At 37.7% G+C, this 72,089-nt stretch overlaps 1 protein-coding gene and 1 pseudogene across 1 annotated transcript; one reads left to right on the top strand and one right to left on the bottom strand.

Annotated features, from left to right (window-relative positions):
• Positions 1 to 11,662: 11,662 nt before the first annotated feature.
• On the top strand, positions 11,663 to 12,198 carry LOC124084883 (large ribosomal subunit protein uL23). Its single transcript, XM_046432320.2, has one exon. It carries the CDS (start codon positions 11,672 to 11,674, stop codon positions 12,140 to 12,142), a length of 471 nt encoding a protein of 156 aa, XP_046288276.1. The 5' UTR covers positions 11,663 to 11,671; the 3' UTR covers positions 12,143 to 12,198.
• A 12,092-nt stretch (positions 12,199 to 24,290) lies between these two features.
• On the bottom strand, positions 24,291 to 25,526 carry LOC124083195 (succinate--CoA ligase [ADP/GDP-forming] subunit alpha, mitochondrial-like; annotated as a pseudogene).
• Positions 25,527 to 72,089: the final 46,563 nt, after the last annotated feature.

Genomic DNA, 72,089 nt, shown 5'->3' on the forward strand with positions numbered 1-72,089 from the left:
TTAAAAACAAAATAAACAAAAAGCACCAAAACAAACAAACAAATAAATAAAAAGCCACCACCCCTAAAAAAAAAAACAGCTAGAAATTGGAGCCATAGAATGAAAAACTATATATATGTATATGTAAATTATATACTAAATACTCAGTTGCTGGTCTCTACATGCAGTGGAGAATGTTTTGTAAATATGGTTGCAATAGTTGGAAGGGGCTATTGCTGTCATCTTTCTATGAATAATTAAGAGATCAGAAATATGATAAATTTTGGAAAATAATCAAAGACCCCAGACCAAAACACAATTCATATTTTCCTGACTGGATAAAGGAGAACAGAAATAACATAACATTTTTTAAATTGTGACCTTGGAAGCATGTAGATTTTACTGCCTATTAATGGATAATGTTCATATGTTTATTCTAAAAAATTTTTTGAATATTTAACTCATAGTTATTGTCTTTACTGAAGAAGCTTGTTGATACAAATCAAGCTCCCCTTAAAAATTCTTAGTATAAATGTCAGATAAATATTACTACTAAAACTGACATAAAATGAAAACTTTCTATTGGTAAAAAGAAAATGTGTATATTTTATTTGTTATGATAGTACTTACCTGAGAGCTTAAAAATGAAACAGTATATATGTAAGTAAAATTATAATAGTTTGTAAATGTCAAGAGACATTGTTCTGCATTTTTACAAACAATTTCAATATGTTTCTTAGTAAACTGTGAAATGATATGCTTCCCAACAGCCTCTTGTGAGAAGGTACAAATGCATCAAGGATTTTCACTTGTATTGACAGTGAGTGAGTATGCTGTAGAAACTTCCTTGTTGACAGCTCAGTAATGACTTGGAGCTAATTTTATTGTTTCTGTTCAGAAAGAAATGAAATGAAAAAGATCTTTGTGAAACCCTTCATCTTTGAGATTCAAAGAGGGAATTATAATAAGTAGGAGCAGGTTTTATCTACAATCATCATAGTAATTATACCAATGGAACAAAATGCAGAGTGTGAGATATCATCCCCTTCATCCTGCCAGGTTTCACAGCTGCTGGCCCATCAGATCCACCCAGTGTGAAAATAACTCAGAAAAAAAGAAATAACGATGGAACTAAAAGCCAAGTGCTTACTAAATCACTATTCAGAAGTATGCATCCATCACCTAGTAAAGTCATTCCTTTAGAGAGCCAACATTAACCACATGGGTCGTGAGAAAATGGTACCACAATGGCAGTGATGCAAACATTTGATTATTTCATTCAGCAACTCTTTGACCAATGTTACTTTTTCAGGCATTTTTCTTGGTGTTGGATTATATAATGGTGAACCAAATGGCTCAGGTCCTGTCATTCATAGAGCATAGAGTCTTTTTGGGGGAGAAATCTATAGTAAATAGCAATTATTATATTCTAAGAAGAGGAGTGTTAAAGAAGCACCTAGTCTAGATTTGTACATCACAAAGTTGCTCTGAAAGAAGTGCACTGCAGATTAGTATCACATGCAGCCATCACTATCATCAGAAGAGTTTATTTTATATTGGCTGGACAGAGGCAATAGGAGTTCACTCCTCTGGACATGAAGAAAGAAGCATGGAGGTAATTAAAAACCTGCACTAAAAATTATCCTATGAATAAAAATTCTCAAACTCATGAAAAAATACGATGCTATGGAAAATACCTAAAATGAAAATGAACAAAAACCAAAATCAGAACATAAACTTATATTCTGACTAATTAATCGTAGAGCATCTGAGAAAGACTTTGAAATGGTTGTTTAAAAAATGGAAAGTGTGAAACAAAACCAGAGGGGAATAAAATAATATACTGGTCAATGTGAAAATAAATACAATCAAATACCTCAGAAATAAAAATGTAATCAATGAAACAAAAAAATGCAATATATTGGGCAGACTCTAGAATAGACATAGTCAAAAGAAAATAATAAACTTGAAGATAGTACGGAAGTGCTCATCCATCATTCAACATAAAGAAACTATATGGAAAAGAGAGTTAAAAAGCATGAAAGATTGAGATGCTCTAATATTCACTGTATACGAGTGACCAAGAAGGGGGGAGGATGAAAGACATATTAGAGGATAAGCATGTGAAAGATAATTGTTAATAAAATTTCTCAAATTTAAGATTTTTACCCATAGATTAGAAGTCTACTTAGAATATGAAACTACATAAATAAAAATAAATTCTCTTTTGGAAATGTTATAGTGGAACTAAGTCATTAAGAATAAAGAGAACTCTTAAGTTACCAGAGAAAATGCACAACTTAGCTATAAATTGACAATTAGACCAACTGCTGTCTTTTCCTCTGAGATAGTTTATGCCAGAGAGATTGCAGTAGTATCTGACACATCCTGAGGGAAGATATAAGTAAACTTAGAATTGTCTACACAAAAAAATCATGCAAGAATACGGGGAAGGTAAAGAGAATTTGAGACTTCTAGCAAGTATGAGAAATTTGTCATTCATAGTCACTAATTTTTTTTCTTTGATGAGAAAGTGAGTGTAGAGGGAAAATATGTCAAATGGGAAACAATAGGGAACACAGAAATTAATGGACTATATTGGCAAATTTAACTCGATTACAAGAAATGTCTTCTTTGTTTACAAGAGTTACTGGTAAGGTGCTATAAAAATAATAACACATGGAGCTGTTCAAGGATTCAAAGTGTGTTGTACTCATTGTTTTAATCATAAACAGAGTGGAAGTACTAAATAATCCTAGATTTTGTGAGAACATTTTGTGGTTAAGTTTCAGTCTTAATATGCAAAAGTGAATCATCAAAATAAATAGCAATATAATCTACAGTTTAAAAATTAACAGTAGGGAAAAAATCAAAGGCATAAAAATAAGCAATTGAATAGGAATTGGGATAGTGAAGAAAGGACCATGAAACAAAGAAAGAAAGCACAAAATCATACAGTGGAAGTAAGTCCAAACAACCAGTAACACCATCATCACAATAAATATAACATTGATTAAATTCACCTGTTAAAAGATGTATTATCAAGTTAATTACAAAACTCAGTCAGACCAAAGGCTGAATGTTCTCTCTGCTATGCAGATGCTGACTCACAATGGGGGAGGGGAGGGAGGAATGGAGGTTCACCAATGGGGGGTAGAAGGCTGAGGAGATGAGAATTGGAAAGACAGTAGAATGAATAGGGCATAACTTTCCTGTGTTCATATATGAATACACAATCTGTGTAACGCCACATCATGTACAACCATGAGAATGGGAGGTTATATTCCATGTATGTATGATACGTAGAAATACATTCTACTCTCACGTATAACAAAAGCACAACCCCCCAAAACCCCAAAAACAACTCAGTCAGCTTTACTCTGGATCTAAAAAAATTCCAAACCAAAAAGACACTGAAAGTTTGATATCATAGGGATGCCAAAAGATCTATTGTATAAATACCAATTAAAGAACGTTAGGGTCCCTAAATGAAACAAAATTTCAAGTAATAAAAGTATACAGAGATACACTTGTAAAATATTTTACAAAGAAATAATTTACCAAGTTGTCACAATGATCAGCAAATGTGTATGTAACAAAGTGCCCTCCAATATATAAAATAAGAACAAAAAGGAATAACCAACAAATCCTCAATTATAACAAAACTGATAGATTGAGAATATAAAAACAAGTAAGATCAAGAGCTAAGAAGCACTGAGAGAAAAAATTCTGTTTGCTGTCATCTCTGTATGTGAAATCTATTCAGATCTCTATATCATCTTCAATAATAGAGATTGTTTTTCTAATCTTTTGAACATAAGTCAGTAAAAACACAAGTTGAAAAGTTGCCAGGTATTTACAGTTTTTCTAGCTGTAATTTTTTTTTAACTTTTGTTTATCATGGAAGGTTTTTTATTTCATCATCAAATCTAAAGCTTAATTTTGCTGAAAATATCAAAGTGTATTTTCAAGTAACTTGTGGTTTAAATAAGAAACCAGAAGAGCTGTATTAAAATAAAAGTACTGTATATCAGGAGTGGAGCAAGATGGTAGCAGAGTAAGATCCAATAGCGCCAGCTCCCCACAGGCACCAGTTTGAACAGCTATTCATACATCAAACTACCCTCACAAGAGTTAAGGAAGCCTGTTGAGAGACCACGAAGCCAGGTGAGAGACCACTGAGCCGGCTTTAGTGAAGTGAAAGGACAAAACACATTGAAGAAGGCAGGAAGAAGAGTGTTGTCCTATAACCACTTCCCCCAACTTCAAGCAGCACAGAGAAAGACATCTTCTGCTTGTGGGAGGGAGAGGAAGAATTAGGTGTATTTCCTAGATTTGAAGCCTGGACCAGGCCTGCCATGGTAAAACTAGATGCTTGAAAGACTCAAACAATCCCTACTCTAAACCGATACTTGTGGACAGACCCACTGGAACTGCAGGAGCTGGATAGTTGACTACCTCCAGCACTCACTTCCAACCTTGGGGAGCAGAGAGGAGGCAAGGCTTCACTTTCTGGGGTCCAGGACATGGAAGCTATCATAGGACTTTGTTTTGGAGCTCAGTGAGACCGAATACCAGGCAGAAGCCAAAGTCTCCATACCCACATCAGGGCTCATGGATGGAGCCTTAAGGCTGATATCGCCGGTTAATGGGGAAGGGTCCTGCTTCTTCCCATGTTTAAGTATAACATCAGAGAAGCATGCCGAGGCAAGTATAAAGCAGGGTTTATTTAAAAAGGGGTAACACAGACTTCTCCTTGGATGGAGAATGGGGCCATAGCTGGTATCCCAAGAAGTGAGAGTTCTGCCTTTTATTATATGTCCTAGGCTTCCTTTATTCTCCTGCTCCCTTCCCTCTTATCTCTCTCCTTCCTGCTTAAATGACTAGGCCCAGGAGATGCTCCTGTGTCATGGCCAAAAGATGAGAAGCAGAAGGGCTATAGGGGCCAAGGTGGAGTGATCTGGGCAGAAGCGGGGGGCAGGGATCATTAACATCTTTTATAACTCCCTATAGGGAGGGACAATCCCTGGGACAGGTTCCTTTAGCAAAAGGTTAGAGCAGGGGCAGGTTGTCTTTTTTTTAATTTATTTTTTATTTTAATTTGTTATATATGACAGTAGAATACATTGCAATTCACATTACACATATAGAACATAATTTTTCATATCTCTGGTTGTCTAAGTCTAAGTTATTGATTGTATTATTGGATTCTAGAGTTTCTTTGTTCAGTGTTTGTTTGGCAGATCTATCCAGTGGTGAAAGAGGTGTGTTCAAGTCACCCAGAATTATTTTGTTGTGGTCAATTTGAAATAAAAAAGAGTTCATTTGATAAACATAGATACTCTATTGTTTGGGGCATATATATTTATAATACTTATGTCTTGATGGTGTATGGTTCCCTTGAGCAGTATGAAATGTCCTCCTTTTTCTCTTTTGATTAAGGTTAGCTTAAAGTCTACTCTATTTGATATGAGGATGGAAACCCCTGCTTGCTTCCACAGTCCATGTGAGTGGTATGATTTTTCTCAACCTTTTACTTTCAATCTGTGTATGTCTTTTCCTAGAAGATGAGTTTCTTGGAGGCAGCATATTGTTTTTTTTTTTTTTGATCCAATCAGCTAGCCTATGTCTTTTGATTGGTGAGTTTAGGCTATTAACATTTAGAGTATTATTGAGACATGATTTGTATTCCCAGCCATTTTTGTTACTTATCTTGACTTGGTTTTTCCTTTGCTTAGCTTTTCCTTTAGTGTAATACCCACCTCTGCTGATTGTCATTGTTGTTTTTCATTTCCTCTTCATAGAATATTTTGCCAAGGATGTTTTATAGTGCAGGTTTTCTAGCTGTAAATTCTTTTAACTTTTGTTTATCATGGAAGGTTTTTATTTTGTCATCAAATCTAAAGCTTAATATGGATATGATTAATATGGATACGATTCTTGGTTGGCATCCATTTTCTTTTAGAGCTTGATATATGTTGTTCCGGGGTCTTCTACCTGTCAGGGTCTGGGTTGAAAATCTGCACATATTCTAATTGGTTTCCCTGTATATATAATCTGATTCCTTCCTCTCGTGGTTTTTAATATTCTCTCTTTATTCTGTATGTTAGGCATTTTCATTATAATGTGCCTTGGTGTGGATCAGTTGTGATTTTGTAAATTTGGTGCTCTGTAAGTCTCTTGAATTTGGTTTTCCAATTCATTATTCATGTTTGGAAAATTTCACTGTGTGGTCTACATTCTTTTCAAGATTATATATTTTGTCTTCATTGTCTGAGGTCCTGTCTTGAAAGAGGTCTACTCTGTTGGTGATTCTTTACAATTGAGCTTTTAATTTGGTTTGTTTCCTTCAGTTCAAAGATTTCTGTTTGGTTTTTCTTTAGAACCTCTATCTCCCTATTGAAATGATCTTTTGCTTCTTGTATTTGCTTATGAAGCTCTTTGTTAAAATGATCTTTTGCTGCCTGTATTTGCTCTCTTATATCATCCTTTAATTCACAGAACATTTTAATTATGTACAGCCTGAACTCTGTCGTTTCATCTTCTCTGTCATTTCATCTTCTGTGCTGGCCATGGATTCTAATATTGTGGCATCTTGATTTGTTTGGGGCACTTTCTTCCCTTGTCTTTTCATGTTGCTCGTGTGTCTTCCTTTCTAGCTCTGTGGATCCGAGCATTACTGTTTTTACCCTGTAGGCTTATTGTGCACCTGTAGGGTTCCAAAACCTTCCCTTCGAGGGGAAGGACAATGTTAACAGATCCCAATATAAACAAAATACCACCTAAAAACAAATAGTTGTCATTAAGACATTGACAGTTTGGTCGCAAGGTACAGAAATGGTGAATTTAATTATTATGTACAAAATAATCAGTAGGTTTGTAAAAGGGTTTAAAGTTTCTGATGGTGGACAAAGAACCAGGGGTGAGGTGTGGAAAGATATGCTGAGGAAGTATGAGATGAGGCTATAGAGTTATTATATCTTAGGAAGTGTGAAAGAGAAATCTAAAGAAGGTTAGTAGGAGTAGAATAGAGAGGTGGTAATTTTGGGTAGACAAGTAAGAGGGAAGACATAAGTACATAATACAAACACACATATATATTAAGAAAAATTTAAAAATGGTAAAAATTGGAGCGGGAAAAGAAGAAGAAGAAGAAGAAGACGACGACGACGACGACAACGACGACAGGCAGAGGAGGAGGAGGAGGAGAATATACAACACAACTGTAATATTTAGTTGTATCAGTCCTCGTTATCCTAATTCATGCAAAGTACATGGTTTCACATATGTTGGGGATGTGAGGGTGGGAGAATAGAGAGGGAGAAGGAAGAAAAAAAGGAAAAAACAAGGATTGTTTTGGTTGGAGATCAGTATCTTTCCGGCTTCCTTTCTCATCCAGTAGGTGGGGTTGTCTGTTCTTAGTTGGTATCTCTGCCCTCAGGATGGTAGGGGTTACCAGGGTATGAGGGTTGGTCTTGGATGCAGGGCACCTGGAAGTGGGGGTAGGGCACTGACTGGCCCCATTGGGAGACTGCACCTCAAGGATCTCCTTTTCGGGTCTGTTCCTGTGATATGGGCACTGGGTTTTATCTCCTCTTCTTGCCTGTAGACCTCCAAGTTCCTGCTTTCTAAATTAGTCTCTAAAGTGTATCTCCTTCACCCTCTCCTTTTCTACTTCCTAATCAGGAAAATGTCTTTCTGGGGGTCTTGTGTGTTGCACTCTGATGACTGTGCACATGTTTTGGAGGGCTGGTTTGAATTGGGCAGTCACTCTGCTGAGTTAGTGGCTGTGGGGGATTTGGGGGGGGGGAATTAGAAAGCTATGGGCACCTGGCTGCCTGGTGTTCCAAGCTGGTAGTTGCCCCAACTAAAGATGGTGCTGGAGGGGACCCAAGATGGAGGCTGCTGCTTTCAGTGATGGGGTGTCGGGTCGGGTTGGGGGAGCCAGACGATGGAGTTTTGCAATGCCTTTAGAGATGAGTTCTGTGGCATGCTGTGTTGCGGCTGTTGGCTTTCTTCAGAGCTTGTGTTGTCCCAGGTTCAGGCAGGCTACCATTAGTAGGAGACTATGGCAGTAGCTGTCAAGAACCAAGATGGAGGCAACTGGGGGAGCCCTGCTTTAGTATTGGGGGTCCACACAGGAGTGGCAGCCAAAGTTTATGCGCATGGGTAGCAGCTGACTGTCCTTCATGGGAGCAGCATCAGAGAATTCTATGCTAGTGCTGATGCCAGTGGTCCAGATAAGGCACCTGGCAGACCTGTGTGGGTAAGTAGCCTGGAGTCCTTTTCTAATACTGAGGCCTGAGGCCCTGCATGCTGTGATTCCTGCATGAAATCAGCTGTGGAGGCCTCCCTCTGGCCTGCCATCTACCGCACCCCCCCCCCCCCCCCCCCCCCGCCCCCCGCAGGTTCTCTTGATAAGAGTGGAGAAAGGGCCCTGAAGGCATTAGCATTTCAGTCCCTCAGGGGCAATCTCCAACTTCCCAGACCCAAATTGGCCTCCATTCTTTGATCCAACTCAATTTACCTATTCATACTGGCTGCCTGTCTTTAATTCTGGCTTCAAGACTTGTCCTAGAATAACCGAGAGACATGCATGATTGGGGGATAGCCTCAAGTTTTGACCTGCATCAGTATCAGCCTTGGACTAGGTATTAAGCACCAGTTCATCCCAATAATGTAGGTCTCTGTGGCTGTGAGACTCAGGTGTGACCCAGATTATCATCAGCCTTCATGTTCAAGGACTGCCTTAACCAATCATATCCTAATCTTGGGTGGCATAATATGGAGCAAAGTTTCATTTACTGAGGATAATTAGAGCAGGACTTTGCTTTGGAACTCAGTGCTGGGCAGATCCTAACGGCACTTATCGCCAGGCCTGTGCCCACAGATGGAGTTTCTTGAATAACTCTGGAGACAGGCAGAGACACATGACCCCTAGTCTATCAGACTTCTCTTCCATCCAGCATTATTTGTGGCTGGTTGCAGCAGTCTGGGGCCATGAGTATGCCTCAGCAGTTAGCAGCCCATAGAAAGTGTGGAATCTTGGTCCTGCCCTACTGCTGCACTGATCCTGGTGTGCTATAGGCTTAAGGTGGGATATAGATTTGTAGCATTGGTGGTCACAGGAGTGGCATAAGAGCTTGGAACTTGTCCTGCCCCATTGATTCTGCCCAAAGCTAGGCAGAACTTAATCATAGGTCAATGACTGTGGACAAGGCATCTGGAAGAGCCTTTGGAGAGATGGACTTCCCTTTTTAGGTATTCCCCTGGTTCATCCTGAAAAGCAGTTGTGGATTTGGGACACACCTGGGCTTGGGTTACCATCTAGTACTGGAATAGTGAGAACTTACCAACAGGGTACTTTTTATAAACCTGAACTTAGGATGCTATCTAGTGGGGAAATAGCAGAAGTGACTACAGGCTCAGATAAAATAAGCAGCTTGCTTAGAATTTCTGGAAAGACAGGCACAAAGCCAGATTATGAAGACTAGAGTAAAAATATCTAGTATGTCAATGTCCAGATGATGTTGCATCCCCACAAGCATGAAGAACTTCTCAGGAAATCATCACGTCCCTGAATGGTCAAAATAAGATGCCAGAGACAAATCAAATGATAACCAGTACAGGTGAACTGTTGGAGCAAGAATTAAAAATAGTTGTTTTAAGGAAACTTCAATAAAACACAGAGAAGTAATGTGATAGTCTAATAGGGAAAATTAACAGTGAGATAGAAGCAATTCAACAAAATCAAATAGAAAATCTTGAGATGAAAATATATTAAGCAAAATAAAAAATGTGATAGAAGGCATCAGTACAGAATGTATCAGAAGAATCAGTAAGCTTGAAGCAAGGCTATTTGAAAATATATAGTTGGAGGAGAAAAAGAAAAGAATGAAGAAGAATGCAAAAAAATCTATAGGAACTTTTTGTTTCTTTATTTTTCTTTATGACCATGTTAAGTTGCTATCAGTTCAAAATAGCTTGTTATAATCAAATGATAGTTTTTGTCAACCACAAAGTAACATCTACAACAGACAGAAAAAAAGTAATAAGCAAGGAATCAAAATACACTACTAGAGTAAATTACCCACAAATGAAGAGTACAAGACAGAGAGACAGAAAGAAATGAACTATAATAAAATTAGAAAACACATCACAAAATGGTGGTAGTAAGAATTTATCTATTCATAATTACTTTAAATGTCAATGGATTTAATTCTCCAATAAAAACATATAGGGTGGCCAAATGATAATAAAGCAAGACTCAACTATATGTTGTTTACAAGAAACTCACTTCACCTTGAGGGACATATACAAACTGCAAGTGAAGAGATGGTATAAGATATTCCATGTAAATAGACCCTTTCTCCCCATAGAGCAGGAGTAGCCATTCTTTAACCAGATAATACAGACTTCAAACTAAAAGCAATTAAAATAGACAACGACTGAATAGACACTTCGCAGAAGAAGAAATACAATTAGCCAATAAACATATGAGACAATGTTCAACATCTCCAGCAATTAGAGAAATGCAATTTGAAAGTACAATGAGATTTCATCTTAATCCAGTCATAATGGCAATTATCAAGAATACAATTAACAATAAATGTTGGCAAGGATGTGTGGGAAAAGGTAGACTCATACATTGCTGGTGGGACTGCAAATTGGTGCAACCACTCTGGAAAGCAGTATGGAGATTCTTTAAAAAGCTTGGAATGGAACCGTCATTTGACCCATCTATCTCACTCCTTGGTCTATACCCTAAAGACTTAAAAACACCATACTACAGTAATGCAGTCACTTCAATGTTTATAGTAGCACAATTCATAATTGCTAAATGTGGAAGCGACCTAGCTGCCCTTTAATAGATGATTGAATAAAGAAACTGTGGTACCTATACACAATGAAATATTACTCAGCCTTAAAGAAGAATTGAAATTATGTCATTTGCTGGTAAATGGATGGAACTGGAGAATATGCTAAACGAAATGAGCCAATCCCCAAAAACCAAAGGCTGAAAGTTGTTTCTGATATGTGGATGCTAACTCAAAATTAGCAGGGTGGAGGTGGGTGGTGAAGAAGAGAAGTTCATTGCATTAGACAAAGGGGAATGAAGGGAGTGAGGTGATGGGAATGGGAAAAGCAGTAGAATAAATTGGATATAACTTTCCTATTTTCATTAATGAGTACATCAGCAGTGTAACTCCACATCACTTACAACCACAAAAATGGGAACTTATACTCCAGGTATATATAATATGTTAAAATACACTCTACTGTCATGTATAATTAAAAAGAACAAATAAAAAGTGTAAAAAAATAGATAAGAAAGATCATTATACATTGATGAAGGAATCAAACCAGCAAGAGGAAATAACAATTCTAAATAAATATATAAGCACCCACTATGGAGCATCAAGGTACATAAAGTAAATAATAATAGACCTAAAGGGAGAGATAGATACCAATACGATAATTATAGGGGCCTTTAATGGCCTACTTTCAGCAATGGACAAATCATCCATCTAGAAACTCAAAAAAGAAGCAGCAGAATTAAATAGTACCATAGACCAAATGGACCTGATAGGCATCTACAAAACATTTCAACCCACAGCTGCAGAATACATATTCTTCTTGTCAGCACATGAATCATTATTCAGAAAGATCATATGCAGCCCTTTTCACCAAGATGGCGCCGAAAGCTAAGAAGGAAGCTCCTGCCCCTCCCAAAGCTGAAGCCAAAGCAAAAGCTTTGAAAGCCAAGAAAGCAGTGTTGAAGGGTGTCCACAGTCATAAAAAGAAGAAGATCCGCACGTCACCTACCTTCCGGCGACCCAAGACATTGCGGCTCCGGAGGCAGCCCAAATATCCTCGGAAGAGCGCCCCCAGGAGAAACAAGCTTGACCACTATGCCATCATCAAATTCCCTCTGACCACTGAGTCAGCCATGAAGAAGATTGAAGACAACAACACACTTGTGTTTATTGTGGATGTCAAGGCAAACAAACACCAGATCAAACAAGCTGTAAAGAAGCTCTATGACATGGATGTGGCCAAGGTTAACACCCTGATCAGGCCTGATGGAGAGAAAAAGGCATATGTGCGACTGGCTCCTGATTATGATGCTTTGGATGTTGCCAATAAAATTGGGATCATCTAAACAAAGTCCAGCTGTCTAATTCTAAATATACTTTGTTTTTTCCAACATAAAAAAAAGATCATATGCAATGTTATGAAATGGACTCAACCAAACCAATTTTTAAAAATTGAAATACCAGCTAGTATCTTTTTCAAATCCAATGAAAGAAACCTGACACCAGTAACAAGGAAAACATTGGAAATTATACAAATACATGGAAATTAAACAACTTAACTTTTTTTACAGCTAAAGTTTTTTATTGATGCATTATAATTATACATAATAATGGGTGTATTATGCCATATTTGTACATGCACATAACATAATTTGATAACCCTAAATTTCCAGTACCTTCCCTTTCCCTTCTTTCTTGCCTCCAACTATCCACTTGCTCTACTCTACTTATCTCCCCTGTATTAATTATATACATGCACAATCACACACACACACACACACACACACACACATGATTCATTGTGGTATATTTGTTCATGAGATGGGCATAGCATAATTTGCTAGATTTCATTCTCAGGTACTTCCCCATTTCCTTCCCTTTTTCCTCCCTCTCTTTTTCTTAAATTAAAAAAAAATTATTATTGGTTCTTTTTAGTTATACATGCCAGTAGAATCCATTTTGATATAATAATAGAAGCATGCAATAGACCTTCTAATTAGGAACCCATTATTGTGGATGTACATGATGGTGAGATTCACTGCAGTGGATTCATATAGGAACATTGGAAAAATTATGTCAGGTTCATTCCACTGCCTTTCCTTTTCCTATTTTCCCTCCCTTCCCTTCATTCCCCTTTATCTAATCTACTGAATTTCTGTTCTTGTCCTCCCCGCTCTTCATTCCTCCCTCTTGATCCCCTTTCTCTATTCTATTTGTCTTTCTTCTGTTTTTGAAAACAACTTACTCTTGAGTATTAAATAAATCAAGAAGGAAATCAAAACATTTCTTGGAACAAATGAAAATGTGAGATATGGCAAAAGCAGTAATAAGAGAGAAGTTAATAGTAATCAAGATCTATGTCAGAAAACCAGAAAGACCTCAAATAAACCACCTATCACAGAAGCTCACGGAACTAAAAACAAACAAACAAACAAACTAACAAACAAACCCAAAATTAGTAGAAGGAAGGAAATAATAATGGTGAGATTAGAAATTAATGAGAGACTAAAAAATACAAAAGATCAACAAAATGAAGAGCCAGTTCTTTGAAAAGATAAAGAAAATTCATAAGCCCTTAGCTAGTCTAACTAAGAAAAAGAGAGAAAATATTCAAATAAAATCAGAAATGAAAAGAAAGACAACTAATGTCAAGGAAAGAAAAAGGACCATTAGTGATTTTTATGAACAACTACACATCAACAATTTTGATAACTTAGAGGAATAAAAATTCCTGGACTCACACACAAAACCAAGACTGAATGATGAAGAAATAAAAAGCCTGAAATGACTAACCCCAAGCAACAAGATTAAATCAGTAATAAAATGCTGTTTATCAAAGAAAAGCCCATGACCAGATGGCTTCACTATTGAAAGAATATCAATTCTTCTTAAAGTACTCCAAGAATTGAAGAAGAGGGAATCCTTCCAAATACACAAGACCAGCATTATACTGATACCAACACCAGACAAGGACCAAACAGAAATAAAGCGATATGTAGACCAATATCCTTGATGATCATATATGCAAAAATCCTCAAAACAAAAACAAAAGACCCTGAAAAACGATCAAACTGATTCCAATAGCACACTAAAAACATGATCAAGTGGGATTCATCTCAGGGCTGCAAGGACGGTTAAACATGTGCAAATCAATAAATGACACACCATATCCCAGAATGAGGAACAAAAGTCATGATCATCTCAACAGTTGTGGAAAAGGCATTTGATGAAACTGAACATTCCTTCATGACAGACCAAAATTAAGAACACAAGAAGTATGATAAAGAAAATATATATTAAATATGTAACATTATATTGAATGGGAAAGGTTGAAAAATTTCTAACATCTTAGAACAAGACAAAGGTATCCCTTTTCACTGCTCTTATTCACCAGTAATGGAAATCCTAGACAGAGTAATCAGGAAAGAGAAAGAAATAAAGGGCATCCAAATTGAACATAACCTTATATAAAGAAAACCTCAAAGATAGCACCAAAAAAACTATTAGATATAGGTGACTCTATGACCAGTGTGATTCTGCAATCTGTACACTTAGAAAAATGAGAAATTATACCCCAATGATACAAATGTATGAATTGCCAAGATCATTATAATGTCATGTGTAGATAATAAAAAAAACTATTAGAACTAACGAACAACATCAGTAGAGTTGTATGATACAAAATCAATATGCAAAATCAGTGCCATTACTGTACAACATTGGCGAATTGTCTGAACTAGAAATCAAGAAAGCAAAAACAACAGCAGCAAAAACCAAATATCTAGGAATAAAATTTAATCAAAGAAGTTAAAGATTTCTACAGTGAAAACTATCAAACTACAATGATAAGGGCTGGGGTTGGAGCTCAGTGGTTGAGCACTCACCTATCATGTGTGAGACACTGGGTTTGATCCTCAGCACCACATAAAAAATGAATAAAATTAAAGGTATTGTGTCCATCTACAACTAAAAATATGCAATCCCTACCGATATACCAATGACATTCTTCACAGAATTAGAAAAAAAAATCTTAAAATTTATATGAGACCATAAAACTTCCCAAATAGCAAAAGCCATCTTGAACAAAAAGAACAAAGCAGGAGTCATTATACTACCTGACTTAAAAATACGCTACAAAGCTATAGCATTCAAAACAACTTGGTAGCCCGGTGTTGTGGCACACATCTGTAATCTCAGAGGCTCAGGAGGCTGAGGCAGGAGGATTGTGAGCTCAAAGCCAGCCTCAGCAAAAGCGACATGCTAAGCAACCCAGTGAGATCCTGTCTCTAAATAAAATGCAAAATAGGGCTGTGGATGTGGCTCAGTGGTGGAGTGCCTCTGATTTTAATCCCTGGTACCAATCCAAACCAAACAAAAACCAGAAAACCAAAACCAAACCAAACTAAACCAAACCAAAACAAAACAAAACCAAAAACAAACAACAACAACAACAACAACCAAAACCAAAAAACCCAACAACTTGCTGTTAATGTGAAAACAGACATAGAACAATGGTAACAGAATAGAGAGGCTAAAAGTAAACCCACACATCTATAGCTAACTGATTTTTAAGAAAGGTGCGAAGAATATGCACTGGAGAAAGGACAGACTTTTCAATAAATGGTGCCAGGACAATTTGGTATCCACATACAGAAAAATCAAACTATACCCTTATCTCATTCCAGTTATAAAAATCAACTCAAATGGAATAAAGATTTAAAGGTGGAACATGAAGCTATGAAACTACTTGAAGAACACATGGGAGAAATGCTTCAGGATTTGGGGCAAGGATTTTTTTTTTTTTTTAGATGAGACTCTGAACCACAAGAAACAAAAGCAAATGTCAACAAATGGGATTGCATCAAACTAAGAAGCTTCTACACACAACAAAGGAAACAATCAACAGAATGCAGAGAAAACCTAAAAAATAGGAAAATTTTTTTTGCAAATTATACGTCTGACAGGAAGGAGGTTGATATCCAGAATATGTAAGATACTCCCAAAACTCAATAGTAAAAAAAAACAAATCACTCTATTAACAATGGACAATAGATCTAAATCAATATTTTTTTCAAAAGAAGATAAATGTGACCAACATATATATGAAATTGCTCAACATCATTCATGAAAGAAATGCAAATCAAAACCACAATTCGATATCCTATCAACTTACCATAGTAAGAATTGTTATTATAAAAAAGACAAAAGAAAATAAGAGCTTGTGAGGATGCAGAGAAAGGGAATAATGGCACAGTGGTGGGAGTGTAAATTAGTACAGCCATTATGGAAAACAGTATGGAGGGTCCTCAGCATATTAAAAATAGAACTACCACATGATCCAGAAAATTCACTTTTGGATATATAGTCAAAAGACGTGAAATCAGTGTGTCAGAGATACCTGTATCCTCATGTCTATTGCATCTCTATACAGTATACCCAAGAAATGAAGAGAATTTAAGTGTACATCAACTGATGAATGGATGAAGACATTGTGGTACACAATGGGACATTGTAAGAGTGAAATTCTGCCATTTGCAACAATGTGGAGAGAAGTGTCTCATTATGTTAAGTGTAATAAACCAGAAACAGAAAGATAAATACCACACAGTCTCACTCATAGAAGTTGAGAGTAGAATGGTGGTTACTAGAGGCTGGAGAGAATAGGTTGGAGAGTAGTAAGTAGTTCTGGTGTGCTATTGCATGGCAGGGTGACAATAGATAACAATTAAGTTCTGTTTATTTCAAAAAGTTAAAAGAAAGCAGTTTGAAAGTTTTCTATAAAGAAATGATAACTGTTTAACCAATTTTAAACATTATACAATACATACATTTATTAAAATATATAATATCCCATTAATACATATATTTTTAAAAATATTTTAATGTATCAATTAAAAATAAAAAATATCAAAATTTATGAGAGGCATCTAATGAAGTATTTGAAGAAAATTTATTAAAAAGGAGAAATTTAGAAAAAAATGATTCATGTTCCATCCTGGAAATTAGAAGAATGTAAATAAAATAAATGAACATAAAAACTATAACATGAAATAATAAAGATGAGAGAAAAAAATTAAAGAAATTATAAACCCCCCAAAGCACAAATCAACATAATACAAAACTTATAATTTGAAAGAGCTAATTCAATAGACAAACTTTTAGCAACACTGATTGAGAAAGTACAAAAAAGTTCTAAATAAACATTTGAAGTTTTTCTGAGTGAGAATATAAAAGAAAATATAGATCATACATGGTTGAGAGGTTAAAGGGCTGGGTCTGGGGCTCAACGGTAGAGTGTTCACCTCGCATGTGTGAGGCCCTGGGTTTGATCCTCAGTACCACATAAATAAAAAATAAAGGTACTGTGTTCACCTACAACTAAAAAATATATATTAAAAAAAAGAGAGGTTAAATATAAATAAAATTAAAAAAATCACTAAATTGTTTAAAAACCATGAATGAATACCACGAACAACTTATAAAAATGAAAATTAAAAAATGATTTTTGTGAGAAAAAAATATTACCAAAATTGACCCCAAAATAAAATGAATAACTACTAAAAAATGTAATTAATAATTCAGTTTCCTTTCTCTCAAAGATATAAAGTTCAGATGGTCTTCCAGATTAATTTTTTTTTCCAGATTTTTGAAACGCTTATTTTATTTTTTTTAATTGTTTATTGTTGGCTGTTCAAAACATTACATAGTTCTTGATATATCATATTTCACAATTTGATTCAAGTGGGTTATGAGCTCCCATTTTTACCCCATATACAGATTGCAGAATCACATCAGTTACACATCCATTGATTTACATATTGCCATACTAGTGTCTGTTGTATTCTGCTGCCTTTCCTATCCTCTACTATCCCCCCTCCCCTTCCCTCCCCTCCCCTCCCCTCTTCTCTCTCTGCCCCCTCTACTGACATTCGTTTGTCCCCCTTATATTATTTTTCCCCTTCCCCTCAATTCCTCTTGTATGTACTTTTGTATAACCCTGAGGGTCTCCTTCCATTTCCATGCATTTTCCCTTCTCTCTCCCTTTCCCTCCCACCTCTCATCCCTGTTTAATGTTAATCTTTTTCTCATGCTCTTCGACCCTACTCTGTTCTTAGTTACTCTCCTTATATCAAAGAAGACATTTGGCATTTGTTTTTTAGGGATTGGCTAGCTTCACTTAGCATAATCTGCTCTAATGCCATCCATTTCCCTGTAAATTCTATGATTTTGTCATTTTTTAATGCAGAGTAATACTCCATTGTGTATAAATGCCACATTTTTTTTATCCATTCATCCATTGAAGGGCATCTAGGTTGGTTCCACAGTCTAGCTATTGTGAATTGTGCTGCTATGAACATCGATGTAGCAGTGTCCAAGTAGCATGCTCTTTTTAGGTCTTCAGGGAATAGACCGAGAAGGGGAATAGCTGGGTCAAATGGTGGCTCCATTCCCAGCTTTCCAAGAAATCTCCATACTGCTTTCCAAATTGGCTGCACCAATTTGCAGTCCCACCAGCAATGTACACGTGTACCCTTTTCCCCACATCCTCGCCAGCACTTGTTGTTGTTTGACTTCATAATGGCTGCCAATCTAACTGGAGTGAGGTGGTATCTTAGGGTGGTTTTGATTTGCATTTCTCTGACTGCTAGAGATGGTGAGCATTTTTTCATGTACTTGTTGATTGATTGTATGTCCTCCTCTGAGAAGTGTCTGTTCAGGTCCTTGGCCCATTTGTTGATTGGGTTGTTTGTTCTCTTATTGTCTAATTTTTGGAGTTCTTTGTATACTCTGGATATTAGGGCTCTATCTGAAGTGTGAGGAGTAAAGATTTGTTCCCAGGATGTAGGCTCTCTATTTACCTCTCTTATTGTATCTTTTGCTGAGAAAAAACTTTTTAGTTTGAGTAAGTCCCATTTGTTGATTCTAGTTATTAACTTTTGTGCTATGGGTGTCCTATTGAGGAATTTGGAGCCCGACCCCACAGTATGTAGATCGTAGCCAACTTTTTCTTCTATCAGACGGCGTGTCTCTGATTTGATATCAAGCTCCTTGATCCATTTTGAATTCACTTTTGTGCATGGCGAGAGAAAGGGATTCAGTTTCATTTTGTTGCATATGGATTTCCAGTTTTCCCAGCACCATTTGTTGAAGATGCTATCCTTCCTCCATTGCATGCTTTTAGCCCCTTTATCAAATATAAGATAGTTGTAGTTTTGTGGATTGGTTTCTGTGTCCTCTATTCTGTACCATTGGTCCACCCGCCTGTTTTGGTACCAGTACCATGCTGTTTTTGTTACTATTGCTCTGTAGTATAGTTTGAAGTCTGGTATCGCTATACCGCCTGATTCACACTTCCTGCTTAGCATTGTTTTTGCTATTCTGGGTCTTTTATTTTTCCATATGAATTTCATGATTGCTTTCTCTATTTCTACAAGAAATGCCGTTGGGATTTTGATTGGCATTGCATTAAACCTATAGAGAACTTTTGGTAATATCGCCATTTTGATGATGTTAGTTCTGCCTATCCATGAACAGGGTATATTTTTCCATCTTCTAAGATCTTCTTCTATTTCTCTCTTTAGGGTTCTGTAGTTTTCATTGTATAAGTCTTTCACCTCTTTTGTTAGGTTGATTCCCAAGTATTTTATTTTTTTTGAAGATATTGTGAATGGAGTGGTTGTCCTCATTTCCATTTCAGAGGATTTGTCGCTGATATACAGGAATGCCTTTGATTTATGCGTGTTGATTTTATATCCTGCCACTTTGCTGAATTCATTTATTAGCTCTAATAGTTTCTTTGTAGACCCTTTTGGGTCTGCTAGGTATAGAATCATGTCATCTGCAAATAGTGATAATTTAAGTTCTTCTTTTCCTATTTTAATGCCTTTAATTTCTTTTGTCTGTCTAATTGCTCTGGCCAGTGTTTCGAGAACTATGTTGAACAGAAGTGGTGAGAGAGGGCATCCCTGTCTTGTTCCAGATTTTAGAGGGAATGCCTTCAATTTTTCTCCATTCAGAATGATGCTAGCCTGAGGCTTAGCATAGATTGCTTTTACAATATTGAGGTATGTTCCTGTTATCCCTAGTTTTTCTAGAGTTTTGAACATAAAGGGATGCTGTACTTTGTCGAATGCTTTTTCTGCATCTATCGAGATGATCATATGGTTCTTATTTTTAAGTCTATTGATGTGGTGAATAACATTTATTGATTTCTGTATATTGAACCAGCCTTGCATCCCAGGGATGAATCCTACTTGATCATGGTGCACAATTTTTTTGATATGTTTTTGTATCCGAGTGGCCAGAATTTTATTGAGGATTTTTGCATGTAGGTTCATTAGAGATATTGGTCTGTAGTTTTCTTTCTTTGAAGTGTCTTTGTCTGGTTTAGGTATCAGGGTGATGTTGGCCTCGTAGAATGAATTTGGAAGTTCTCCCTCTTTTTCTATTTCCCGAAGTAGCTTGAAAAGTATTGGTATTAGTTCCTCTTTAAAGGTTTTGTAAAACTCTGCTGTATACCCATGCGGTCCTGGGCTTTTCTTAGTTGGTAGTCTTTTGATGGTTTCTTCTATTTCCTCAACTGATATTGGTCTGTTTAGGTTGTCTATATCCTCCTGACTCAATCTGGGCAGATCATATGACTTAACAAATTTATCTATGCCTTCACTATCTTCTAATTTATTGGAGTATAAGGATTCAAAATAATTTTTGATTATCTTCTGTATTTCTGAAGTGTCTGTTGTGATATTGCCTCTTTCATCCCGTATGTTAGTAATTTGAGTTCTCTTCTTTTCTTCGCTAGCATGGCTAAGGGTCTGTCGATTTTGTTTATTTTTTCAAAGAACCAACTTTTAGTTTTGTCAATTTTTTCAATTGTTTCTTTTGTTTCGATTTCATTAATTTCCGCTCTGATTTTAATTATTTCTTGCCTTCTACTTCTTTTGCTGTTGTTTTGCTCTTCTTTTTCTAGGATTTTGCGATGAAGTATGAGATCATTTATTTGTTGATTTTTTCTTTTTTTAAGGAATGAACTCCAAGCAATGAATTTTCCTCTTAGAACTGCTTTCAATGTGTCCCATAGATTCTGATATGTTGTGTCTGTGTTTTCATTAATCTCTAAGAATTTTTTAATTTCTTCCTTGATGTCTTCTATAACCCATTGATCATTCAGTAACCTATTGTTCATTCTCCAAGTGATGTATGCTTTTTCCTTCCTTCTTTTATCGTTGATTTTCAGTTCCATTCCATTATGATCAGATAGGATGCATGGTATTATCTCTACTCCTTTATATTGTCTAAGAGTTTCCCTGTGACATAATATATGATCTATTTTTGAGAAGGATCCATGTGCTGCTGAGAAAAAAGTGTAACTGCTTGATGTTGGGTGGTATATTCTATATATGTCAATTAAGTCTAGGTTATTAATTGTGTTATTGAGTTCTATAGTTTTCTTATTCAACTTTTGTTTGGAAGATCTGTCCAGTGGTGATAGAGGTGTGTTGAAGTCTCCCATGATTATTGTATGGTGGTCTATTAGACTCTTGAACTTGAGAAGAGTTTGTTTGATGAACATAGCTGCACCATTGTTTGGGGCATATATATTTATGATTGTTATGTCTTGTTGGTGTATGGTTCCCTTGAGCAGTATGTAGTGTCCCTCTTTATCCCTTTTGATTAACTTTGGCTTGAAATCTATTTTATTTGATATGAGTATGGATACTCCTGCTTGTTTCCGAAGTCCATATGAGTGATATGATTTTTCCCAACCTTTCACCTTCAGCCTATGTATGTCTTTTCCTATCAAATGCGTCTCCTGTAGGCAGCATATTGTTGGGTCTTGTTTTGTGATCCATTCTACTAGCCTGTGTCTCTTGATTGGTGAGTTTAAGCCATTAACATTTAGGGTTATTATTGAGATATGGGTTGTTCTTCCAGCCATATTTGTTTATTTATGTTACTAAACATGGTTTGTTTTCCTCTTTGATTATTTTCCCCCCTTTAGTGTCCTACCTCCCACTGTTGGTTTTCATTGTTATTTTCCATTTTCTCTTCCTGTAATGTTTTGCCGAGGATGTTTTGAAGAGATGGTTTTCTAGCTGCAAATTCTTTTAACTTTTGTTTATCGTGGAAGGTTTTAATTTCATCTTCCATCCTGAAGCTTAATTTCGCTGGAAACACAATTCTTGGTTGGAACCCATTTTCTTTCAGTGTTTGAAATATGTTATTCCAGGATCTTCTAGCTTTCAGAGTCTGTGTTGAAAGATCAGCTGTTATCCTGATTGGCTTACCCCTAAATGTGATCTGCTTCCTTTCTCTTGTAGCTTTTTAAATTCTCTCCTTATTCTGTATGTTGGGCATCTTCATTATAATGTGTCTAGGTGTGGTTCTCTTATGATTTTGCACATTCGGCGTCCTGTAGGCTTCTAGGATTTGGGGTTCTGTCTCATTCTTCAAGTCTGGGAAGTTTTCTCGTATTATTTCATTGAATAGATTGCTCATTCCTTTTGTTTGAAACTCTGTCCCTTCCTGTATCCCAATGACTCTTAATTTTGGTCTCTTGATGTTATCCCATATTTCTTGGATGTTCTGCTCATGGTTTCTTAACAGTCTTGCTGAGCTGTCTATGTTCTTTTCAAGTTGAAATACTTTATCTTCATTGTCTGATGTTCTGTCTTCTAAGTGTTCTACTCTGCTGGTAGTATTCTCAATTGAGTTTTTAAGTTGGCTTATTGCTTCCTGCATTTCTAGGATTTCTGTTTGTTTGTTTTTTATAACCTCTATTTCCCTGTATAGTTGATCTTTTGCTTCTTGGATTTGTTTATGTAATTCATTGTTGAAGTGATCTTTCATTGTCTGATTTTGCTGTCTGATGTCTTCCTTGAGACTCCAGATCATCTGAAGCATGTATATCCTGAATTCTTTATCTGACATTCCATCTGCTGCAGCTATTACCTCTTCTAACGTTGAGTTGACCTGCAATGCTTGTGGTCCTTTCTTTCCTTGTCTCTTCATACTGTTCGCGTTCCTTTCTACTTGGTGAAACTGTTGTGCTATTGAATTTTCCCCCTATATATTTATATTGGTCTTGTATAGTTGCAAAGTCTCCCTCGCAGGCGCGGGCGGCGGCTCTGCCCCTCCTCCAATTGGGGCAATGTGCCTACCACGCCAGCAGGCCGCTGGGCCTGCTCTGCCGGTCGGTAGCAGGTCCGCCGACCTTGCAGGAGTGGGCGGCGGCTCTGTCCCTCTGCGGGCCACTAGGCTTGTTCTGTCGGTGGTCACAGTTCTGTCTACTTTGCAGGCGCAGGCAGCGGCACTGCCCCTCTGCAGGCCTCTGGGGCTGTACTGCCAGTGGGTCGCAGGTCCGCCTACCTTGCAGGCGCGGGGGGGGCGGCTCTACCCTTCCTCAGGCCACTGGGCCTGTTCTGTCTCTCGGTTGCAGGTCTGGCCTGTTCTGATGGTGGTCACAGTTCCGTCTACCTTGCAGGCGCGGGGGGGAGGGGGCGGCTCTGCCTCTCAGCAGGCCGCTGCTCCTCTTCTGCCGGTGGGTCGCAGGCCCGCCTACCTTGCAGGAGTGATTGGAAGCTCTGCCCCTCCGCGGGCCACTGGGCCTTTTCTGTCAGTGGTCACAGTTCCGCCTACCTGGCAGGCGCGGTGGGTGGGGGGGCGGCTCTGCCCCTCAGCAGGCCGCTGGGCCTGTTCTGTGGGTGGTCACAGTTCCCTCTACCTTGCCGGCGCAGGGGGAGGGGGCGGCTCTGCCTCTCAGCAGGCCGCTGCTCCTCTTCTGCCGGTGGGTCGCAGGCCCGCCTACCTTGCAGGAGTGATTGGAAGTTCTGTCCCGCCGCGGGCCACTGGGCCTTTTCTGTCGGTGGTCACAGTTCCACCTACCTGGCAGGCGCGGGGGGTGGGGGGCGGCTCTGCCCCTCAGCAGGCCGCTGGGCCTGCTCTGTGCGTGGTCACAGTTCCCTCTACCTTGCCGGTGCAGGGGGAGGGGGAGGCTCAGCCTCTCAGCAGGCCACTGCTCCTCTTCTGCCGGTGGGTGGCAGGCCCGCCTACCTTGCAGGAGTGATTGGAAGCTCTGTCCCGCTACAGGCCACTGGGCCTTTTCTGTCGGTGGTCACCGTTCCACCTACCTGGGAGGCGCGGGGGGTGGGGGGCGGCTCTGCCCCTCAGCAGGCCGCTGGGCCTGCTCTGTGCGTGGTCCCTTCCAGATTAATTTGACCTGATATTTAAAAAACAGAAATTCTTGTTTTACATATATTCATCAGGAACAAGAAGAATAAAATTTACCTAATTAATTTTTTTTTAAATCAAGTGGTAGACTTATTGGCTATTTCTATTATATTATAGGTAAAATATGTCAATTTAGGACATTCCAAACCTCGTTTTGGCTTCCTGTTATAATGAAAAACCAGTGTCAGGCACATAGGCAGAGAATCATGGACAAGAGAAGTAAGTTGATGCTGGTTCACATGTCTATCATGAGTCATTCTGCAGTTACTGGGACTGTTTCATTTGTTTTTTCTTCATAGGATAGCGCCTTTCTCTTTCCAAATTCTTGTAGATGTTGGTTCCTAGGTGTGCAGGAGATACACTGTTTACAACTTTGGCACTCTGAAGGGCAAGAGGTCTTCCCTTTAGCTCTGTTTTTTTTCTCCAGCAATGATTTTCCCTGTGTAACCCTTTTTCCTGTCTGTAGGAACAGTTAAACCAGCAATGAGGGACACTACAGGCTTGGCATTTGGACCTGAATTGTGTTGCTTCAAAATTCTGCAGCATTTTTTCCCCCTGCATAACAACCAATTTCATCAATCAATAGGATCTCTTCTGTTGGTTGAATCATTCAGAAAGATTTCAAGGCAGTCAATAAAATTTGTTCCATTAAAATAAATCCCAGTGGCTTGTGAGGCTGGGGCAGGAGGCGCTCACAAGTTCAAAGGTAGCTTCAACAACTCAGCAAGGCCCTAAGCAACTAAGTTAGATCCTGTCTCAAAATTAAAAGTAAAAAGGGCTGGGGATGTGGCTCAGTGGTTAAGTGCCCCTGAGTTCAATCCCTGGTACAAAAACAGCAACAACAACAACAACAAAAAAAAAACAAAAAAAACCCCAACGCCATGTACAAAGTCTGCCTCTTCCCAATTTGGTATCTCGTGAACTGCTTCACAAGTCAGGGCACCAGATCTGGATACAATGCCAATTCTTTTTTCTTGTAAATATGTCCAGGCATGAGGCCAATTTTGCATTCTCCAGGAACAATGGCCTGATTAGCCTTGTCCTTTCCTGAGACAGCAGCTTGTGATTGACTGGTACCCTGTCCTGTTGTGGGAAAACTTCATAATTCACACAACCAAGGGCATTTCTGCCTTAACAGCTTCATCAATGGCAGTAGCAGCAAGAGGAGGAGGGATATAAGTGACAGAAGCTGTCCCTCCTGTCTGTTCTGTCCTTCATAGAATTAATGTCAGATAAGCCCAGATGTGTCTTGCCTTCTTTCCCGGAGTGATTCCGCCAACAAGTTTAGTGCCATATTCCAATGCCTGCTGGGTATAAAAGATGTCCTGTTTACCAGTGAAACCCTGGCAAATAACCTTTTATATTTTTACCAACACAGAGATGTTTCTGGGAAGCTGCCTAGGATCAATGTGGAAATCCATTCTGTTGGAGGAGGAAGGTGCATGACAGGAGGTGAGCCATAGCAAGGCAGCTGCTGCTGGGGACCATGGTAGTGGTGGCAGCTGCCCAACTGATTTTCATAAGCTGAATCTATGATGTGCAAACTGAACAAGGACAACAAAAGAAATACTGATTGTATATGCAGTTCTCTTTTAATCATAGATGCAAAGGACAAAAATGAAAATTAGGAACCTCAGAGGAGACTATGTCCCCTGACCTACACTTCTACACAAGAGCATTCAAACCTTTTAGCCACTCTAACTTCCCTTTTTTAAAAAATTCCAATTTAGCAGGGAAAATGAAGCTCTTAGCAAAAAAAAAATTATGTCATAGAAGGGCATTATACTTATGCAGTTTGTGTGACATTTTAGAAGTTTATCCCAAGAGAAAAATGATGCTGTGAAACCATTGTTCCAAATCATCAAGGGTCCTACTGGATCAGTTAGGATGTCTGAGAAGATGAGAAAGCAGTGGCCAAGTTTTTCTCCACTACTTTCCAAAAAGAGTGTGTCTGACTAAACAAGATTTAGATTCCAATCTGTAGACATTAATGGAACAGTTACTGTGACTTTTATCTACCAATGTAAGCAGTTTTTCTTGAAAAATCAAAAATTTGAACAGCCCTTATTATTATGATCAGTTGTGGTAATATTTAGCCTCTCTTAAGAAATATGAGATATCAGTGGAATTGTGGTTTTGTGTGACTGTCTGTCTTCATCCATTCTCTTAGGTGCAAAACTCATTTAGAGAACAAATTCAGTGAGAAAGACTTTCCTCTTGAAATATTGACTGTAATATGTAGATTGATATCTTAAAAAACCTTTACTATCATGGACTGCCCTGGTTCAGGGCAGTTGCCTCATTCATCTTAAGGATTGCTAATTCTTCTGGTTGAGGGTCCTTTCAACCTTTAAGATAATTAACTAATAAGTCCAAGTCCTGGATGGAGGCCAAGTGACAGACTTGGCTTTTTATTTTCCTTTTTTATTATTAGTCCTTTGGTGGAGGTAGAGAAGGCAGGGAAAGAGATTCTGAGTAATGAGTGGTTACTCTATGCTTATTATTAATTTTTCTTTCCACTCTCTTCTCTCTCTTTCCATTTAATTTGAATTTTTATTTCAACTTTGGATGTAGTATTGGATGGTACCTTCTGTTCTAGTAGACGTTTGTTTATTCATATGAGATGAAAAAACATTTCCATTATTTTTGTTTCCTCTATAAAATTCCAGATGCTTTATGATCAATTGAAAGTTTAAAATTCAGAACATTTTATCCGAAGTAGGAAGATAACTTTCTTTTAAAAACGTTCACTTCCTTTTAAAACATGACTTAAAATAGATGACCATAGCCTTTTAAATTATGTCTTTCCTCCTCACAATGAGCTGGTCTGTTTTGTCATTGATTCTCTTAAAGTTTCACTCTCTTGGAGAGTTTTGTGTCTGCACCTTTTCCTAGGCTTCCTTTAGTTTTCACTCTCTGGTTCTTCTAATCTCCTGATTTAAAAATTCTTAAAATGTATTCCCTGATCCATTTTCCATGTGAATTCTTATGTTACATAGGTACCTTGATAAATATGTGATTCTGATCAGTTTTGTGTGATTGAAATGCTAAACATAATCATTGAGATCCTGATCTGTGCCCAACCCTAGGGTAGGTGTGGAGGACACAAAGATGAACTAAGCCAAGGATCAGTCCCAGGAATTTACCAGTATAATAGAGAAAACACAGAGCTGGGGAGCAGAAAATGGCGCCAGACTCAGGTAGGAGGAAGTTTTGGAGAAAGTTAGAACCAACTTGTTTCTTGAAGAATGAGGAATGCTTAATTTAAGTAGGAGAGAGGAGTTAGGTAGAAAGTATTGCAGGCAGAGGAGACAGCCTGAGCAAAATGGTGAGAGACACTTGAGATTGGAGAGATTTGAGGAATGGCACCAGACTTGGTCTTGCTAGATTCTAAAGGGTGTGAGGCAAAGCTGCAGAACCAGAAGAGGGCCAGTGACCTCAATTCTGTATGTATGTAGTGATTCTCAAACTTTGAGGCTTGTTTGTCCTTCTACTACTCACATAACATTCACAAGCATTCAGCCAGGAATATCATATTGCATTAGAAGGAGAGGGTGTCCTTGATGGAGACATCACTGTGAGAACTATTCTTCCTATATGATTTTATTTTGGGACCTGTCTTTTCTTAAGAATTTATTTATGCTTCTTGGAGGAAAAAAAAAAGAATTCTCAAGTAACAACAATATATGTAGATGAGAAAGAGTTCCTGTGTTTAATTCAGGTAGATTACCAGATATCTTTCGTAGTTAAAACCAAATTTAATTCTTGTTTTAAGAAGCTTTATCCAAGGTAATTGATGCAGAAAATTACCACAAAGGATTACTCCCAACATAATTCTAATAAAAAGTTTTGACTTACATACTTAAAATGAGGTTCAAGTATATTTTTGTGAATTGTATTCCTTATTTTTAGGTCTAATTACAATACTTAGGACCTGAAATCAGTTTCTGGGAATTAGGGACACACTAAAATTTGGCACAATTTGTAGCATTTGGTCAAATGGGCTATTTCACTTATACTTTGACATCAGCTTTTAATGCCTATTTCAATATAATTTCTGGTATCCTTGGTGAGTATGTAACTGCATTGTATAACATATTTCAATATGCAAAAATGCCAATAATATTGTTTAATAGCTTAATATTCACTTTCATGAATAACCAAACAAACTAGATGTAACCTGGCCAAAGTATCTTTATGAAATTTGTCACTTGAAATATGAAGTACAACACAGATCATAAATTGAGAACCATTACAGTTAACTTTACATGAACCATCAATTAATTTCTTATAGCCAAATAAATAGAAAATACATAGATAAATAATCTGAATTTTATAGTGTATGAGAACTAGATTACTTTAGGAAGATCATATCCTTTTTGACCCAAAAGGCATTTAAAAATTTACATAGTAGCATAAGACAAAATTAGGAATTATATCATACTTCTAATAATTGAAGATTCTTTTTTTCCTATATAGATTGAACCCAGGAACTTGTGCATGCTAGGCAAGAATTCTACTACTAAGCCATATACCAGTCCTATACTTAAGGATTCTTATTTTAAAGTATATCTTTAATATTTAATATTTAGTCACTTAATTCCATTAAGGCCCTGAGCCTTTCAAGAAAAGTCCTTATTAGCAATTTTTCATATCTGATAAGGATAAATTAAAGTCAGAATTTGTCACTTTAAATTTCTTAAATTGGAGTAATTCCAGAATATGAACAAAAATAGGTATAATAAGTTACTTTATTCAGATTTAATAAAGAATATAGAGTAGACAAAAAAGAAGAAAGGGTAATAGGATAATGAGGTACTTCAAAAATATCAGCCAACCTTGTTGAAAGTGAGCATTTTTTTTTTCACAAGTTTGCTATAGTAAATGACCTCAGGGCAAAATCATGCAATTGACAGAGCTGAAAAATTATCACTTTTATATTACTTTACACATTGTCATACTTTGGAAGTTGGCTTTTAAAAAATAAAATTATAATAATATAAGTTTTTAAATATAAATTAAATTTGTTTTATATTCTAGGAGTTTACTTTTTGGTGGTGATACATTCAGTTTTGACCAATATTGATTTTAATACTGAGTTGCTTGATTTTTGGCCAAAATATGTATTCGGTATTCTTTATTAGGATTATAATTATTTCTATTTAATAATGTTATACCTATTTGATGTAGGAATGAAGTTTATGGAAGCTCAACTTTCAAATGTTACCTGTCAAAAAAACTAGGTCATAAGTGTGGATTTGCCTATATCTTCACAAAAGCCTTTCAAAGGGATTTCATGGACCATGGTACCAGGTCTCAGAGAGATCAGGTGCTTTACTAGAGGACATACTGAAGTAAATAACATGAATGAGATTCACACCCAAATCTATTAGCTTTCAAAGCTTGTGTTCTTCTCTCTACTGCATCCATCCTCTATCTCTATTGATGTTGATCTCACTGTATTTTAAGTATTGCTAGTATATCTGCATCCTGGTACACACAGAGCAATGACCCTATCTTGTTCACCTGGTTGTACCCAGTATCAAGCACAGTGTTTGGCACATAATAAAATCCTATTAAATTTTGAATAAAGTAATGCATTAGATACATGATATATGTGGGGGAATATCTATTTCTGTATTTCCAATTTATAGATGAGGCTACTGAGACTCAGAAAGACTGCTATCTTCAACTTTACATGGACTATTATTAGTAGAGAAGGATCAGGTATTTTGAATCCAAGTCTATCCTTTACATATACCTTTGATGTTAAAGCCCATTGTAAATTATAAAGCTCATTGTAAATTAGAGAGGCTAATGAATATTTCATATGATCATAGCACTGATTTGATGTAATAAAACAAAATAATAACTTCACTTAGGAAACAATCTTTTAGGACCTTTCTTCTTTCTTTTGTGTCTCTTTTTAGCTAATATACCTTAATAAGCTGAGTATTCTTCTTTAATGTAAGAGAGTGTCATTAACTAGGCATAGTGCCTGACCCATCCTGGAGGATACTTAGTATAGTGGATATACTAATATATATATATATACTAGTGGATATACTATAGGATACTTAGTATAGTATAGTATAATCTACACTGGATTTTGAAGACTTGATTAAAAAAATAAAGTAAAATACTACATTCATATTTTTTCTAGTGGTTAAATGTTGAAATGATGATTGGATTAAATAAAATACATTGTTCAAGTTAATTACACTTGAATGTTCCTACTAAAAATTTTGCTTGGCATTTGTGGGTCTCATTGATTTATCCAGTTCCTCCAGGGTTGGCATCCCCTCTCCATTTAGCCCTAGGTGAGCTACTGCTGGCTTCCTGTGTTTTTCTTTGCAGTTTCCCTATACCCTACCTACTCCTTAATTTCATAATTAATCTTTTTGTAGATAATCCTTCCTGGAGTTATACCTAATGATTCTGTTTCCTATTGGGACTCTGATGGATACAACAACTCCGTGACACAGGCTGGTAGATGATCAAATTAACGATGGCCTCTACATTTGACTTAGAAATCTCTGAGAACTAAACATTATTGATCTTCTCTTCTCTTGTCTAAAATTAGTATAGAAACTCTTAATGTGAAAGAATTTTTATTATTGTTCTTAACATTATTAATATATTTCCCACCTTCCTCAACCTTTACTTTGATTAAACCTGTACCTTCAACTGGAATAGAAAAATCTGAAACTGACTTTTCCTTGTATAGAAAGTCCATGACTCAAAAGTATTTTGTATATACAAAGTCTTCTTTTGTATTTCTCTGGCCATTAATATCCAAAACACAGATACACAGATAAGGAAAAAAAAAGGTTCTGGAGGATGGTATAACAATACTCGTAATAGTACTACTAACAATGATAATGAAAATATTTTTGCATATGCGACTTATTTCTGCTTATTCTAAATCAGATCAAATTAAGTGTGAGTTGCAATAAACTGAGGTAGAAGAGGATACAAAGGATAGAGGTTGGGATAAAATTAAGTTATTTCTCAATTCTTCCCTTTAGTAGCAATAATAACACATATTCTATAGTGTCTTTTTTTTTTTTCCAGATATTGAACTCAGCAGCACTTGACCACTGAGCCACATCCCTGACCCTATTTTTGTATTGTATTTAGAGACAGGGTCTCATTGAGTTGCTTAGAGCCTCACTGTTGCTGAGACTGGCTTTGAACTTGCAATCCTCCTGTCTCAGCTTCCCCAGCCACCGGGATTATAGGCGTGTGCTACCACGTCCAGCTCTATAGTATCTTTTGCAGAAGTAAGGACCATTCATGATTTAGTTCTCAGTAGGAGAATACAAATCATGATTCCAGTAACACCAATACTTTTTACTTTATTTTTATCATAATAAATATTTTACAGAGGTACATTTTTTGTTTCTAGACTTTCCAATTTTTTTTTGAATATTTTATTTTTTAGTTATAGGTGGACATAATGTCTTTATTTTATTTTTATGTGGTGTTGAGAATCAAACCCAGTGCCTCACGCATGCTAGGTAAGTGGTCTACCTCTGAGCCACAACCCCAGCCCCTCCAAATGTTTTTGTAAGGAAATAGTCCTTTGTTGTTGTTGTTGTTGTTTCAAGTTGACATAGTAGGGAAAATTCTAGGTGTGAAAATATCTTCCCTTTGCAAGGTCCAGTCATTTCTTGTCTGTGTTCTGAGATACTCAAAGTTTCCACAGCATACGTGAGAGCAGAGCATGCAGGAAGGAGGCCATGGGGGTCCCCTCACCCCTTCATGTTGCTTCCGTCTCTTTAAACCCAAGAAGCTTCCATTTTACACACTTAAGAAAAACCCAAATGAAAACAAGTTTAGCTTTGCTTAAAAACTAAAAACAAAACAAAACAAACAAACAAACCAACAACAACAACAACAACAAAAAAAAAACAGACTAAAAAAAAATCTCTACCATGAGGAGAGCTCTTCTCTTCTTCCTTTTCCACCTTATTCACTAAAACATCCCCTGGAATTGAGGGAATAACGAACTCAATCAGATTCCTTAGAGAGTTTAAGCAATGAAACATAAGATCAGTGGTAGCAAAACTCACAAAAATGAAGTAGTAAGAAGAAACCATGAAGCAGAGAGGAGACAGAGTGAAGCCACTGAGCAAGAGAAGCTGATTCAGAGTTTTGGACTCATCAGTTGTGGTACCTAAGACCCATGATGCCCATCTCTCCCATCTCTGTCATTCAGTGATGGCGTCTTGATAACTCGGGATCAGCCATGGTGGAGATTTTTGCACAACAGAAATTGGGTAGCTTCACATTAGCCATGGTGGGAAATTTTAAGCTATGGAAACTGGAAAGACCTTCAAATCAGGGCTCCCTGCTCCCAGAATCCATTGTTCAAGATTTATTAGCGCACCACTCTGCAGAGCACTTGAGTAGCCAGTGATGGATGCCTCTTATGGGGTGGCTACTGGAGTTTTCGAGAGCCATTATGACATATGCAGAAGTATTCTCATCTCTATGAACTGGGTGTAAAGTGCTCTGGCTGTGTGTGGACATTATCTTCCTGCCTTCCAACATCTAACCCTCCACTTAAAGCAGTCCAAATAGCTGTTTTTGTAGCCTAAGAGATTTCATGGTCTTCATGATGCCAAGCAACTGTTTTAACTCATATTCACACCTCTATTGGTTGCCTTGACACCATTTTTCCTTTTTTAACCTGGGTGCTCCAACCTTTTGTAAACTCAGTATGGATATATTTGTATCCTGATCCAGTTAGGAAACTTGCAGGATTTCCTTCATCAAGTATAAAAGCCAGCAGAGCTCTCTTTTTGAACAATCAGTGTTAGTAAGTTTCTCGCTGTGTTCATTTGCAACCTGTGAAATAGCCTTCAGCATGCCAATGTGTTCTCTGGGTTTGTCGCTGACAATTGTTGCAATGGAAAAAAAATTGCCAAAGCTGTGTTGGTGGTGTTGGGGATACTGTTTTTCATTAAGAAAACCAGTCCCAGCGTTCTGAATTCAGGTCTTCCCCTCTATGAGGGCTCCTGCCTTCTGTCTACTGTTCATGTTCCTCACTTTGTTGAGTCATGTCTGACTCCAAAACTTTCTAGCTCTCAGAAGTCTTCCCCAATATCACACTAGGTGCAGCTATCCCTACACATGGCTCTTCTCTGTCTACTTAATGCCGTTCCACTCACCTTTCTCAATGTGTTCATTTTCCCTATATCTGTAAGTTGTTATTGTGCCAGTTAAATGACAAATTCCTTGCTGATGGAGAAAGTGCTTTCCCTTTTTTTTTTAAACTTTTTCTGCTTTCTATGTTTAATGCCCAGTGTATAGTCTCTTTTAATAAGACAATTAGAAGAAAATATTTGTAATACCTCTTAGCACTTATTTTGTACCTCATATAAGCAAGACATACTTTGTTTATTAGCTCATTAAGTTGTTATAGCAATTCTTGGGGTATATATTACCACCCATATTTTACAGATGAGGACATTGAAATTCAGAGTAATTGAGTAACTGCTTACATGACATCATATAGCTAAAGCAATTGGGAATGTATCACCACCATTCCAGCTTTAGAAGATTGGTTTTCTTTAGTTCTCTTTAGGTACAGATGATTTGCCCTGCAGACAACTACTATCCTATGTAAAAAATAATAAAGGGTAATTAGGATAGATGTCTGCCCAGTGTTGGGTGTCAAATGACTTTTTTCCATGGTCAAGCCTCCTTTGTCTCTTCCCTTTTTTCACAATGAATGACATGTTCCCAGGACTGCCCTTAGATTGGTACAAGTAGGACACTTACTCTAGAAACTCAGTTAACTTCCACTAACATATCCAAGGCTACTTCTGGAGCCAGAGTTAGCCATGCTATCTGAGCAGGGTACCCTAGGGATAGACTGGAACCCAAGTAGATCTGATTCTGTATCCCTCTTGAGACATTCTTTTGCCTTCTCTGGTGCATATGGGTTCAATTAAGCTGTAGAACTCTTGCCTAAAAGTGCCCCAGGGCTCCTGGCTGGACCCAGATCCAGGAAGATATATATCATCATAGGCAGATGACTCTTGCAGACCAGCACAAGTGTGTATGTGTGTGTGTGAGTGTGTGTGTTTGTGTGTGTGTGTAGCCCCCCTCCCACCCCATAAAATTTCCAGGATAGTGAGGATAGGCTGCTTTGGGGTGACTTTCATGTCAAAAACAAGATGAAGAACCTGTGTACATGCATTGATTATATAATAAACAAACATAAAATTTCCTCTTCTCTCCCCATTGTTGTAAATCTTCATTGATAAATCACTTTATCTTATGTGAGTCCATGAATTTTGTAATATCTTTTTGAATCAGATTTTTATATAGGCAGAGTAAAAAGTATTAGCCTGGGGCCTGTACAGTCTAGGTAGAGCCTTGCTCTTTAGGGAAGAAGAATTGGCTCTCTCCTTATTCCTCAATAGAAAATAGATTTCTATGTATTTATTGTGATTTCCTTTTGGCATTATATTTTGAATTAAAAAATGTTTGGCTTTTGAAAATAAGACACTCTGGCTTTCAGGAAAATTGTTTCTAAAGTGGAAAAAAAAGAGTTAAGAATAAGAATATTGAAAGTAAAAAGAGAGAAATGTATCTTATTACAGTGCATCATATCACGTTATAGTATTACAGTGGAATGTAACATGTCGCACATACAGTGAGTTGTGTCCTTTTATTGCATTACAAGATTCAAACCAAGCTAGTGTGATTACACAGCTTGTGTGGCTTCAGCCTCTTGACATGGATGTAGAGTTTATTCTAAGTCTGTGAATAAACACATTGTTGGTCACCACTCAAAACAGATAAATTGTTTGAAATGATTTGATGAGTAGAAAGAGCTCATTAGAAGGTTCACGCTAGTTAGCCAAGAGTTGCTCAGTGCTTCTGCCATTGACAGTCTGGGGCAGACAATTAGCAAGAGAAAGGTAGGGCAGCTTTGCGGGGAGAGAAGACTCCAGGTTCAAATCCCTGTCCCACTACTGACTACAGAGAACTTTTCCTTTTATTTTTTAAATTTTTTAATTTGTTATACATAACAGTAGAATATTTTTATGCACTTTAACTTATCATACATTGATGTGATATAATTTCTTATTTTTCTGAGTGTACATGTTGTAGAATCATATTGGTTTTATATATATATATATATATATATATATATATATATATATATATATATCAACAGTAATAATGTTTATTTCATTCCACTCTCTTTCCTATCCTCACATTCTCGCTCCGCCATCACTTCCCTCTACCTAATCTAAGGTAACGCTATTCTTCCATAGTGCCCCCAGCCTTATTGTGAATTAGCACCTGCATATTAGAGAAAACATTTGGCCTTTGGTTTTGTGGGATTGGCTTATTTCTCTTAGCATGATATTTTCCAACTCCAACCATTTACTGGCAAATGCCATAATTTCATTCTTCTTTAAAGCTGAAAAATAGTCCATTGAGTATGTATACCACATTTTGTTTATTCATTCATCTATTGAGGGACACCTAGGTTGGTTCCATAGTCTAGCTATTGTGAATTGAGCTGCTATAAACATTGATGTGGTTGTGTCACTATAGCATGCTGATTTTAAGTCCTTTGGATATAAACCAAGGAGTGGGATAGCTGGGTCTAATGGTGTTTCCATTTCCAGTTTTCCAAGGAATCTCCATACTGCTTTCCATAGTGGTTGCACCAATTTGCAGTCCCACCAGCAATGTATGAGTGAACTTTTTTCACCACATCCTCGCCAACATTTATTGTTGCCTGTATTCTTGATGATTGCCATTCTGACAGGAGTGAGAGGAAATCTTAGTTTTGATTTGTATGTCTCTAATTGCTAGAGATGTTGAACATTTTTTTCACATATTTGTTGATCAATTGTATTTCTTCTTCTGTGGAGTGTCTGTTCAGTTCCTTAGCCCATTTGTTGATTGGGTTATTTGTTTTTTTGGTGATAAGTTTTTTGAGTTCTTTATATATCCTAGAGATTAATACTTTATTGGAGGTGCCTGTGATAAAGATTTTCTCCCAATCTGTTGGCTCTCTCCTCACATTATTGTTAGCTTTGCTGAGAATAAGCTTTTTAACTGGAATCTCTCCCATTTATTGATTCTTGATTTTACTTCTTGCACTTTAGGAGTCTTTTTAAGGAAATCAGATCCTAGCCTGATATGGTGAAGATTTGGGCCTATTTTTCCTTCTAATATGTGCAGAGTCTCTGTTCTAGTGCCTAAGTCTTTGATCTACTTTGAGTTGATTTTTGTGCAGGGTGAGAGAGAGGTTTTATTTCATATTGCTACATATGGATTTCCAGTTTTGTCAGCACCATTTGTTGAATAGCTTATCTTGTGAATGTTTTTGGCACCCTTGTCTAATATGAGATAACTGTATTTATGTGGATTTGTCTCTGTGCCCTCTATTCTGTACCATTGCTCTACAAGTCTATTTTGGTGCCAATATCATGCCATTTTTGTTACTATAACTCTGTAGTATAGTTTAAGATCTGGTATTGTGATGCTTCCTGCTTCACTTTTCTTGCTAAGGATTGCTTTAACTATTCTGGTTCTCTTATTTTTCCAAATAAGTTTCAGGAATGCTTTTTCTATTTCTATGAAGAATGTCATTAGGATTTTAATAGAATTTACATTAAATCTGTAAACACTTTTGGTAGTATGGGCATTTTGACAATATTAATTCTGCCTATCCAGGAACATGGGAGATCTATCCATCTTCTGAGTATTCTTTAGTGTTCTGTAGTTTTCACTGTAGAGGTCTTTCACCTCTTTTCTTAGATTGATTCCCAGGTATTTTAATTTTTTTTGAGCTATTGTGAATGGAATAGTTTTTCTAATTTTTCTTTCAGTGGATTCATCGCTGATATATAGGAATGCATTTGATTTATGGGTGTTGATTTTATATCCTGCTACTTTGCCGAATTAATTTATTAGTTCTAGAGTTTTCTGGTGGAATTTTTTGGATTGTCTAGGTATAAAATCATGTCATTAGCAAATACTGATAGTTTGAGTTCTTAATTTTTTTCTTTTGTGTAATTGCTCTGGTTAGAGCTTCAAGGATGATGTTGAATAGAAGTGGTAAAAGAGGACATCCTTGTCTTGTTCCAGTTTTTAGTGGGAATGCTTTTAATTTTTCTCCATTTAGAATGATGCTGGCCTTGCGTTTAGCATATATAACTTTTACAATGTGGAGGTATGTTCCTACTCTCCCTAATTTTTCTAGTGTTTTGAACATGAAGGTGTGCTGTATTTTGTCAAATGTTTTTTATGCATCTATTGAGATGATTCTTGTTTTTAAGTCTATTAATATGATGAATTACATTTATTGATTTCCATATGGTAAACCAACCCTGCATCCCTGGGATGAATCCCACTTGATTATGGTGCACTATGTTTTAAATATGTTTTTGTATTGGACTTGCCAGAATTTCATTGAGAATTTTTGCATCTATGTTCATCAGGGATATTGGTCTGAAGTTTTCTTTCCTTGATGTGTCTTTGTCTGGTTTTGGAATCAGTGTGATATTAGCCTCACAGAATGAGTTTGGAAGGGTTCCCTCCTTTTCTATTTCATGGAATATTTTGAGGAGTATTGGTGTTAATTCTTCTTTGAAAGTCTTATAGAACTTGGCTGAGAACCAATCTTGTCCTGGGCTTTTCTTGGTTGATAGGCTTTTGATGGCATTTTCTATTTCATTATTTGAAATTGATCTGTTTAAATCATGCATGACCTCTCATTCAGTTTGGGTAGGTCATATGTCTCTATAAATTTGTTGATATCTTTGATATTTTCTATTTTATTAGAGTATAAATTTTCAAAATAGTTTCTAATTACCTTCTGTATTTTAGACATTTCCATTGTGATATTTCTTTATCTTGTATTTTAGTAATTTGAGTTTTCTCTCTTTTTCTCTTCATTAGAATGGCCGGAGGTTTATCTATTTTATTTATTTTTTTTCAAAGAACCAACTTTTTGTTTTGTCATTTTTTTTCAATTGTTGCTTTTGTTTCAATTTCATTAATTTCAGCTCTGATTTTAAATATTTCCTGTCTTCTACTTCTTTTGGTGTTGATTTGTTCTTCTTTTTGTAGGGATTTGATATGTAGTGTTAGGTCATTTAGTTTTTGACTTTTTATCTTTTTAATGAACACACTCAATGCAATAAACTTTCCTCTCAGTACTGCCTTCATAGTGTTCCAGAGATTTTGATACATTGTATAAGTGTTCTCATTTACTTCTAAGAATTTTTAAAATTGCATCCTTGATTTCCTCTACTATCCATTCATCATTCAATTGTGTATTATTTTGTCTCCAATTGTTATAGTAGCTTCTATTTTTATTTTATTGTTGGTTTCTAATTTTATTCCATTGTGGTCTGATAGAATGCAGGGTGTTATCTCTGTTTTCTTTTTTTTTTTTGTATTTCCTAAGAGCTGCTTTGTGGCATAAAATATGGTTCTATTTTAGAGAAGAAGCCATGTGCTGCTGAGAAGAAAGCATATTTGCTCATTGATGGATGAAGTATTCTATATATGTCTGTTAAGTCTAAATTATTAATTGTATTATTTAGTTCTATAGTTTCCTTATTTAGTTTTTGTTTGGAAGATCTATCTAGTAATGAGAGAGGTGTGTTAAAGTCACCCAGAATTATTGTGTTGTGTTCTATTTGGCCCTTGAAGTTGAGAAGGGTTTGTTTGATGTACATAGATGCTCCATTGTTTAGGGCATAAATATTAATAATTGTTATGTCCTGCTTACATATACTTCCCTTAAGAAGTATGAAATGTCCTTCTTTGTCTCTTCTGATTAACTTTGGTTTGAAGTCTACTGTATCTGAGATGAGAATGGAAACCCTTGCTTATTTATGCAATCCATATGAGTGATAAGTTTTTTCCCATCCTTTCACCTTCAGCCTGTGGATGTTTTTGCCCATGAGGTGAGTCTCTTGAAGACAGCATATTGTTGGGTCTTGCTTTTTAATCCAATCTGCCAGTCTATGTCTTTTGATTGATGAGTTTAGGCTGTTAACACTCAAGGTTATTATTGAGATATGATTTGTATTCCCTGTCATTTTGATTGACTTCTTGTTTTTGATTTGTCTTAGTTTCTCATTTGGTTGAGTGTCCCTTTAGTGTAGATCCTTCTTTTGCTTGTTTTTACTTTTTTTTCACTTCATCCTCATGGAATATTTTGTTGAGAATGCTCTATAGTGTAGGTTTTCTAGTTGTGAGTTATTTTAATTTTAGTTTATCATGGAAGATTTTAATTTTACCTTAAAATCTGAAACTTAATTTTACTGGGTGTAAAGTTCTTGGTTGGCATCCATTTTCTTTCAGAGGTTAAAATATATTATTCCAGGACCTCCTAGCTTTGAGGGTCTGGGTTGAGAACTCAGTTGAGATCCAATTTGGTTTCCCCCGATATGTAATTTGATTTTTTTCTCTCACAGCCTTTAAGATTTTATCTTTATTCTTTGTGTTAGTCATTCTCATTATAGTGTGTCTTGGTGTGGTTCTGCTGTAATTTCATACATTTGGGGTCCTGTAAGCCTCTTGTATTTGATTTTCCATTCCATTCTTTAGTTTTGGGAAAATTTCTGCTATTATATCATTGAAAAGATTGTGCATTCCTTTGGTTTGTATCTGTGCTCCTTCATCTATTCCAATAACTCTTAAATTTGGTCTTTTCATGTTATCCCATAATTCTTGGATGTTCTGTTCATGGTTTTTTACCATCTTCTCCGCATGGTCAATTCTACTTTCAAGATTATATATTTTTTCTTCATTGTCTGAGGTTCTGTCTTCCAAGTGGTCTAGTCTGTTGGTGATGCTTTCTATTGAATTTATAATTTGGTTAACTGATTCCTTCGTTTCAAGTATTTGATTTTTTTTCACCATCTCTAAATCTTTATTGAAGTGCTCTTTTACTTCCTGTATTTTTTCTTTGATTTCACTCCTTATACTATTCTTTACTTCACATATCAGTTTAGCTGTATACAATCTGAACTCCTTCTTGAACATTTTTTCTACTGTGTTATCAGTGGCTTCTGTTGTTGAAGCATCTTGGTTTGTTCGGGGCGCTTTATTCCCTTGTTTTTTCATGTTGTTAGTGTGTTTTCCCATCTAAAAGTATGGATGTAAGTCAGGGTAAATTCTAACCTGTAGACCTATACTAAAAGAATAGGTTTCACCAGTAAAAGTTTCCAGCACTTCACCTTTACTGGTGAGACCGATACCAAAAGTACCCAGTGTACACAATATATAGCCTTAAACCTAATAGCTCCCTCTAAGGTGTCTAATATTTTCTCGCATGAAACCAAAATGATGAGTTCAATAACTATCTATAGTACAAACAGAATATTTGTTAAAATGATTTACAATCTCAAATGGTGGATGAGAGAACAGAGGTAGTATAGTATGCAATATTTGCAAGGGAGGAAGAGAGAAGCTAGAAGTAAAAATTCACAGGAAGCGCAGAAGAGGAGCCAACAGAGATTGACTCTTGATTGGAGAAAAATTGGAAAGAAGATCCAAGAATATATACAAGACAGGAAGAATACGAACAAAGAGAAAAAATTAAAGACATAAGAAAACAACAAAAATGCAAAACACCATTCCTATATCATTGTCCTCCACACACTGATGCATAAAAAACATCCTGTTCTAAATATGGTAGAGAGATTAGTGAATAATAAAATAAAATAAAATGAAATAAAATAAATCTTGCTGGAAATTTGAACTGTTTCTGTCAGTGTTCAACAGTTTTTCAGCCCTGTCTCTGATGTCTCTAAACCTGTTTCCTCACCTGTAAAAAAAGATAAGAAAGACTGATCCATTTCTCATACGATTAATGTGAAGATTTATTAAGATGGAGCAACTCAACCATGACTAGAAAATTAAATTACTTTAATGTGCATTTGTAAAAGGAAGTTTTGATCACCACTCTGCATTCTTTGCAAGCACAGATCTGGGCTTCACTTCAGTGCCACAGTCATCTTTGCACACTGCATTCAACTTTGAGGTGTGTGCAGCACATGCTCATTGTTGCTCCATAAATGAGTGATCCAGTCAATTAAGGAGGATGAGCAAGTAGGAAGTTCAAGCACAATGAGCTGAAATTTCTTAGTAGTCAACAGAGTATAAAATGTTGAGCATGCCATCAGTCTTATTCTGCCTCACACAGGGGACAGGAGAACATTTGAAACAACACTACAGGGAAACAATCAGCAAGTTCAACACCATGAAAAGCTCTAAGTTTAACAAATAAATTTCAAGAAGGAAAAAAAGATAGTGGGTCCCAGATCAAAGAAGGGTAAGAAATGACCCCCGATCACAATATATGGAACTTACTGAAATTATTTTTCAATTTTAATTTTATTTATTTACTTTTTCTTAACAAATAAAAAATGTTTACATTTATTGTGTACAACATGATATTCTAAAATATGAATACATTGTAGAATGGCTCTATGGAGCTAATTAATATGTATATTAACTTTTAAGAAAAATTTAAAAGATATTAATCAATTTGGGAAATTTGAACAGTACCTGTATATTTGTGGACATTAGGTAAATACTATGATTTTTTAAAGTACTATGGTATTGCATAAACATTTTTGGAATATATGCTGCAATATTTATAGAAGAATTGTTGTTAAATATGGGATTTACTTCAATAATCTAGGACTTGGGGCATTGGGTGTTATTTTAGTCAGATTTTTCTCTTCTGTGACTAAATGACCTGACCAGCACAACTGTGAGGAGGAAGAGTTTATTTGAGGGCTCACAGTTTCAGAGATCTCAATCCATAGACAGTTGGCTCCATTCCTCAGGGCTCCAGGTTGAGACAGGAACAACACGGTGGAAAAGTGTGGCAGAGGGGCTGGGGCTGGGGCTCAGTGGTAGTGCACTTGCCTAGCATGCATGAGGCACTGGGTTAGATTTTCAGCACCACATACAGATAGATAAAAAATAAAGGTCCATCAACAACTAAAATATATATATATATATATATATATGCTAAAAAAAAGAAAAAGAAAAGAAAAGTGTGGCAGAGGGAAGCAGTTTATATTGTGATCAGAAAGTCCACTTGCCGGATACAAATAAAACCATGTCCCAATTCCCACCTCCTTCAGCCACATCCTACCATTTCAGTTACCACTCAATTAATCCCTATCAGGGGATTAAATTGCTGATTGGGTTAAGTCTCTCACGACCTAATCATTTCTCCTCTGAATCTTGCATTGTCTCACATATGAACTTTTGGGGAACACCTCACATCTAAACCATAACAGGTATGTTATAGCTAAAAGAAGGTTGGCCAGGATTCCTATAGCAGGGTGGTACCTATATGGTGGCTTATTATGCTGTTTTCTCATCTGTTGTGCATGTTTGAAATTTTTCATAATAAAAAAGACAACACAAATTTTTAAATAATGAAAGAAAGGAAAAAAATAGAATTATCTCTTAAAAACAAGTGCTCTTTTCATGAAGTAGGCTGGGGATGTGGCTCAAGGGGTAACATGCTCGCCTGGCAAGCGCAAGGGATCCTCAGCACCACATACAAATAAGATAAAAGATGTTGTGTCCACCGAAAACAAAAAAATAAATATTAAAAAAAATCTCTCTCTCTCTCTCTTAAAAATATATGTATACATGAGTAAATTAAATAAAAGAACATGAGACATTGACCTCCTTTTGGGGAACATTTCCTTTCCTCTTAAGATTTTCCAATATCCTGTCTCCAGAAGGCTACTGTAAATAACTTTAGGCACCATCCCTCTTGATCCCCACCTAATAGTACCCAATGTCTCTGCTGCAATTGGGATGTATTGATTGCAGGACATGTCCTGGATGGTGAAGTTCCTAGCCTTTGTTTTCCCCTCAGCTTGTGACCACAGACTTGTATGTGCATCTGAGCTATTAAATGTGACTCTGGCTGATCACGGGGATTCCTAAGGGTAGGTTCCTGGCAGAATCCTCATTTAATTTTCTTCCTGTATACTGGCATTATTTTCTAGCTCAGTCTATGATGACTGAGGCAAGAAATTGAGGTTTCATCCCTACTTGAAAACTGTGTGACAGTAAATAAGTCACCTGATGTCTATCTTTAGTTTCTTATTTTGGAATTGAATGTAATAATAACTAGTACACATGACTGTGGCAGAGCATAATGACATACTGATTTAAAAGCCCAAAATTGGCAGGGAAAAATTTCACACCAAAGCATGGTGTTATAAAATGTTCACATGGGAAATGCATTTTTATTGAAAAGTGAATCAATGAATATTTTCTGTAATTTTAAAGAAAATAAGGGCATCCTTCTTGGTTAATTATCTTGCTGAGAGGAAATAAATTACAGTTCCCTAAGGCCCAATCAGTTTTGCCCAGATTAGAAGACTCTACCTGTGCAACCCCCAAAGATAAATTAGGTTCTTAATAATTATAAATCATAATTAAAATTGAATTTTGCCAGAGGGCCTTGGTAAAAGGTTGGTCTTTCAGAAATGAATTTCTTCCTGAAGTCATAGTAAATTAATAAATATAGGTAGAAGATGAGTTAGAGGTGCTAAATATTTAATAGAAAATATTTACTGTTTCTGGGAGTGTAGTTCAGTGGTAAAGTGCTTGCCTAGCACGTACCGGAGCCCTGAGTTTGATCTCCAGAATAATAAAAACAAACAAAAACAAGAAATGTTTCCTGCCTTTTGTTTTCATTAATATTATATAAATTTGATGATATTGACTATTTTTGAATGAATTTGGTTTATTTTCATTTTAAATGGAAAGAAAAATCTTATTCTATTATTGACAAATTTTGACTGCTGAAACATCTTTTTAAATAATATCTGTGCCATGTTCCTTGTTTCATTTTGTGCCATACAAAACTGTTTTAATTTTAAATACTGAGATTTAATAATATATATATATAGTGAAAACTTCTTGACGTACAATTCTTTACATAAGATCTATAAGGCTTAAGTTTACATTGCATTTAATATATATATATATTTGTAGCAGTTTTTTTTTTGCTATTCTTGAAATGGTTCTCAAATTTTTCCACTGATGTACAATACTTTAAGAAAATAAATGCAAAGTATAGGTGGTGCCCTTTTCTCAGGTTTGTTTCCTTTAGATAGGGATAGAAGACAAGGATGATGATAATAGTAGTCCTGCCTTAGCCCCAAGTGATACATTTCAAGAGCCCTAATTAATGCCTGAAACTGTGGTTAGTACTGGACCTTATGTACACTGTTTTTTTTCCTATATACACATACTGTGTTAAAATTTAATGACAATTAGGTATTGTAAGAGATTAATAATAACAACTAATAATAAGACTACCACTTTATGTAATAAAAGTTATACAAATGTGGTCTCACTCAAACTATTGTACTGTAGATCTTAGCAAACTCAGTGTACCATTTTTTTCTTTCCTTTTTAAGTTGAGAACTTCAATTTGTTTTTCACTTAAAAAAGGATTTTAGGGCTTCTCTTCGGCGTATGTGAATTGCCAGCATCATTATTCTTGTGCTTTGGGACAATTATTAAGTAAAATAAGAGTTATTTGCACACAAGCATTATGATAAGCATTAGTCATTCTAATAACTCAAATGATACTAAGTGGCGAACAGGCAGGTAGTGCATACTGCATGGATACATTGGACAAAGGGATGAGTCACATCCTAGGTGAGGTAGAGAAGGATGGTGTAAGATTCCACCGTGCTACTCAGAATGGCCCACAATTTAAAACTTATGCATTGTTTTGATATTTTTAGAATTTTTCATATAATATTTTTGGACAGTGGTTGACTTGGTAATGGAAATCATGGAAACCAAAACTGGATAAGAGGGTACTACTGTAATTGTGAACATTCTGACATTCAGTTGTGATGGATCCTCTTAGAATGTCTCTGTGCCCATGAAGCTACACTACCTTCTACTACAACCCAAGGTCAGTGTGAATGACTGAGGCTTCACTGTTAACATCTGTTTTAGGCAAAAGAGAAATTAGATCTTGGGTTGAGTCTAGGGCACAGAAAAAAAAGTATGTTATCAAGTGGCACTGAAAATAACATCATGCTGCTTATCATTCACAAATTTTTTATTGCTACCAAAATTCTATAATTGAATACAGTGTTATAACTGGTTAAGGTCTTCTGCAAGATGGCTGAATGTGTTATGAGTAAATACAGAATTTATGATCAGCATATTTAAGATGTTTTGCTCTTATAGAATATTTCACAGGTCTTAGGGGAATGATTGAAATCATTCTTATGAGTGCTTTGTAGACACACACAATACCATCACTGTTGCTATTGCTGATGTTGCTGCTCAAGAGTTTTTTTTTTTTTTCTTCTCTTTGCTGGAATATAAATTCCAAGAGAGCAGGGATTTTTATCTACTGCTTGATCTCTGGTGCTTAAAACAGGGCTTGTTTCAATAAATATATATTGACTGACTGCTACAGGGGTAATTACATATTTAAACTAAATACTAGAGTGAGATAGCCCGAGGTAGGCATTACTCATAAAATAGATATGAGCACAGGGTTCACTTAAAATCCATCCACTCATGCCCTATATTAAATTAAAAAATTTTTGTGAACTATAGTACTACACTCAAGAAAGTTTGTGGATGATATTTAATATGTTTGTAATACACAAATTAAGTTGGGAGTTTTTGTTGTAGATGAACGTTGAGAAGAGCACCAATTGGAAGGAAGTGGTTTCTGAGCTGAACATGCATAGCACAGAAAGGAAGGGTTTATGGATAAGGGAATAATTGGAGAGTGAAAGAAGCTGGATGAAGGCTGAAACTGACTTGGGGAAACAATGGAAGACCAAGTCTGAGAAACTCCATGATAGATGGTTGACCCACCAGGCAAGAAACTTAATTCTGATTCTGAAGGCAATTCAAAGGCATAGGAGAGCTTTAGATATGTAAAATCGTTACAGCAAGGGATTACTTTGTAGGCAATATTCTGAACTGATTTTAAAAGTGAGGGAGGAGAGGACGATTATCATCATAGAAAATATGTTTTTTATATGTGAAGACAACATTAACCTGTATTGCAAAGTTGGGTTATTATTTCAATCCTAGTATATCACCAAAAGTTGAAAAAATTGCTTCTACAACAAATGTGAAATAGCTGTGTTGGGCAAACCACAAGTATTAAATCCAGGAAACAGAAATTGGCTATCTTTCAATATTTGTAATGAAAAATATAACTGTTTCTTTACTTTTTTCCAATCTTAATAAATCTTTACTCGAACTTCTCTTTAAGATTTTTTTTTCATATCTACTTTCCTCTGTAAGTTTTCAAGTCATGTATGAGACCAAAAGTATTTGAATTAAGTTTCTCTGGGGAATGATTAGAAAAAAGGAATCAAACACAACTGTTTTTTTGGCAGTGTACCACTTTGGTCCTCTGATAGTTTTGTGCTATTCCCTTTTAACATTGAATTTCTTTTAGAATAGTCTAAAAGCTAAAAAGTATAACTTTATACTTAAAAAGTATAAGTCTAAAAGTGTAAAATCTGAATGGAGAAAAAAAATACTTAAGAGTATGGCAGTGTATGCATTGTAAATATAATTACTTATTATAAATCAGGACAATGGGATTTTCATTATTTAACATTTTCCAATATGCACAATGAACCAAGAGCTATCCTTTAATGGATACTTGTGCATAGGGGTTTGCAAGCATCACTTCTAGTCCTCCTAGAAGTTTAAAGAAGTGCTCTGGACCCCTGTCTTTGGGCCTTGCCTTTCTAATCCCCTCTCTCCTATCCTTTAGTGTAGGTTATATCAATAACTCTCTAATTAATTTTGGAATATAAAAACCAGGTATGCCATTTAGAAGCTAAACTATATGCTATAGATATGAGCTATTAATAACTATTATAATTTATTTAGCTATAAATACCTGCATTGTGCTAAGTGCTGGACATAAATGATCTAGTGAATCCTCCCTGAGGGTTGAATCCTCACTGAAATGTGAGATCATCCTCATATGATGTAATCTCACATTTCAGATGATGATGAGTGAGTGATTCTCTCAAGTTCATACGACTGGGTCCTAAAAGCTATCTGACTTCAGAGTCATACTGTCAGTACTAGGAAAAATGGCCTTCCATCATAGCAACTTTTCCACTTGATTTGTTTTGTCCCATCTAGCATCTCATAATGGAGCTGAGCCGTCATTCAATCAGCTTGTTGTGCAAGTGATGAGAAAACAGTAGTCCAGAGAGGTTCAACAACTAGTCAAATATTACCTGAAGACACCACTGGGAAAGAAACTGAGGTTTCTTCACTTTCCTTCCTGGTTTCTTCTCTATTTACACTATTATTCTTGTGTCTTTATATTGGTTGAATGAAACATTCTTGGGATTATCATTTTTTTCATGAAATAATGAAACACTATAAAACTCACAAGTTACCAGTATTATTTGAAGACTGTTAAATGGGGTCAGTATGTCTGTCCTGGTTCTGCATTCTTATCACAGAAGCCTTGATTTAAAACAGAGTCTGAGGCCAAACATTTGTAGCATCCCTCAATGGGCAGAAAGTGGCCAAGATTATCAATACCAGAAAATATGTCTAAAATTTTCACTGAATTTTGAAGACATGGCAAATTCTACAGTGTTTCAACTTCCTGATTACTTTCCTTTAAAAGCACTTGTATCTGACTCAGCAACCAGTGAATGCCACTTATTGACCAGAGTGGTCAACCCACTGAAGCAGGACTATGTGAAGGGAATTAATGGCTCTGTGGCCATGGGAGGTACTGTGCATGTGCAGGCACTCACTGCATTCACTGCTGCATGGTTTCCATGCACAGAGATGCAAAACAAAACTAAACAAAAAGGTGGAACATATAGTTCAAGTGATACTTTATGTAGACCTGGCCAATGTCCATTTATAATGAGCAGGGCTGTTTGTAAAATGCTATCACTAAACGATATGGTTTGGATGTGAGGTGTCCTTCAAAAGCTCACATGTGAGAAAATGCAAGAAAGTTCAGAGGAGAAATGATTGGGTTATGAGAGTCTTAACTGAATTAGTGAACTAATCCCCTGATAGGGATTAACTGAGTGGTAATTGAAGTGGTAGGGTGTGACTGGAGGAGGTGGGACTTGGGGTAGTGGCTTTGGGGTATATATTTTGTATCTGGAGAGTGGAAACTCTCTATTGGCTTCTGATCATGATGAGAGCCACTTCCTTCCACCATGATGTTCTGTCTCACTTCGAGCCCCAAGGAATGGATCCTGCTGTCTATTGAGACTCTGAAACCATGAATCCTCAAACTTTTCCTCCTCTGTAATTGTTCTGGTTGGGTACTTTTTAGTCACAACAATGAAATGCTGACTAAAACACCAAAGAATGCTTTGAAGACAGAGTTAATGTGGGAACTGTAAGAATGATGACTAAGAATGATATTTATTAGTAACTCATAGGAAGTTTCACTATCCATATTTCCGTTCTGGAGAGGGTATATTTTTCATTTTGCTTGAACTCTAAGAAAACATTTTTCTCATAGCTGAGAACACAGAAAATCTCCAATGGAGTCAGAGGGCATGCCACTGTGATCCCTCTGTCCATTCCTGTGTAAAAAGTGAAGCAGGCAGTATCAGATAATGGTTTTTGCTCTTTAGCAATCAATGCAGTGCCAGAGACCTGGGCATTCAAGGCAACTTGTAACATAGAGAAGAAATCAATATCAGCTCAGACCAGCAAGGGACAAGCACAGTGTGTGATGCACAGAGGTGGCTCAGCAAAGACAAAAAGAAGGGAGATTAATTAACACCAAATTCAAACAGATTTTTCTCACAGCCATGTTGAAAGAATAGTTTTCACTTGTTATTCAGCTAGGAATTGATATCAGGCTATAAATTTTTTATCAAATGTAGAATGTTTTTTTCTTTTCTTTTTTTTTTTTTTTTTGCAGGTAGGTGATTATTCCTTAGGTGAACTTAAACATAAAAGAGTCTAATTCTTGTTCCTTACTATGGGTGCAAGGATTTCAGTAGCTCCTATAGGAAAGATGAGAGATGGATGTCTGTCTTGATCCATACTTGATTTTTCAGGTCAAGATTTTAATGTTTAAAAGTGTCACCCAGAGGTTGGCAATGACTAGTATATAACTGATACTTATGTGAGGTGTTCTATACAATATAAACACAGACATTTTAGATACAAAGAGCTTAAAATTTCTGGGAATTATTTTAATTATACCAGAGCAATATTCTTTATCTGTTAATATTATCTCATGTTCCCCCAGTCTCTCTTATTTTCATGTATCCACATACATTATTTCTCATTGTGGCTAATATGGTCTCCATTCCAATTTGTCCTTAAATATTCTAGGATTAAAAAATATCTCTATTGTGTTACTCCTAATGTCCTTTCTCTCCCCTTATCACTTTATTCAAAGACACAGAAAACAATATCTGACCTACTGTATGTTTAAGAAAAAAAATATTTGGATAAAAACTCATTACTACCTTAATTTACTTTTGAAAACATAAAACTTGGGGTATTATGGGCACCTACTCTATCTTCACACCCTGACATGCTGCTCTTCCTGTGCTCCCAGATCCAAGGAGAGGCTGTGAATGACCACAAGGCTAATTTCTCACTTTAATGGGATGAAAAGATGTGTGTGGATTTGTCCCTTTTCCTTTAAGAGAATCTGCTTGTCTCAGACTCCCTTTCTTTCCTGTTCAAGAAGCTGGAATCTCGGTGCAACTGTTCCTGACTTCAACTTCCAAATAGGACAATGGTAAATATTTCCAAATTTCCCCTGGGTATTAATGTTTGGGATTCAGCCCCCTGAATAATAAGTTATTCTAGATTTTAAAAATTATACTTTATGTGTTTTTAAATGTAATGAGTGTTAATAAATAGCAAATCTTTTTTCTGTGATAGAGTTGTACTAAAAGTTTCAGAGATTTTCTTTTAAAAAAGATATAATGATGAATACCTGTTTATTATTGCTATGAACCAATATATAGTGGCAAGTGCTTTATTAGCATATAGAATAATTTTACATGATGTAGATATTTGACAACAGAAAGCATTAAAAGGTAGGAACATTAACATGATATGAACTTCATTTCAAATCATTAAAGAATAAGGTATGGTCACAAAAATTTGATATTTAAAAATCATCATTAAATAAGATATTTAAAGACACACAGAGCGTTACTTGACCTCATAGTCTTTCTCTTTGTTTTGTGACAAATAAAGAAGTTGTAGAAGACTTTCTTTCACATTGCATTGACCTTGCTTGGACTGTCAAATGTGCCTTCAAAAGCCCCTCAGGTTGGTTGTTACGGCATCTGTGTCTTCACATAAGCTCATTTCCTTTTTTTCAAGGGCAAAAATATTTTGCCTACTTGCCCATATTTTAGTTTTGCTGTTGAAATCGAATTGCTTTGTCTAATTCAGAGTTTAGATCGGTTTCTGATTTTATGTTGGAGTATTCCACAACACTCATATCTTTCTCTCTTTGCATTTCTTGTCATATAATATTTAAAAAAGAACTTTAGCTATAGGGAACATTCAAACTCTGGAAAATGTCAGCCAACATGATTGGAGTAATATTCAAATAATGTCACATTCAGCTTTCCCAACAAGGTTAACAGCCCTCCATTAAAGCATGTGTCAAAATTGTCAGTTTAAAGGCCTATTTTGCTTTCCAAACTTGTTATTTCATGCAATACCATTCATAAGATTTATGTAAAGTATACATACTTTATGTATAAATGGAGTTAAACTTTTTTCCCCCCAAGAAATAAATCATTAGCAGCAGGAAGGGCCAGGAGCACACACTTATAACAGGCCAATGACTATAAACAGGACTGCTTAATAGCTACCACTTTTCCTTTGGAGACTTTTCAAACCAGCGATTCTATATATTAATAAGTTTGAATTCTCCTGGGAAAGTTATGATGCTTCCCCTAGTTTTCTTCTCAACCAATTTTTCTCAGGATTGGGAAAAAGATACATATTCCCCAAGAAATGCCAGGAAGGACTTCCTCCTGAAAGTACAAGCTTAGCAGGTGGCAGAGTAAACAAAACTCCTAAATGATTAGGATCAAAGCTGCCTTGCTACCCCAGAATGACTGGGCAGTTACTTGAGAGGGAAAGGAAATTGAGCCTTATTTAATCCCTTTTATTTCTGAGCCTTTTTGTTAGGGCAGCCTAGCCTGTGATTTAACTAATTCAGAAATACTCTAAATGGTCTACTCCCAGAACTACATGAATATTTCCCTTATAGCTTGTCAGAAACTTAGTTTTATTATAACTTTGAATTGAACACATCTAAGAGATGATTTAGTTTAACTACATCATCTTATTGGTAAGTTGAGTCCAAAGTCAACGACTTGGTAAGGGACATTTGGGATTTTTTTTTTCAGATTAATAAAACATGTGATCGAGAGGATCCAACATGGCGGCCGGCAAGGAAGCAGCACTTTCAGTATCTCCACATTAACCGGATCAGAAACACCCATTAAAACAGCTACATTCTACCTACTGAGGAACTTCTAGCAAAATTCCGCTGAAAGGAGACCTGCCAGGAATTAGTAAGTTATATTAGAGGTGACAGTTGGCCCCAGACAAGTGAATCTTGGCCGGCCACGCGGGCGCAGAGGTCCAATCCCTCAGCCACCGCCCAACCGGCTCCGCAAGCGGCCCCCGGCGGCCCGGGGCAGCGAGAAGGGTCCCCGCCTGGCCCGGCAGACGGCCCCCGCCATCCCGGCTCTCCTGGCGGCCCTGCTCGCTCTGTGATCGGCTAACCCGCCCGCCCGGCTCTTAGCCACGAGGCCCCTGCCTACCGGGTTCTACAAGCGGCCCCCGGCGGCCGGCGCGGTGAGAAGGGTCCCCACCTGGCCTGGCAAACAGCCTGCGCCCTCCCGGCTCTGCTGGCGGCCCCGCCCCCGGCCAGCGCAGGCTCGGCTCTGCAGGCGGCCCCCGGCGGCCCGCGCAGCGAGAAGGGTCCCCGCCTGGCCCAGCAGATGGCCTGTGCCCGCCCGGCTCTGCAAACGGCCCCGCCCACCCGGCAAACGGGGCCCCCGGCCCTCCGGGCTCTGCTGGTGCCCCGCCCGCGGCCAGCGCCGCCCGGCTCTGCAGGCAGCCCCCAGCGGCCCCGCGCGGCGAGAAGGGTCCCCGCCCAGCAGACGGCCTGTGCCCTCCCGGCTCTGCTAACGGCCCCGCCCCCACTGCGAACGGCCCCGCCCACCCGGCAAACGGCTCCCCCCCCCCCGAGACGACGTGAAGGAAATCTAACCAAGCCTCTATGAAATAGCGAACTGGGAACTAAAACCAGAGATTGTGTCAGACCAGAGACAAGCCAGTTCCACCCCTCCCTTCGGACACTCCAGCAAGGAGGCAGGGGCCCGCCATAGCAGAGAGGGGAAGTCACCAAAGTTCAGCCAAAGAGATTCCTTCCCAGCGGAATCTACTTTAGCAGGTGTGTGACTCCCACCGGCATCAGATACAAACAACCGGGAAACTTCAAAATCTCTCCGTGGGCGTGACCGTAAGGGCCAAAGGACTCTCGACCCCCAACTCCCAATACTGCCAGTGACGTGGGCGTGACTGTAGGGGCGGAGGGAAGCAGAGAAGACTCCCCACCCCCAACTCCCCCAACCGCCAACTGAGAGGGCGTGACGGTAGGGGCGGAGGGAAACAGAGGACACTCCAGACCCCCAACTCCTCCTACCGCCAGCGGAGTGGTCGTGATTGTAGGGGCTGAGGGAAGCAGAGGGGATCCTCGACCCCCAACTCCCATTACCACCAGTGGCGACACCAATGGTCTTAGCCGCCAGACTCCGAAGGTGTGCCCACCAAAGGGGTCCGGAAAAATTAAACTACTGACTCCCAGAACACAGCTCCACAGCACTGGGGCTTAGATGAATGACAGAGAGAGTGCTCAGTCGTTAGGGAAATAGAGCACCCAGAGGGGCTGAAAGTGTAACCAAATCCTTGGAGAACCTCCTCCGGTGCACAGGACCTGGCTGGCTGGCAGGAGGAAGGGGAGGAGGGGCCGTAGAAGTGAAACGGCTCTGGACCAACAGGATTGAGAGACTCCCAGGAGCCGCCTTACAGGGATTGCTGTTGACACATTGAGGGCAAATCTCAGCCCGGAGGGCACAGCTTTGCCTACGGGAAGAGAAGAAAATGGATCTCTAAGACCTAATTTTATTCCTTATTTTATTTTATTTTTTCTCTCCCTTTTTCCCTCTTTCTCTCCCCTTCCAAGTTTTATTGTTCTTTCCATTCTCCTCTAGGCTAGCTAACTCCCCCTCCTTCTTTCTTTTCAAGAGCACCTTCCTTCCCCTTCCCCCCAAGCATTACGTCCTCCATTTCGTGTAACTGTCTAAATGCAAACAGGTGAATGTTTCGAGGCCGTCTATAGTGCTCCTAAATACCTAGCTACTACCAACACCCTGATCCAATTGACGGTTAGCATCCCCCTTCAGTAGAGCAATCTTCTAAAGTAGCCAAGACATACTAACCCTTATACCTTCATAGCACCTAACCTAAAGTCCTAAGAACAAAAAACAAATCACTATATGCATACAAAATCCGGAAGCCCTTTATAAATTGAATGAATCAGCTCTAAAGTACAATAAAGCCCAACATCTATAGGCATAATCTCCCACCACAAAGGAGAGACAACAGATACAAACAAAGCCAAAACAAATGTATAGGAGAAAGCAGGTACAAAGCAGTCAAACAGAGCTGGAAAGTAACGTGAACAACATGAAAAAACCAGGGAAAAAAGGAGTACAGATAATGCAGGACAACTTAAATCTACAGGAGGACCTAGAAGCATCAGAAATATGGACAGGGAAAGAAATCAAGGCATACCTAACTCAGATGGAACGGAATTTTAGAGAAGACATGAGACAGCAAATCCAAGAATTGAAAGTATATTTCGAAAACCAACTAAAAAAACAAATTCAAACTGCAAAGAACGAGCTTTACCAGGAGATAGAGATCTTAAAAAAAAATGAAACAGTGATTTTAGAAATGCAAGAAACCATAAACCAGATTAAAAATGCTAACGAGAATATTACAAATAGACTAGATCAAGTAGAAGTCAGAACATCAGATAATGAAGACAAAGTTTATCAACTTGAAAAGAATATAGTCAATACTGAAAAGATGCTTAAATCTCACGAGCAATCTATCCAAGAGATATGGGATCTCATCAAAAAACCAAATTTGAGAGTCATTGGGATAGAAGAAGGCACAGAGATTCAAGCCAAAGGAATGGACAACCTATTGAATGAAATAATCCTAGAAAACTTCCCAGAGATGAAAGATGGAATGGATTGCCAAATCCTGGAAGCCTACAGGACCCCAAACATCCAAAACTGTAATAGGCCAACTCCAAGACATATAATTATGAAGATAGCCAACATACAGAACAAGGAGAGAATATTAAAAGCTACGAGGGAAAGGAGGCAGATTACATTCAGGGGTAAACCAATTAGGTTAACGGCTGATTTTTCATCACAGACTTTGAAAGCGAGAAGATCCTGGAACAATGTATTTCAAACGCTGAAAAATAATGGATTCCAACCAAGAATACTGTATCCAGCAAAATTAAGCTTCAGATTTGACAATGAAATTAAAATCTTTCACGATAAACAAAAGCTAAAAGATTTCGCAGCCAGAAAACCAGCACTGCAAAGCACTTTGGGCAAAATTCTACAAGAAGAGGAATGGAAAAACAGTGCCCAAAACCAACAGCGGGAGGTATCTCAGTAAAGGGGGAGGAAAACAACCAAAAAGTAAAAACTAGCCAAACTAAAATAAATAAATAAATAAACATGACTGGAAGTACAAATCATATTTCAATTGTAACCTTAAATGTTAATGGACTAAACTCACCAATCAAGAGACACAGGCTGGTAACCTGGATCAAAAAAACAAATCCAACAATATGCTGCCTTCAGGAGACTCATATGATAGGAAAAGACATACACAGGCTGAAGGTGAAAGGTTGGGAAAAATCATACCACTCACATGGCCCTCGGAAGCAAGCAGGAGTGGCCATACTCATATCGAATAAAATCAACTTCAAACCTAAGTTAATCAAAAGGGATAAAGAAGGACACTATATCCTGTTAAAAGGAACTATTCACCAACAAGACATAACAATTTATATGCACCAAATAATGGTGCAGCAACGTTCATAAAACAAACTCTCCTCAAGTTCAAGAGTCAAATTGACCACAACACAATAATTATGGGTGACTTCAACACACCGCTCTCGCCATTAGACAGATCCTCCAGACAAAAGCTGAATAAAGAAACTATAGAACTCAATGACACAATCAATAACCTAGACTTAACCGACATATATAGAATATATCAACCATCATCAAGTGGATACACGTTCTTCTCAGCAGCACATAGATCTTACTCAAAGATAGATCATATATTATGCCATAGGGCAACTCTTAGTAAATATAAAGGAGTGGAGATAATACCATGCACCATATCTGATCATAATGGAATGAAACTGGAAATCAATGAAAAAAGAAGGAAGGAAAAATCCTGCATCACATGGAAAATAAACAATATGTTACTGAATGATCAATGGGTTACAGAAGACATAAAGGAGGAAATCAAAAAATTCTTAGAGATAAACGACAATTCAGACACAACATACCAGAATCTATGGGACACAATGAAAGCAGTTTTAAGAGGGAAATTCATTTCCTGGAGTTCATTCCTCAAAAAAAGAAAAAAACCAACAAATAAATGAACTCACACTACATCTCAAAACCCTAGAAAAGGAAGAGCAAAACAACAGCAAATATAGCAGAAGACAAGAAATAATTAAAATCAGAGCGGAAATCAACGAAATTGAAACAAAAAAAAAACCATTGAAAAAATTGATAAAACTAAAAGTTGGTTCTTTGAAAAAATAAATAAGATCGACAGACCCTTAGCCATGCTAACGAAGAGAAGAAGAGAGAAAACTCAAATCACTAACATACAGGATGAAAAAGGCAATATCACAACAGACACTACAGAAATACAGAAGATAATTAGAAAGTATTTTGAAACCCTATATTCTAATAAAGTAGAAGACAGTGAAGACATCGATAAATTTCTTAAGTCATATGAGCTGCCCAGATTGAGTCAGGAAGACACACACAATTTAAACAGACCAATAACAAAGGAAGAAATAGAAGAAGCCATCAAAAGACTACCAACCAAAAAAAGCCCAGGACCGGATGGGTATACAGCGGAGTTTTACAAAACCTTCAAAGAAGAATTAATACCAATACTTTCCAAGCTATTTCAAGAAATAGAAAAAGAAGGAGCTCTTCCAAATTCATTCTATGAGGCCAACATCACCCTGATCCCGAAACCAGACAAAGACACTTCAAAGAAAGAAAACTACAGACCAATATCTCTAATGAACATAGATGCAAAAATTCTCAATAAAATCCTGGCGAATCGAATACAAAAGCATATCAAAAAAATTGTGCACCATGATCAAGTAGGATTCATCCCTGGGATGCAAGGTTGGTTCAATATACGGAAATCAATAAATATTATTCACCACATCAATAGACTTAAAGATAAGAACCATATGATCGTCTCGATAGATGCAGAAAAAGCATTCGACAAAGTACAGCATCCTTTTATGTTCAAAACACTAGAAAAACTGGGGATAACAGGAACTTACCTCAACATTGTAAAAGCTATATATGCTAAGCCTCAGGCTAGCATCATTCTAAATGGAGAAAAACTGAAGGCATTCCCGCTAAAATCTGGAACAAGACAGGGATGCCCTCTCTCACCACTTCTATTTAATTTAGTCCTTGAAATACTAGCCAGAGCAATTAGACAGACAAAAGAAATTAAAGGCATAAAAATAGGAAAAGAAGAACTTAAAATATCACTATTTGCGGACGATATGATCCTATACTTAGAAGACCCAAAAGGGTCTACAAAGAAACTACTAGAACTAATAAATGAATTCAGCAAAGTGGCAGGATATAAAATCAACACGCATAAATCAAAGGCATTCCTGTATATCAGTAACAAAACTTCTGAAATGGAAATGAGGAAAACCACCCCATTCACAATATCCTCAAAAAAAATAAAATACTTGGGAATCAACCTAACAAAAGAGGTGAAAGATTTATACAATGAAAACTACAGAACCCTAAAGAGAGAGATAGAAGAAGATCTTAGAAGATGGAAAAATGTACCCTGTTCATGGATAGGCAGAACCAACATCATCAAAATGGCGATATTACCCAAAGTTCTCTACAGGTTCAACGCAATGCCAATCAAAATCCCAACGGCATTTCTGGTAGAAATAGATAAAGCTATCATGAAATTCATATGGAAAAACAAAAGACCCAGAATAGCAAAAGCAATTCTAAGCAGGAAGTGTGAATCGGGAGGTATAGCGATACCAGATTTCAAACTGTACTACAGAGCAATAGTAACAAAAACAGCATGGTACTGGTACCAAAACAGGCAGGTGGACCAATGGTACAGAATAGAGGACACAGAGACCAATCCACAAAATTACAACTTTCTTATATTTGATAAAGGCGCTAAAAGCATGCAATGGAGAAAGGATAGCATCTTCAACAAATGGTGCTGGGAAAACTGGAAATCCATATGCAACAAAATGAAGCTGAACCCCTTTCTCTCGCCATGCACAAAAGTTAATTCAAAATGGATCAAGGAGCTAGATATCAAATCAGAGACTCTGCACCTGATAGAAGAAAAAGTTGGCTCCGATCTACACATTGTGGGGTCGGGCTCCAAATTCCTTAATAGGACGCCCATAGCACAAAAGTTAATAACTAGAATCAACAAATGGGACTTACTCAAACTAAAAAGTTTTTTCTCAGCAAGAGAAACAATAAGAGAGGTAAATAGGGAACCTACATCCTGGGAACAAATCTTTACTCCTCACACTTCAGATAGAGCCCTAATATCCAGAATATACAAAGAACTCAAAAAATTAAACAACAAGATAACAAACAACCCTATCAACAAATGGGCCAAGGACCTGAACAGACACTTCTCAGAGGAGGACATACAATCTATCAACAAGTACATGAAAAAATGCTCACCATCTCTAGCAGTCAGAGAAATGCAAATCAAAACCACCCTAAGATACCATCTCTCTCCAGTAAGATTGGCAGCCATTATGAAGTCAAGCAACAATAAGTGCTGGCGAGGATGTGGGGAAAAGGGTACACTTGTACATTGCTGGTGGAACTGCAAACTGGTGCAGCCAATATGGAAAGCAGTATGGAGATTCCTAGGAAAGCTGGGAATGGAACCACCATTTGACCCAGCTATTGCCCTTCTCGGTCTATTCCCTGAGGACCTTAAAAGAGCATACTATAGGGATACTGCCACATCAATGATCATGGCACCACAATTCACAATAGCTAGACTTTGGAATCAACCTAGATGCCCTTCAATAGATGAATGGATTAAAAAACTGTGGCATTTATACACAATGGAGTATTAAGCAGCACTAAAAAATGACAAAATCATGGATTTTGCAGGGAAATGGATGGCATTAGAGCAGATTATGCTAAGTGAAGCTAGCCAATCCTTAAAAAACAAATGCCAAATGTCTTCTTTGATATAAAGAGAGCAACTAAGATCAGAACAGGGAAGAAGAGCATGAGGAAAAGATTAACACTAAACAGAGACGAGTTGGGGGAGAGAAAGGGAGAGAGAAGGGAAACTATGGAAATGGAAGGAGACCCTCATTTTTACACAAAATTACATATAAGAGTTTGTGAGGGGAAAGGGGAAAAAAAAAACAAGTGAGAGAATTAAACAACAGCAGATGGGGTAGAGAGGGAAGATGAGAGGGAAGGGGAGGGGGGATAGTAGGGGATAGGAAAGGGAGCAGAATACAACAGTCATTAATATGGTATTATGTAAAAATGTGGATGTGTAACCGATGTGATTCTGCAACTTGTATTTGGGGTAAAAAATGGGAGTTCATAACCCACTTGAATCAAATGTATGGAAGATGATATGTCATGAGCTTTCTAGTGTTTTGAACAACCAATTAAAAAAAAATAAAACATGTGATCCAGCAATCTCACTGCTAGATATATCTCCAAAGGAAACAAAATCAGGGTTTTGAAAAGATCTATATTCCCACATTCACTGCAGTAGTCATCTTCCTTCCTTCCTCTGATCTGCTAGAAGACCCCAACCAGAAGTCAGGAAGTCCAGATCTATCAATACAATCCATAGAGGTCAGCCTCTATCAGTGAACTGATAGGACAAAGGGACAACATATCCCAGAAATAGAAACAACCTAAGTGTCCATAAATGGATGATTAAAGAAAAAAATATATATGTCACATTTTATATATATATATATATAATACAGAATATTGTTCAGCCATAAAAAGAATGAAATCCTGTCATCTGTGGCAATATAGATAGAACTGGAGATCATTATCTTAAATAAAATACATCAAGCACAGAAAGACAAATACCAGTGTATATACTTTATATTAATCTTATGAATGGTATTGCATGAAATAAATAAGTAAATAAATATCAAAAAATGTATGAGTATTTTTTACATAATGTAAAAAACAAGTTGATTTCAGAGAAGTTGAGAGTAGAATAGTGTTTACCAGAGCTGCGGAGGGAGGGATGAGGGGAGGTTTGTCAGTGTGTACTTAGTTACAGTTAAATTGAAATAAGAAGTTTAGGTGTGCTCTTGCACAGTAGAGTGTCAGTACAGGTAATGACAATGAACTGTATATTTCAAAAAGCTTTCTAGCTTTTTGATTTTGAATGTTTTGTTTTGTTTTCAAAGATTTTGAATGTTTTTGTTATAAAGAAATGATAAATAGGGATCCAACATGGCGGTGAGTGGGGAGGCAGCGCTTTCAGTACCTCCTCAATAACGGGGTCAGAGAGACGCATTGATACGCTTAGATTCGACCTGCTGAGAAACTCCTAGCAAAATTCCACTAAAGAGAGACCGGCCGGGAATTGGTAGGATTTTTGGAGGTGACAGTTTGCCCCAGACGAGTGAATCTCCGCCACGCAGCGCAGAGGTCCAGACCCACCAGCCGCTGCCCGCGCGACTCGGCGACTGTCGGCTGCCTGCACGCGGCCCCGCGTCAGGGCGGATAGCCTCCGAGGTGCAGCACAGCAGGAGTGGTGCAGGGACTCTAGGAAGAGGTCTCTCGCCAAGCCTTCATGAAATAGCGAACCGGGAGCTGAAACCAACCAGAGACAGACCAATCCCACCCCTCCCTTCGGACACTCCGGCAAGGAGCCTGGGGCCCGCCATAGCAGAGAGGTGACATCACCGGAGTTCCGCCGACGGAATTCCTTCCCAGCAGAATCCACGTTAGCAGGTGTGTGACTCCCACCCCCTCCAGATACAAGCAGCCAGGAAACCTCGGGAATCTCTCCGGGGGCGTGTCTGTAGGGAAGCAGAGGGGATTCCCGATCCCCACCTCCCCTTAACACCAGCGGCGACACCCAAGATCTTAGCCGCCAGTTTCTGGGGGCGTGCCCACCAAAGGGGTCCGGAAAAATTAAACTGTTGGTTCCCAGATCACCCCACCACAGCACTGGGGCTTAGATGAATGACAGAGAGGGTGTTCATCGTTCGGGATATAGGACACGCGGTGGGGCTGCAAGTGTAATCAGATCCTTGGGGAACCGCCTCCGGTGAACAGGACCTGGCTGGCTGGCTGGCAGGAGGAACAGGGGGAGGGGCCGGATAAGTGAAAGGGCTCTGGACTAACAGGATTGAGAGACTCCCAGGAGCCGCCTTACAGGGATTTCTGTCAGCACATAGAGGGCAGAAGCTCGGCTTGGAGGGCACAGCTCCGCCTACTGGAAGAGAAGAAAATGGGATTCAGCCATAGAACAGGTAATTTCAGGCTGCTATTCGCCTGCGGCTAGCAGACAAATTACTCAGGCTCATTGCTAAATAACCCGTGGAAACTGCTTCTTGGAGCCTGCTCTTATCAGAGCATACACCGAGCACGGAGAGGCCGAGCTCCGGCTCCTGGAACTGCGCTGGCCCAGGGCTGAGGAGCCTGCGGAGACTGCTTCTCGGTCCGGGTCCTGCTGAGTACTGTGGAGGTGGATGCCAACTGAGCCTTCGTGGGCAGTGGCAGCAGGACTGAGACGGGGCCTGTGGGGGCCGGTCGGGACTCACCCGTTGCTTTGGTCGCCCGGCGGAGGGAACGAGATGCCGCTGTTCGCAGGGGATGCCAGCATGGCAGAGATCTGATGTCATCGGAGAGCGGCCGAGGAGAGAACTTCATCGGTGCCAGCGGCGACGGAAACAGTTGGTCTCCTGGTAGGGAGGGTGAGTCACAGATACCCGAGTCTCTCTCGCTTTGTCATCGAGCCAGAAGGGAGGAGCGGGGCCGCCGCCCGCACCTACAAGGTAGGCAGACCTGCGACCAACCTGCAGATCAGGCCCAGCGGTCTGCGGGCGTGGTAGGAGGGGCAGGGCAGAGCCGCCGCCCGCGCCTGCAAGGTAAGCAGACCTGCGACAGACTGGCGGATCAGGCCCAGCGGCCTGCCAGCGTGGTACACACTTCACCCCAACTGGAGTAGGGGCAGAGCAGAGCCTTCGCCCGCGCCCAGATCAGGCCCAGCGGCCCGCCTGTGTGGTGGTCACGTGACCCCAATTGGAGTGGGGGCGGAGCGGAACTGCCACCCGTGCCCACAGGGTGGGCAGACCGGCGACCAACCTGCAGATCAGGCCCAGCGGTCCACGGGCGTGGTAGGAGGGGCAGGGCAGAGCCTTCGCCCGCGCCTGCAAGGTAGGCAGACCTGCGACAGACCGGCGGATCAGGCCCAGGGGTCCACGGGCGTGGTAGACAGCTCACACCAATTGGAGGAGGGGCAGAGCAGAGCCCCCGCCCGCGCCTGCAAGGGAGACTTTTCAACTATACAAGAGCAATATAAATATATAGGGGGGGGGAAATTTCAAAAACACAACAGTTTCACCAAGCAGAAAGAAACGCAAGCAGTATGAAAAGACAAGGAAAGAAAGGACCACAAGCAATGCAGGTCAACTCAACTTTAGAAGAGGTAACAGCTGCAGCAGATGGAATGTCAGATAAAGAATTCAGGATATACATGCTTCAGATGATCTGGAGTATCAAGGAAGACATTAGACAGCAAAATCAGACAATGAAAGATCACTTCGACAATGAATTACACAAACAAATCCAGGAAGCAAAGGATCAACTATACAGGGAGACAGAGGTTATAAAAAACAAACAAACAGAAATCCTAGAAATGCAGGAAGCAATAAACCAACTTAAAAACTCAATTGAGAATACTACCAGCAGAGTAGAACACTTAGAAGATAGAACATCAGACAATGAAGACAAAGTATTTCAACTTGAAAAGAACATAGACAGCTCAGCAAGACTGTTAAGAAACCATGAGCAGAACATCCAAGAAATATGGGATAACATTAAGAGACCAAACTTAAGAGTCATTGGGATACAGGAAGGTATAGAGGTCCAAACCAAAGGAATGAGCAAGTTATTCAATGAAATAATACGAGAAAACTTCCCAGACTAGAAGAATGAGACAGAATCCCAAATCCTAGAAGCCTACAGGACGCCGAATGTGCAAAATTATAAGAGATCCACAACTAGACACATTATAATGAAGATGCCCAACATACAGAATAAGGAGAGAATTTTAAAAGCTACAAGAGAAAGGAAGCAGATTACATTTAGGGGTAAGCCAATCAGGATAACAGCTGATCTTTCAACACAGACTCTGAAAGCTAGAAGATCCTGGAATAACATATTTCAAACACTGAAAGAAAATGGGTTCCAACCAAGAATTGTGTATCCAGCGAAATTAAGCTTCAGGATGGAAGATGAAATTAAAACCTTCCACGACAAACAAAAGTTAAAAGAATATGCAGCTAGAAAACCATCTCTTCAAAACATCCTCGGCAAAACATTACAGGAAGAGGAAATGGAAAATAACAATGAAAACCAACAGTGGGAGGTAGGACAGTAAAGGGGGGGGGAATAATCAAAGAGGAAAACAAACCATGTTTAGTAACATAAATAAACAAATATGGCTGGAAGAACAACCCATATCTCAATAATAACCCTAAATGTTAATGGCTTAAACTCACCAATTAAGAGACACAGGCTAGTAGAATGGATCACAAAACAAGACCCAACAATATGCTGCCTACAGGAGACGCATTTGATAGGAAAAGACATACATAGGCTGAAGGTGAAAGGTTGGGAAAAATCATATCACTCATATGGACTTCGGAAACAAGCAGGAGTGTCCATACTCATATCAAATAAAATAGATTTCAAGCCAAAGTTAATCAAAAGGGATAAAGAGGGACACTACATACTGCTCAAGGGAACCATACACCAACAAGACATAACAATCATAAATATATATGCCCCAAACAATGGTGCAGCTATGTTCATCAAACAAACTCTTCTCAAGTTCAAGAGTCTAATAGACCACCATACAATAATCATGGGAGACTTCAACACACCTCTCTCGCCACTGGACAGATCTTCCAAACAAAAGTTGAATAAGGAAACTATAGAACTCAATAACACAATTAATAACCTAGACTTAATTGACATATATAGAATATACCACCCAACATCAAGCAGTTACACTTTTTTCTCAGCAGCACATGGATCCTTCTCAAAAATAGATCATATATTATGTCACAGGGCAACTCTTAGACAATATAAAGGAGTAGAGATAATACCATGCATCCTATCTGATCATAATGGAATGAAACTGAAAATCAACGATAAAAGAAGGAAGGAAAAAGCATACATCACTTGAAGAATGAACAATAGGTTACTGAATGATCAATGGGTTATAGAAGACATCAAGGAGGAAATTAAAAAATTCTTAGAGATTAATGAAAACACAGACACAACATATCGGAATCTATGGGACACATTGAAAGCAGTTCTAAGAGGAAAATTCATTGCTTGGAGTTCATTCCTTAAAAAAAGAAAAAACCAACAAATAAATGATCTCATACTTCATCTCAAAATCCTAGAAAAAGAAGAGCAAAACAACAGCAAAAGAAGTAGAAGGCAAGAAATAATTAAAATCAGAGCTGAAATTAATGAAATCGAAACAAAAGAAACAATTGAAAAAATTGACAAAACTAAAAGTTGGTTCTTTGAAAAAATAAATAAAATCAACAGACCCTTAGCCATGCTAACGAAGAGAAGAAGAGAGAGAACTCAAATTACTAGCATACGGGATGAAAAAGGCAATATCACAACAGACACTTCAGAAATACAGAAGATAATCAGAAATTATTTTGAATCCTTATACTCCAATAAAATAGAAGATAGTGAAGGCATCGATAAATTTCTTAAGTCATATGATCTGCCCAGATTGAGTCAGGAGGATATAGACAATCTAAACAGACCAATATCAATTGAGGAAATAGAAGAAACCATCAAAAGACTACCAACTAAGAAAAGCCCAGGACCGGATGGGTATACAGCAGAGTTTTACAAAACCTTTAAAGAGGAACTAATACCAATACTTTTCAAGCTATTTCAGGAAATAGAAAAAGAGGGAGAACTTCCAAATTCATTCTACGAGGCCAACATCACCCTGATTCCTAAACCAGACAAAGACACTTCAAAGAAAGAAAACTACAGACCAATATCTCTAATGAACCTACATGCAACAATCCTCAATAAAATTCTGGCGAATCGGATACAAAAACATATCAAAAAAATTGTGCACCATGATCAAGTAGGATTCATCCCTGGGATGCAAGGCTGGTTCAATATACGGAAATCAATAAATGTTATTCACCACATCAATAGACTTAAAAATAAGAACCATATGATCATCTCGATAGATGCGGAAAAAGCATTCGACAAAGTACAGCATCCCTTTATGTTCAAAACTCTAGAAAAACTAGGGATAACAGGAACATACCTCAATATTGTAAAAACAATCTATGCTAAGCCTCAGGCTAGCATCATTGTGAATGGAGAAAAATTGAAGTCATTCCCTCTAAAATCTGGAACAAGACAGGGATGCCCTCTCTCACCACTTCTGTTCAACATAGTTCTCGAAACACTGGCCAGAGCAATTAGACAGACGAAAGAAATTAAAGGCATAAAAATAGGAAAAGAAGAACTTAAATTATCACTATTTGCAGGTGACATGATTCTATACCTAGCAGACCCAAAAGGCTCTACAAAGAAACTATTAGAATTAATAAATGAATTCAGCAAAGTGGCAGGATATAAAATCAACACGCATAAATCAAAGGCATTCCTGTATATCAGCGACAAATCCTCTGAAATGGAAATGAGGACAACCACTCCATTCACAATATCCTCAAAAATAATAAAATACTTGGGAATCAACCTAACAAAAGAGGTGAAAGACTTATACAATGAAAACTACAGAACCCTAAAGAGAGAAATAGAAGAAGATCTTAGAAGATGGAAAAATATACCCTGTTCATGGATAGGCACAACTAACATCATCAAAATGGCGATATTACCAAAAGTTCTCTATACGTTTAATGCAATGCCAATCAAAATCCCAATGGCATTTCTTGTAGAAATAGAGAAAGCAATCATGAAATTCATATGGAAAAATAAAAGACCCAGAATAGCAAAAACAATGCTAAGCAGGAAGTGTGAATCAGGCGGTATAGCGATACCAGACTTCAAACTATACTACAGAGCAATAGTAAGAAAAACAACATGGTACTGGTACCAAAACAGGCAGGTGGACCAATGGTACAGAATAGAGGACACAGAAACCAATCCACAAAACTACAACTATCTTATATTTGATAAAGGGGCTAAAAGCATGCAATGGAGGAAGGATAGCATCTTCAACAAATGGTGCTGGGAAAACTGGAAATCCATATGCAACAAAATGAAACTGAATCCCTTTTCTCTCGCCATGCACAAAAGTTAACTCAAAATGGATCAAGGAGCTTGATATCAAATCAGAGACACGCCGTCTGATAGAAGAAAAAGTTGGCTACGATCTACATACTGTGGGGTCGGGCTCCAAATTCCTCAATAGGACACCCATAGCACAAGAGTTAATAACTAGAATCAACAAATGGGACTTACTCAAACTAAAAAGTTTTTTCTCAGCAAAAGAAACAATAAGAGAGGTAAATAGGGAGCCTACATCCTGGGAACAAATCTTTACTCCTCACACTTCAGATAGAGCCCTAATATCCAGAGTATACAAAGAGCTCAAAAAATTAGGCAATAAGATAACAAATAACCCAATCAACAAATGGGCCAAGGACCTGAACAGACACTTCTCAGAGGAGGACATACAATCAATCAACAAGTACATGAAAAAATGCTCACCATCTCTAGCAGTCAGAGAAATGCAAATCAAAACCACCCTAAGATACCATCTCACTCCAGTAAGATTGGCAGCCATTATGAAGTCAAACAGCAACAAGTGCTGGTGAGGATGTGGGGAAAAGGGTACACTTGCACATTGCTGGTGGGACTGCAAATTGGTACAGCCAATTTGGAAAGCAGTATGGAGATTTCTTGGAAAGCTGGGAATGGAACCACCATTTGACCCAGCTATTCCCCTTCTCGGTCTATTCCCTAAAGACCTAAAAAGAGCATGCTACAGGGACACTGCTACATCGATGTTCATAGCAGCACAATTCACAATAGCAAGACTGTGGAACCAACCTAGATGCCCTTCAATAGACGAATGGATAAAAAAAATGTGGCATTTATACACAATGGAGTATTACTCTGCATTAAAAAATGACAAAATCATAGAATTTGCAGGGAAATGGATGGCATTAAGCAGATTATGCTACGTGAAGCTAGCCAATCCCTAAAAAACAAATGCCAAATGTCTTCTTTGATATAAGGAGAGTAACTAAGAACAGAGTAGGGACGAAGAGCATGAGAAGAAGATTAATATTAAACAGGGATGAGAGGTGGGAGGGAAAGGGAGAGAGAAGGGAAATTGCATGGAAATGGAAGGAGACCCTCAGGGTTATACAAAATTACATACAAGAGGAAGTGAGGGGAAAGGGAAAAATAATACAAGGGGGAGAAATGAATGACAGTAGAGGGGGTAGAGAGAGAAGAGGTGAGGGGAGGGGAGGGGGGATAGTACAGGATAGGAAAGGCAGAAGAATACAACAGACACTAGTATGGCAACATGTAAATCAATGGATGTGTAACTGATGTGATTCTGCAGTCTTTATACTGGGTAAAAATGGGAGTTCATAACCCACTTGAATCAAAGTGTGAAATATGATATATCAAGAACTATGTAATGTTTTGAACAACCAACAATAAAAATTAAAAAAAAAGAAACCACATATAGTAGAACTTGTATCATTTTTCTTAAAACATCTCATACCTAGCTATTTTTTTGGAAATTTTAGTATTCTTTGTTCTAGGTGGCTAATAAAGCAAGTGCATCAGAGTAAAAATAATAAATGATCTATTTTTGAACTACAATTTCTGCATCCATAAAACATGAAATTACTTTCATAGATTTTTTTCCAACATGCCTTCCCAAATTCAGAATATGAATTGACTTTTATAACTGTGCTCTAAATGAGAAATTGAATAAAGAGCCCATTTCTTCATAAAATGCTTTCATAATCTTATATTCTGCTTTAATGACATCATTGCACATTAGAAAGTTCAGAAGATACTCAGTGTCTTGCAACTGTAGTATTCATTTGAAAGCATCATTCTTGATATTAAATTAGATTCAAGTAGACTATTTCCCTGGGAGGAAATTACTTCTCCAGTTTTTAGATGTTCATTTGGTGGTGGACAGGTTTTCAAAAGAATTTGCCACTATGACATTCTCTAGCAAAATCAAAATAAAAATTTCCAAAATTTGAATCTTAATTTTGAGTTTCATAAATGTTATGGATAAAATATAGGAAAATACAAAATGGAGTCCACACATTCACTTACTTTTACTGATTGCTAACCATACCCAAAGCACTGTGTTAGGGACTGGGAATGCAGAGATGGAAAACAGTATGCTCTTCTACCTCTCAGGGTCTAGTGAAGGGAAAGACAGGTGAAAACATAATCATTGCACCTGGCCAGAAGAGTAAGGAACATGTGCAGAGGGAACTCTTTCTCTTCTTATTCTAGAAGTCCATCTAATGGCATGAATGCTAATTTTTTTATTATGGACCTACAGTTTCCTGAAGGTTTGCTCATTTTCTTTAGACAATTTTATTTTTGTTATTCAGAGTGGGTAATTTCTATGGTGCCAACTTCAAAGTTATTGATTCTTTTTCCTGTCCTCTCCATTCTGTTGAGTCCATGCATTAAGTTTTTATTTTGGTTACTGTATTTTTCAGTTCTAATTCCATTTGGTTATTTAAAAAAATTATATATTTACAGAGTATTACATGATGCTTTGAAATATGTACATATTGTGAAATAGCTAAATCAAGCTAATTAATATACATATATCACTTCACATACTTATCATTTATTTGTATTTAAGAAAACAATAAATCTATTCTTAGCCATTTTCAAATACAGGATACATAGTTATTAACTATAATAACAAGTTGTACAGTAGATTTCTTGAAAAAAATTTTTTTCTAGCTGAAATTTTATATCCTTTGAACAACCTTTCTCTAGATGACCCAACTCCCAATTTTTTGGAAGTCACTATTCTATTCTCCACTTTCCTGAGTTTGACAATTTTGGATTCCATATATAAGTGAGATCATGAGATATTTATGTTTTTGTACGTGGCTTATTTCTCTTAACAAATTGTCCTCCAGATTCATCCACATTATCTCAAATGACAGGATCTCCTTCTTTTGAAACATGGAACAGTATTCTGTTGTATATGCATACCATATTTTCTTAATCCATTCATCTCTTCGTAGACACTTAGATTGATTCCAAATCGTGCCTGTTGTGAACAGTTCTGCAATGAACATGGGAGAGTGTCTGTTTCTTCAACATACTTGTTTTTTTTCATTTTATTTGGATATCCTATAGTAAGGTTTCTGGGTCACATAACAATTTTTAAAAATTTTTTGAGGAGTCCCCATTCTGTTTTCTGTAATAGCTGTATTAAATTAAATTGCCATTAACAAGGTACAGGGTTCCTTTTTCTTCACACCCTCAGCAACACTTACATTTTATCTTTTTGATAGTAACTATTTTAATAGATGTGAGATCATATATCATTATGGTTTGATTTATATTTCTCTAATGATCATCCATGATAAATATTTTTTTAAATATACTGATTGGCCATCTTCTTTGGAGAATTATCTATTCAAATCATTTGCCCATCTTTAATTTGGGCTGTTTTCTTGCTATTGAGTTGTTTGAGTTTCTTATTTATTCTGGATTTAAACCAAAATGGATTGCAGGTAATTCCTTTCTTCCATTTTGTATGTTTTGTCTTCACTTTGTTGATTGTTTCTTTTGATGTGCAGAAGGTTTTAATTTGGTGTAGTCACATGTGTCTATTTTTTTGCTGTGCTTTTGGAGTCACATCCAACAGATCATTGAGAAGGTGGGGTTGTGGCTTAGTGGTAGAGCACTTGCCTAGCATATGTGAGGCATTGGGTTCAATTCTCAGCACCACATAAAAAATAAACAAATAAAATAAAGGCATTGTGTCAATCTATAACTAATAAAAATATTTGGAAAAAAAGATCATTGACAAAAACAATGTCAGGAAAATTTTATCTTGCTTCATTTTAGTAGTTTTGTAGTTTCAGATCTATGTTTAAGTATTAAATTCATTTTGAGTTGATTTTTATTAATGGTATTTGATAAGGATCTAATTTTATTCTTTTGCATGTGGTTATTCACTTGTCTCAACATCATTCATTGAAGAAACTTATCTCTTCCTCATTGTGTGTTCTTAGAAACTTTGTAGAAAACTAGTTGACCATAAATGTATAGATATTTTTTTTTCTGGGTTCCCCATTATGTTTCATTGGTTTATGTGTTTTATGTCATTACCATGCTGTTTTGATTACTAGACCTTTGTGGTAGATTTCCACATCAGGTAGTGCAATGCCTCTAGTTTTGTTCTTTTGCATCTTTGTTATAAATTCTATTTTTCTGTTGTTGTTGGAAATTCCTTTGCTTATAATACATTTTCTCATTTGTTTCAAATATGTTTGTAATTGCTCTTCAAAACATTTTTATGATACCTTTAAAATCCTTGTCAACCAATTCCAACACCTATGCTGTCTTAGTGTTGGCATCTCTTATCTTTTCTTATTCAAGTTGTGGTTTTTCTGGCTCATGGTATGATAAATGATTTTTATTGTATTCTGGATATCTTTGGTCCTACATCATGTTACTCTGGATCTTATTTAAATATTGTTTTAGAAGACCTCTTCTCATAACAGGCCAGTCGGGGAAGGAGTCATTGCCTCATAACTGCCAGGTGACATGGTAGTGCAGCTTTTCCACTTGATTTTCTGCCATATCTTGAAAGACCATTATTTCAGGTACCTGGACTGGTGGGGAGGGGATGGAGAAAAGACAAGCAGACACACAAATAGAGACTAAGCCAGCTGGTGGATCACCGAAACCTTGATAGGGAAACAGTGATCACTAGCAAGCTTGGCACATTTATTATATAGGTTTAAACATCAAAAGGATTTGTTGTGAGAAAGTGTCTTCAAGATAAATAGAACTGAAGTTGAGGGTATACACAGCTCAATTAGAACTACCAGCTTGTGCCTATTATTCTCTATCCTCAGGCAGCTGGTGTTTGAACCCAAGGTTAAGAACTGATAAATCTGTGGCTAGCACATGATTTCCCTTTGAATGGGGTGTCACCATAGCAGCTGGGCAGTCTCAAATCGACGCCTTCACACTGAGAATTCCCAAGAGGGGCATTGTTGCTTCTGTCGCTGGACAGCTCAAGGTCCATAATTCATTCACTGCCCTGATAGTTTTCATTGGTACTCTGTTGGGAGAAATAACTAGGGGTTCTCTATTAAAGCCAGCTGGCCTTGGTAGTGTAGGCTCCACACTAAGTCACTACTGCCCTCACCCTATCTGGAAGGGGATGGGGTATGTCATTACCTCTCTTCACTTGACCTCCAAAGACACTGTTGGGTGGTCCTCACTACTGCTGGAGGGTGGCTTCTTTGCCATTGGATGAGGGTGGGAGTCAAATATGGCCTTCTATGACATTTACCATGGGAGAGGGACCTAATTACCACCAAATGGGGATGAAAGTCCTGACTCCCTGTTCAGTCTTCTCTAACACCATACCCATGGCAACATGGGGCACTTTCATTAGGGCCTTCCTGTGGGAAAAGAATAGGCTCCTCGCTCATTCTTCACTGACTGGGCTGTAGGTGGGATTGCAGTTTTTCATGCTCTTTGGCTGAAGTGGAGCTATTATTTTCTATAAGTTTCCTGTCTTTCTCAAATTCCCTTTCCTAGTTCTTTGGCTAGAGGACAGGTTTTTCTGGGAGACTCTTTTTGTCTGCACTCACTGATGTTTCTGAGTTTCTGACCTCTCCAACTCCAAGTCTGGGATATATAATACAATAAGAAATCCCAGAGAACTCACCATGTGTCAATCCTTGGGTCCCAAGTTCCCTAACCAACTTGTGCCTTTACCCTTCCTCTGGAGTCTTCTTTGCTCTACTGTGGTGGGAGAAATGGGGAGAAGTTCCTGATGACATTGTTTTAAAGCCTAAATTCAGCCAGGGCTTGAAGCTTCCCTTGGGCTTTTCAATTACAAAATCAATACATTTTCCTTTCAATTAAGTCACTTTGAATGGGGTTCTGTCACTTTCCAGCAAGGTTTCTTAGGGCAGGCAGAACCTGAGGCAAAGAGATGGCATGTGACTAGAGCATTCTTGTGTTGGAACATAGGTCTGTTTGGTGTCACTCCTTGGGCTTCCTCTCAGTTGCACTTTTTTTTTTTATGGTGTCACTTCTGACACTCAAAGTTTTAAGATCTAAATTGCTGATT

Source organism: Marmota monax, unplaced genomic scaffold (genome assembly GCF_021218885.2).
Source record: "Marmota monax isolate L192 unplaced genomic scaffold, Marmota_monax_Labrador192_F-V1.1 WCK01_AAM20220418_F8-fsc00013, whole genome shotgun sequence".
In the NCBI taxonomy this organism is placed as follows: domain Eukaryota; kingdom Metazoa; phylum Chordata; class Mammalia; order Rodentia; family Sciuridae; genus Marmota; species Marmota monax.

What these genes read in the sequence shown, in the direction of transcription:
- LOC124084883 (XM_046432320.2), top strand. Translation starts at nt 11,672, where the DNA reads ATGGCGCCGAAAGCTAAGAAGGAAGCTCCTGCCCCTCCCAAAGCTGAA.